Source organism: Equus quagga, chromosome 7 (assembly GCF_021613505.1).
Source record: "Equus quagga isolate Etosha38 chromosome 7, UCLA_HA_Equagga_1.0, whole genome shotgun sequence".
In the NCBI taxonomy this organism is placed as follows: domain Eukaryota; kingdom Metazoa; phylum Chordata; class Mammalia; order Perissodactyla; family Equidae; genus Equus; species Equus quagga.
In genome coordinates this window covers 76,996,507-77,068,595 of record NC_060273.1, presented here as the reverse complement: position 1 = coordinate 77,068,595, position 72,089 = coordinate 76,996,507, and the positions used below count along the sequence as shown (strand labels likewise).

Below are 72,089 nucleotides of genomic sequence, written 5' to 3'. Positions count from 1 at the left end.
TAGATTCTGTTATTGTACCCAGCGCCCTAACAAGTGACAAGGTTGCTATACTCCAGGAATTCCACGTGTTCAAGGCAGCTGGAAACACTAAAATCTCTGAAGGTTGTGTGGGATTTGGGTGGTTGGATGGAGGGGAAAAGCACTTTATTTCACAGATAGAGGAGCCAAGGCTGTAAGTGTGGAGTGTTTTGCTCAAGTTGTGTCATCTAAAAAGACTGAGAGGAGAAAAAAAAGATGTGGGACTGGGGTTTAAAACCAAGACTGTCTGATTCCAAAGTCCATAATGTTAAATGTAGTTAAATGGTGATTTTCTGCAATTGAACGAGCCATCATTTTATGATAGCTTTTCACAGTAATAACATCTCCCATTGATTGAGCACTTACTGTGTGTGGATTTCTTTATATGCGTTGTGTCATTTTGAAAATGGCGTTATGTTTTTTTGTAAAAATCATTCCTAATCATTGTAAAAAAATTTTAAATCTCAAAAACAAACACACAAACTCAAGCAGTATGGAAAAAAACTAAGAAAAAAAGGTCTCCAGAAATCCCATCCCCAGAGAAAACCAAGATTAACATTTTGGTAAAAATCTTTCCAGACATCTCTCTTTGCAGATCAGATATGTGTTTAAATATACAGGTGGGAGCATACCATATGTTTTCCTGTAGACATATATTGTCCCAAATAACCATCCCAACAACCCTATGGGGTAGGCATCATTATCTCCATGTTACAGACTTAGAATGGTTAGGTGACATGCGTGGGACACATAGTTAACAAGTGGTTCAATGAGGCTAGTTTCAATTTTACCTGAACTGTTCACCCCAGTTCCCTGGAAGAATTAGAATTGGACAAAGCAAAGATCTTTTTCCCTGGAGAATTAAAAAAATATACATATATACATATGTTGAGATGGTCCTACTCTCAAGGCACCTTGATGACAGGAGGCATGGCTGGTTCAGTGGACTCAGCTGCTCTAGTAAATATATCCATTATATTTACTGAATAAAATAAGGCATTTTCAGTGCTGTAAGTCTTCTGAGACATTGGTAATCTGAAGTCTTGTGAAGCAACACTGCATAGATTTCACCCCGGGTGATACCACCCCCATCACATGACCGAGTCTTCGAGGACTGTCGGTGTTTATTGTTTATGATCAACGCAAGGGTCCTTCCCTCTGGTGCACTGCAAATGGGTTTTTTTCATTCCACACCCCCACCTGCAGCTGTGGTGATGCTTTGATTTGCAGTTGTATTTGCCAGATGTTGTGGACCAAGCTGAATAATCTTTAGAGCTGTAGGATTTTGAGTGAATGAGTGAAATAGGGGTCCCTCCTCTCTTACTGATGTATAGCACATGAACTGCCAAGGGGCCCACTGAAGTCTTTAAAAGATGTTTTGCCATTAATAGGGTACTGATTAACTAAATTATGGCACGTCCATAGGTTGGAAGACCATGCACTGATAAAATGAATGAAGTGGATCAGGAACAAATGCCAAGATGTATTATTTAGTAAGAAAAAAACAACATGTGGGACGTAACGTAGAGCATGAACCAGCTCCCTTTTTTTGATAAATTTAAAAAAGAATGTATACATACATACATATGCTTTTTCTGGAAGGATGGATAAAAAAACTATCAATAAATAATAGTTGTTACCATTAGGAAGAGCAGGAACAGAAGTGATTTTATACTTTGTAAATTTATACTTTATAAACTTATACTTTCATGTTTAAAATTTCAAACCTTGTATGTGGATTACTATTCTAATGTTATTGTTATTTATATAAACAGGAGGATCTGGGCAATGAGAACGTGGGCCATTTAATGGTTTCTTCTCTGTACTTCTCCATGCTTAAAACCACATTAAAACTTATTTTTAAAACATGTTTTCAGGGCCTGGGCTGGCAGCCTAGTGGTTAAGATCACACGTCCTCCCCTTCAGTGGCCCAGGGTTTGCAAGCTTGGATCCCGAGTGCAGACCTAGCGCTGCTCATCAAGCCACGCTGTGGCAGCATCCCACATAAAATAGAGGAAGATTGGCACAGATGTTAGCTCAGGGACAATCTTCCTCACCAAAAAAACTAACAAAATATGTTTCCAGAGAGATTTCCTTCCTTCTTAAAAGAACAAGGGCTCTCTCACCTTATAGACTTTTGGTTTAGGGAAAATTCACAAAACAGTACTATATGGACAGGGAACAGAATCTGAGCAACAGTGTAACTGAATCCAGTTTGGGGGACAGACTTATTTTTTCTTTTTCAATTATAGTAATAAATCAAGCAGGACTGCCAAGTAGTGCCAGTTAAGTTCAATTGGTGGTGGCTGCCTGGAGTGCTGTTGAGAAGAACCCAGAGGCCATTTCCTGGCTTAGCTGTGGTTGGTGAGCCATGGCTGCCCGGGGTGTGTGGGTGGGGAGTCTGGAGAGCAAGCTTCCCGTGGCTGGGTGGCACCAAGGGACAAGTTCTCCCCAGGTTTGTTCCGTCCTCCCCACAACCCCCAGCGTGCTGGCACATCACAATGTGCTCCCCACAATGTTCCAACATCCCAGGGGGGAACAAGGTTTAATGGAAACGTGAGAGAACACGAAACCTGCTGGTGCATGAAATTAGCAGTGAACACTGGGAAATACAAGTCACAGCTCTGTGTGCCCTGGGACAGGGTGAAAGTCACAATCATTTCATCAGAATAGGGGCTAACACCAGAGAAAAACGGAGTGAAAACTAATCCAAAGGACCATTACACCACCCATTCAGATGGTGGCCCTGTCACCCCTCAGCCTTAGTGAGCTTCTGGGGCTAAAGAGACAGAACTAGGGCGCTGTGCAGGCTGAGACGGACAGCAGTTTCATCTTCAGGGTCTCAGGGTCTTTGTGAGGTGCCGGGGTAGCCCCCTTTGAGGAAGTGACATCTGAACTGATTATCAAGTGATAGGCAGGAGCCAGCCAGTGATACCCCAGCTGCTGCATCAGGTCGGGGCTGAGTCTCTCGGAGCACGGTGGGGTTTTTCAGGCGCTTACAGTTAGACCATGTCACTTCTGGCCTGGCATGTCTGCCAAGGTTTAACTAACGAGGGGCAAAGAGGCCTTTTCCCAAAAGGGGCTCCTTGGACTTCCCTGAGGTTGGTCTTCAACGATCCTGGTGGAGTACGTGGCTGTCTGGGCCATGAAGGTGCTTCTTGCACAAAGTCTGCTGCCAGCATCGGACACCCGGACTCGGTGCTTAAAATAGCAGCATTGAACAGTCTGCTTGTTCTGGGTCTCCCAGAGCTGTAATTAGATGACACTGAGGGGTCAGGGAGCCCTGGGCGGGGGGTTAGAAGCTTATAGTCAATTTGATTTAGTATTTAAACTCTTTCTTGTTTGTTTTTGTTTCTCAGTACGAATGCCAAAGTATGGAGAAATTGCTCTCCTTTCAAAATGGGCAGATCAAGGGTATGACCAAACAAGGTGGTTTGATTTTTCTACTGGTGATGCTACCCTCTCCCTTCCCCAGAATGCTAAAGACAATCTTTCAGTGACCCTGCCTTGATAAATCATGATCTGTCCCTTAGCACTGGGTGAGGCTGGGATCTCTGGGGAGTGTAAACAACAGGCTGGAGTGGGTGGGTCCGGCAAAGGCTAGAAATGTGATTCTGGACACACCTTCGTTCATTTTTTTTTTTTTAACAAATACAGTATATTTGTGATATGCCTGCCGGAAACAAAGATGCAGTCCTTGTCCTCAAGAACTGGGGGAAGTTGGGTCTGTTAAAAAACTCAGTCTGTCTTTGTCTTACTCCTTCTATTTCTTTCATTGAACCTTGTCTGTGGCAATCCTGTTAATGGCAGGATTAATAGGCAAAACCTATTAAATGTTTAAACTAGTTTAAAAATTGATCCTTTAGTGCATAAATAATTGAATGAAATTACCTGGATCCTATTCTCACAAAGAAGAGAACTAAAACAGTCTAATGTGAGTGATTTTGCGTGTTGTGCTTCAGCACTGCCTCCGTCTTCATCACTGGATCCTTTTGAGCACCACCTAGTCATGTCCTTCACCAGATTGCGGTTTTCTTAATTGATTTCTTAATCTACTTCACGGTGGTTCAAATTACCATAGACTGACAGGATTGAGGCCTCCACAAATGAAATTACATTTGGCTTTAAAGAAACAAGGCTATGAGGAAATAAACTTTTTAATCATCCTGAAAAGATGGCTCAGAGGACTGGTATTGCAAAGAACTGTACGAGTTTATGCAAAAGATAATGCTCCTTTTAAAAGAAGTGTATATATAGTTCACACAAAAACTTGTACACGAACGTTCATAGCAGCATTATTCGTAATAGCCAAAAAGCGGAAATGACCAAAATGTCCATCAACTGATGAGTGGACAAACAAAGTGTGGTATAGCCATACCATGGAATATTCAACAATAAAGAGAAGTGAAGTATGGATACATATGCTATAATATAGATGAACCTTGAAAACATTATGCTAACAGAAAGAAGCCAGACACAAATGGTTACATATTGTGTGATTCTATTTATATGAAATGTCCAGAATAGGCAAATCTATAGAGACAGAAAGTTGATTAATGGTTGCCAGGAGCTGGGGAGCAGGGGGCAGGGGGCAGGGAATAGGGAGTGACAGTTTAATGAGAGCACAGCTTCCTTTTGGGGTGATGAAAATGTTTTGGAACCAGATAGAGGTGATGGTTGCACAACATAACGAAGGTACTAAATGCCACTGAATTGCACACTTTTAAATAGTTAATTTCATGTTATGTGAATCTTATCTCAATTTAAAAAAAGAAATTAAGTGCAGACACATGCTAAAATATGGATAAACTTTGAAGACACTGTGCTAAGTGAAAGAAGCCAGACACAAAAGGCCACATGTTGTGTGATTCCGTGTATATGAAATGTCCAGAACAGGCATCTATACTGACAAAAAGCAGATTAGTGGTTACCTGGGGCTGAGGAGGTTGGGAGGAAATGGGGAGTGACTGCTCATGGATACAGGGTTTCTTTTGGGGGTGATGAAAATGTTCTAAAATTGATTGTGGCACACTGTAAATTACTGAAAACCACTGAATATTTTAAATGGATGAATTGTATGGTATGAGAGTTATATGTCAATAAAGCTGTTACATAAAGATATGTATACACTGAAGCTTTTGAAAAACGGAATCATTTCAGGGACCGGTAGAGCAGCTTGCTATCTGCCTCCTGATGACTCCTATCTCCTTGGTTTATCTAATTTGTATGTTGAGGATTTGCAAATTGAGTTTTCTAAAAAACAGGACTCACAACAAACATGAATAGATGAGTGAAAAAACAATCAGGGATCCAGAAATAAGCACACGTCCAAAGAAGATTTTGTAGATGAGAAAGGAGACTTTATTTTATTATTTTTTTAAATTATTTTACTGAGGTCATGTTGGTTTATAACATTGTGTAATTTCAGGTGTATGTTATTATATATCAGTTTCCATATAGACTGCCAACTTGCTCACCTCCAATAGTCTAGTTTTTATCTGTCACCATACTTTTGTGCCCCTTTACGCCTTTCTCCATCTTTCCACCCTCTTCCCCTCAGGTAACGACTAATCTGCAAAGGAGATTTTTTTTTTTTTTGAGGAAGATTAGCTCTGAGCTAACATCTGCCACCAATCCTCCTCTTTTTTGCTGAGGAAGACTGGCCCTGAGCTAACATCCATGTCCATCTTCCTCTGTTTTATATGTGGGATGCCTGCCACAGCATGGCTTGACAAGCAGTGCATATGTTTGCATCTGGGATCCGAACCAGCGAACCCCAGGCTGCTGAAGTGGAACATGAGAACTTAACTGCTGCACCACTGGACCAGCCCCTAAAGGAAACTTTTTAAATTATTCAACAAATGGTATGAGATCTAGCTAGCCATTAAAAAAAAAAGCTAGACTCCTACCATATTCCTTACCCCCAAATAAACCAAATTTGATGAAATATGTTCATGTAAAAAAGAAAACCATAAAAGTACTAGAAGAAAATATAGGTGAATGTTTTCATGATCTTAGGGGTGAGGAAGATCTTCCTAAATTAAAGCCAGAAGTCACTACAAAAAAAAAGAGACATAGATTTGACTACATTAAAAAAAAATGCAAGAAACTTCACTGAAGCAAATATTCTTCCTCTCTCCTCTCCTCTGTTTACCTACTCTACCCAAATTTGATCAATCCTTCGGGATAAAGCCAAAATTACCCTCCCCTGTGGCATCTTTCCCAATCATTCCAGCTCCTATGATCATTTCTTCCTTTCCGAACTTCTGTTGAACTCGATCAAAAATAAATGGATGGAAATTGGAGGTGGATGGATTGTATTTTACTGTCAACTCCAGACAACTGGCATGACTACTCAGAGCTCTGTGTGGAGAAGAATTTTTAGCTGCATGTGACCTCAGTGGGAGTGTTGTGACGGCTTCCTGCAGCCTGTCCTGGGCACGGGATAGGGAGCATGAGTCACATGCATTCCCGCTGCCTTTGTGCATCCCATGATAAGGACCTAAAGCCCAGGCACCACGTCTTACACTTCTTGCTTTTCTTAATGGATATGTGTTCATGCTGTTACTGCTTTTATATACCATCAGAATCTCTCATGGAGCTATGCTCAAGAGTGCCCAACAAATACTGCAATAATACGGTAAAAAATATTATAAGAAAGAATATGATGGCATTTTGAAAATAGTGCTTTCCAGAAGCATAATGGTTCCCAGGAACAGAAAATATCCCCAAATAGACCTCTGGTTTATGGTAGGGGGCCAGGAGAGTGGTAGGGAGTGGAGGCAATGGAAATAGGCACATTTTCACTTTTTGTATTTAAACAAAACCTGTTTGCCTTCAAACTATACCCCTTGTGTGTAGGCTTTGTATGTAGGCAGAGAACGGAGGAGTTTTTTTTTTAAGCAGAGAAAGCTACCCACGGAGTAAGAATTAAATATCTATTTACTGAATGAATGAATGCCATGGATAAATTAAAAGAACTAAAAACACTTCTCACATGACAAGGTATTCCACTGAGCTCAAGCATTGCTTGCCCCTGGCAAGAACCTAGCAAACGTCTGTATTAAGCCCAACTCCAGGTTAACACGGTGGCAGAGACTCAGTTGGGATGTCCTCCCACGGCTGAACAAGGCTCTCTCCCTGTCTCCTCCATTCTCTTGGCTGATTGAAACTCATTCTGACTCATTCTAGCACTGCACCCCTTTTACCCAGCCTCAGAACTGCTTTCTGCAGTGATGCTAATCTCATCTCAGCACACAAGGACATACCCGCGGAAAGCCCAGGCCAAGAAAACTCTGAGTCTCAGCGGCTGGAAAGTCTGTGTCACCAGAAGTATCACTAGAGAGTCATCCCTTCCGCTCACTGCGATTTTGAAGATGCAGGGAACACGCGTAGAGGCACGTGACCGTTCCTGGTATTTGCAGTTTGCAAAGTACTTTTACATACACTGTCCCCTTTAGTTGATCTTCAGGACGTAAAAGACTAGCCCAGAGACCCACACCCTTTTCCTTGAAGTCCATCTGCTTTAGAAGAGCGGTTTTTGCCAAAGTTCATCTGAAAGGCCTTTCCTGCTGGCAAGAGACACTTCTCTCCCTTCCCCAAGAAGGAAGTCTGGTCTCCGGGTGGGAGGAAAGCTTATCCTTAGGCAGCTGCTAGGTTGGGAAGACAGGGCTATGCCCTGGGCAGTGATGTCTGTGTTTTGGAAAGGAACAGGGAGTGACATTTCTAGGCTACAAGCCTCTTCTGGGAGAGCTGGGGGCAGATCTATTTTTAGATGTGTTCTCCGCCACGCGTGAAGAACTCAAAAGGTAACCAAGCACCTGGCGGGTTTCCTGTGGGGAAAGTTGTTAAGGGCTGAAGAGCTTGTGTGTGTTCTGAGTCACAAAGTTTGACTTCATCAATCTGATGCAGAGACAGCATGATGGCCTCAACTTTTTTTCTGAGTTATTATTTGACTGCAGGATGATGGCACACTTGGGGATGGCACAAATCCTCAAATCATAAAAGGCTAGGCCACAGACTCATGGAGAACAGGAGGCCAGGGTAATGTGTGTTAAGCCAAAGTGGTAGACTGTATGGTTCAAGAATGGAGGGAACCTTGTGTTAGGTATCAGCTCTGCCACTTCCTGGCTGTGTGATCACGGGCACGTGACTTTACCTCTGAGCTGTTTCCTCATCTGTAAAGTGAAGGATCAAACCAAATGATTTCTAAAGCCCTTTTAGCCCTAATCCTCTATGACACACACACACAGAGTCAAGATAATTAACCTCCATGCAACTTGTTCCCTCATCCACAGAATAGAGATAGAATAGACTTCATCTCATGTGTTTATTGTGAGATAATAATATATACAGTCCCCAGCATAAAGTAAGTACTTAACACATGTGAGTTATTAAAGTAGTGTTCTCGGGGCCGTTGTATCAGAGGCACCTTTGTTAGGGAAGTGAACAATAAAAAACGTGCCTTAAAACTTTTTAAAGTGGAAAACATCAGTGGGAATTTAAGCTGGTGTTCTGGATGACCTGTAGACTAAGCATACTGACCGTGTTTGCTTAGGGAGTGACAGTGGCTTAACAGGTAAAGACAAGACAGGGCAAGAGGATGTTTGTTTGGTGTGTCAAGAGCCAAGAACACAGCTTCCCTTCAGGCACCAAGGGGGTGGCCAGTTATACCATTTAAAATTGAAATCTGTGGTTTTGGGACCTGTTTGGTCACCATCAACTCTGGAAAGGCTGTGTTCCCAGGGTGAATCCCACCTCATCCCACTACCTTATTATTGCCCTGCTGACTCCAGGGAAGGAATTGGCATAGAAGGAGACTTGTCTTTCCCCATCTTTGGGCTTTAGTTACTGAAAACATTGTGATGAGGGAGAACCCCACACAGGAATAACTTTAGAAAGGAGTTCCTGAATAATTTGGCCAGGATTTCAACACTGCTTAAAAACTAAGGTATTATTTCTTCGTCTTTGCGTAATAGTATTTATTTATTTATTTTTTTGAGGAAGATTAGCCCTGAGCTAACATCTGCCTCCAGTCGTCCTCTTTTTACTGAGGAAGACTGGCCTTGAGCTAACATCCGTGCCCATCTTCCTCTATTTTATGTGGGACGCCTTCCACAGCATGGGTTGACAAGCCGTGTGTAGGTCCGCACCAGGGATCCCAACCGGCAAACCCTAGGTCACCAAAGCAGAAGGTGCTAACATAACCACTGCGCCGCCAGGCTGGCCCCTCATAATCATATTTAGAACTAGAGATCCTCTCTTGTACTTTGTCTGAGGTCTGCTCTAAGTCACCCAGGCAGAGTTCCCCAAAGACCTGTAGGAACCAGCATGCATGCCCACAAGCTGCTGCTGAGTTTAAGGCAACATCATTCTTCCAGTGGGGCCCCCTGTGGGGGGCTTCCCTTTTGTGTCATAATTAGCGCATATTGTTTCTCCCCTGACACACCACAGGCAATGCAGAGCTCCTAGCTTTAGTATTTCCCTTGTGTACACATGTTTCTTATGATACTCCCTAAACACAGTAAGAAAACTCCCAGCCTGGGAAGCGTGAGAAACCCTTTTCTTACCTCACGAATCAGCCTGAGGGTTGGAGAATTAAACACTTTCCCTACTCCCTTTGTTCCTGTTTTTAAGGCCCTGAGTTAATGCAATTGGTTGGTACATTGTGTCTGAAAATGAAGATCAGACACTTAATTTCCTTGTGGACACTTTGCTGTTACTCATTCCTTCACTACCCACAACACCCCTAAATATATTGTGAGCTCTTTGTCAGAGGAGAGATTGCTCAAAGATTTTATGGGGTCACTTCCTATGGTTGCAAAGGTTGTGTATTGCCCAAATGCAGGGTGGGGGGGGGTGTCATTTGCATAGACAACAGTGGGATGGCTATCCCTGGAATGGAGCAGTGCACAATTTGTACAATCAAATGTGGCAGTGAAAACGTGCACCAGCCGTTGCATCACTCCTGGTAGGGGGGATTCCCAAAACTTACAGCGTACATTCTCTTTGGGCCAGAGGGATCAGTTTAGCATCTATACAATTAAATGTTAGTGAGGACTCTTGGAAGAAATTCTCTGTTGGTCTTGGTATCTTCTTTTGTTTTGTTTAGCTCAGGTTCACTATCAGTTGTATCACCAATCAGGTCTCCACTTTAATTGGATGCCAAATTTATGGTGCACTTGTAACGTGTATAATTTAGCCTCATTCCTGATGGTATTTCAATCCTAAAGGGCTTACTGTGTGTCAGGCTCTGTTCAGTTGGAGACAACAGTAAATACGAAGGCAAAGTCTATTTCACATTACTACTCTTGTTTTGCTTTTTGTTTCTCATCTACTTTTTCTTTATTTTGGTGAGGAAGATTGGCTCTGAGCTAACATCTGTTGCCAATCTTCCTCTTTTTGCTTGAGGAAAATCGTCACTGAGCTAACATCTGTGCCAATCTTCCTCTACTTTTTGTATGTGGAATGCTGCCACATGGTTTGATGAGCGGTGGGTGGGTCTGTGCCTGGGATCCAAAGCTGTGAACCCTGGGCTGCTGAAGCAGAATGCACAAACTCAACCACTACACGACCCGGCCAGCCCCTCTCATCTACTTCTAATCTATGATTTCTTGCTATACTGTAACCACTTAAATCCTTTTTGGATCAAGACAGTGTATAAAATAAGTAAATACTATAAACATATCTGTACCTAATAATAAAGCACTAAAACATATAAAGCAAAACTGACATAATTCAAGGGATAAATAGACAATTCAACAGTAGTGGTTGGAGGGTTCAACAAACCACTTTTAATAATGGCTATAACAACTAGACAGAAGATCAACAAGGAAATAGAAGGCTTGAGTTACACTATAAGCCAACCAGGTCTAATAGATACCTGTAGAACACTCCACCCAACAACAGCAGAATATGTATTCTTCTCCAGTGGACATGGAACATTCTCGAGGACAGACCATACGCTAGGGGATAAAGCAAACCTCAGTAAATTTAAAAGAATTGAAACAATACAACCACAATGGAATGAAATTAGCAATCAATAACAGAAGGAAATTTGGGAAATGAACAGACATGTGGAAATTAAACCACACACTGTTAAATAACCAATGAGTCCAAGAAATCACAAGGGGAATTAGAAAATACTTTGAGATGAATGAAAATAAAGACATAATACACCAAAACTTATGATATGTTAACTAAAATAAGTAAATAACCACCCTTAGCATTTCTGAATTTCATTTTGGAAAATAAATGAGAAACTATTCTTTCATAGTTTCAGGTTTTGGGCAGAAAGCCACAGTGCTTGCCCATATTGGTGCTAAATTAATATTTGTTGAATAAATGAATCACTTGTGTCCCAGTGTCAAGAAGGTAAACCAAGGAGTCAGGAGTCTCATGTTGGATTCCTGCTTGACAAATCCTTTTCCTCTGACTTACTTTTTTGCACAAGCTATTTATATTTTAAGATGTTTTATAGATTCCCACCCTCCTCTCTCCCTTCCCTCTGCATTAGGCCCTTTGCATTACTCTGGGGTTTAAACTTCCTACTCAAGCTCTTAACATATAAACTTTTTTTGTCCTGCTATGAAGCTAGGGGTTGGCGAACTGCTGCCTGGAGGCCAAATCCAGCCCACAGTTGTTTTTGTATGACCTGAGAGTTAAGAATTGTGTTTACTTTTTTTTTTTTTTTTTGCTGAGGAAGACTCTCCCCTGACCTAACATCTGTCACCAACTGCATGTTTCAGTTGGAGCCCTATAAAGATTAGCTGGAGACATTTAAGACCTGAAATGAGACTTTAGACCAACGAAGCTTTGTTTTGAATTGAACAAACCCTTCTTGGTTACTCACTGAGCTCGGCACTGCTTAGGATAGGCCTCCGGTGGATGTGAAAGAGAAAAGACCACATCTATCCTGTAGGAGATTTTTATCTAAATTGCGGGGGGAACGGGAAACAGACGTGAGCTGTGCTCTTACTTGTCCATGATATTTCTCTTCTCTCTCAGGATGGATGATTCAGAGTCAGCAATTCACATAAAAAGTATTGCACATGGAAAGTATTACTGTTATTCTGTGGGGAAATAAGTTTCTAAGTGCAGCAATCTTAAATTAATAACTTTCTCTGTGGAAACTCTCTTGACAACATCTTGAGATGAAGCCAGAGTGCAATTTTTATGGCCTTGGATTATCTTCTCTGTCTGCTTGGCTTGCAGCAGCCATGGATCCATGAGTCAGAAATTCAGAGTTTTCCCCTTCCCTGTACAATTTGCTTGCCAACTGGAGACCTTATACAGCGGTGACTCAATTTCTCAATTCCCCAATTTACCCATCCATTGAATCAACATAAATTATCTCAATTTACTTATTAAAGGCTTTGGGGAACTCAGAGAAAGAGAAGACCAAGTCTTTTCTGTTAACACAAAACATTTTGGTTCAAGATATCAGAAAAGGAAGAGGAAAGAGAGATTGGAAGCTGGAGATCACCTTTTTTTGTTTCGAGAGCAAATATTCCTGTGAGAAAGCCCTGTGTTTATATTATGATAAATATTTATGTCACATGCAGGGGATGTACAGCTATTGAGGGAGAAAGTAATTTAGGAAAGAAGTAAATGGGAAGAGTAGCAACTTCTTTTCCACAAAAGCCGCCGTGCTGCAGACACGCATAAAGATGGCAGCTGTTGCGCCTATAGCCATATGCGGAAGCACAGAAATCTTTTTTATTCCTTCTTACGTGTAAGTTTAGAAATTCTGGGCAAAGAAGTCTGGCTTTCTGCTTTCCATTGATGAGATCTAAAAAATTTTCAAATTAGACTTTTTTCCCCTTATGTAAGACCATAAGGTAGGACATTATGTTTGGAATGATTCACTGTACCTTATTACATTTAAAGGTTGTTTTTCTGGATTAAAAACGACTGAGGGACACAGTAAGGAACCTACCACTTTGAGACTCCCATATTAGCATGTTGCTGGGTTTGTTCACTCTCCCAGAGGGTAAATATGTGAAGCTAGCGCTTGGAAATAGGGACAGACATGTAGGAGTTTGGATACTGGTCGAGAACTCAAAGTGAGGAAGATGAATACCTAGAATTTTCGTTGATTACAGTTGGCTCCTATATATAGAAACCTCAGGGTAGGTTCAAAGCACAGCTATGCTTTAAAATATGTAGTGAACTAAACTTGAAAATTAGAAGCTAAAACAATAATCATATTAATGCCAACCCTAGCCTACCAGCTTGGAAAGGCAATCAAGAAGAAATGGGAATTGCAACAAGCTTCCAAGATTAAGTTTTTTCCTATGTTGGACATGTGGGTAGAAACAAGTCCAGATGGCTGGGTGTGATAGAAGGAAACAGCAGATCTCAAATGCCTGCTCGATAGCTATGCTGTGCTGGATGCTATGGGAGATATCAAAATATTTAAAAGACAAATACTCTCATCTCCACAAAGTTTATAATTTAGTTGCATGATAATGGTTAAGAAAGCTGGCCTAATGGGCTTACGTGCATGCATATTATTTGATTTCTAGTCTTCTGTGTTTAGAGCTGTAATATTTTAATGATTTTGCTTCATAGTTAACGGAACATGAACACATCTTTGGTAGTTTGTGTGTGAGAGATGCTAGTTAAAGTGGCAGTTTTCTTTTGTTTAAAGATATTTTCTGAATGTAGTTAATTTAGAGCATCTGTTGAATAAAACTTCTAAAATGATCGTTCTTTTAAAAATGTTCTCTTGTACCCCCTTTCTAGGTGAATCAATAGACATTCCTGACTGAATAAGTAGGGTAAACTAAATAACATACTATCCTAGGAAAACTGGACAGTTTAACCAACTTTATTTTAGAAATGAGACCTTTAAAAAAACAGCAGTGCTTAAAAGAAAATACAATTTTAAATATTTTCTTGAGCCCATAGAATGAATTTTCTAAAAAATAAGGTCATAGCAGTCTAATTAACTTGAAAATTCATATGCATCAGAAAATTTATAAAAATTTAAATGAAAAAATTTCATCTATATTTTTCCAGTTTTAGTGGGAAATTTACACTATTGTGGTTGATGCTTATGTGAATTTGAACTCTTGTTGACTGATTCTTTTTCCCTTGATCCTGACTTTAAGGGGAATGGATGAAGTTATCAAGCTAAGTGAAGTTGTATATTATGAAGTCACATGGCTTCTGGACAGTATTATATTTCGGTTGCATTGCTTCATTCCATTCCATTTCATAAAATGTCTAGGGAAATGTGTTTGATAAAATTTTCGAACAAATGTTGGAAATTACTGATGGAGTGCCTGAGAATTTAAGCCACACATAAAGTATGCAAGTAAAGATTAAGTCCTTACTGTCACCTATATAAAGGTGCAAGGGTCCTACCAAATGTCTTAGAATTTTGGGTTAATTCTACAAAGAAGACTTTACCTATCTTGAGATTTTCATGTTTATTACTCTTATAATCAAAATTCCAACATTAAAAAAAAAAAGAAAGCTGGCCTAATGGGCCTACATACCAGCATTAACCCTTGCCAGCTCTATCTTCTTGGGTAAAATATTTAACATCTTGAGGCATTGTGAAACATTGATAATTATCTCCTATTTGGCAGTTAAGCCTGCCTGCTTTCAATTCTTCCAGACGCAAGCTCTTCCCTCAGCGCCTTTGCACAGGTTCCTGCTACCTGGAAAGCTCTTAGCAATGGCTAAATCTTTGAAGTTTGGCCTTTCATGTCACCTTCTCAGGGAGCTTTGGTTCAGGAACTATCGTGTCTGTACCCACAGATGAGGCTGTTAAAATAGTCAAGGACTGCATAAAACTGAGGCTGCTATTATTAACCACCTTACATAGGCTTTGAGATGTAAGGAGTTCTCGAGGATTTAGGGTCAGCAAATTTTTTTCTGTAAAGGGCTAAGACAGCCAGTGATTTAGAGTTTGCGGGCCATACTAAAGAAACGGGAGCAGCTGTGTTCCAATAAAGCAATTTATGAACCCTGAAATGTGAATTTCATATACTGTGCACGGTCACTGGACCGCATTTGGCCTCTGCCCTGTCGTTGACTGACCCCTGATCTCTCAGGAAGATGAGAAAGGAGTGGATGAGAACCGAGACCGCAGCCAGGCACCAGGGATGAGACCTCTGCTGTCAGGACCGGCAGTCTCCTTCTCAACGACCTCGCCAGTGGGGCCGGGGCCGCAGTGTCAGAGTGTGTGACGAGGTTTAGATGAGAACACGGAGGGCAAGCTCAGGGCTTGGGACCAGAAGCGCGTGGCCAGCGTCGCCCTCTGTGCGGTGGCCTGTGGGGAGCTCGTCACTCGCGGAACGGAGTCCGGCGCCCCGGCCTTGGGGGCGCGGGAGGAGGGGCGGCGCGGGTCCCACCCCGGCGGCGGCGGCGCGGGGCGAGGGCGGCGGCCGGGCGGGCGGTGCGAGTCGGGGGCGGGGCGGCGGCGCAGCGGCGTCGTCGGCGTGCCCGCCTCCTCCCCAGGGGCCGTGTAGGAGCCTCCGCGGCGGCGGCGCTCACAGCCCGAGGAGAGCGGCTCGCCTGGCAGCGGCGGCGGCCAACGAGACCCACCGAGGCGCGTCCCCTGCGGCTCCCAGCGCTCTCAGGCCGCGGCGCCGCGTCCCTCGCGCTCGCTCGCCCGCCCTCCTTCCCTGCGGCCGGCTGCGCCATGGCGTTGGCGTTGGCGGCGCTGGCGGCGGTGGAGCCGGCCTGCGGCAGCCGGTACCAGCAGGTGAGCCGCGCCGAGTCCTGCCCCGGCTCCCGGCCCTCCCCGCCGGCCGCCTCAGGCCTTTCCGGCCCAGCCTGCGGCCCACTCGACGCCGCGGCTCGGCAGGCCGCGCTGGGCCTGGGCGGGCCGGGCGGGCCCCGGGCTGCGACTCGAGGCCGCCGCGGGCCGGGCCCAGCCCTCCGCGACCCGGGGCGGGACCGGGCGGCCGCGAAGCCTCCCCCGACCGCGTTCCTGCGTTTCCCGCGGCGGGCGGGTCCCCGAGTCAGAACCGCGACCCTCAGTCGGCGTCGACCTGGGGGCATTCGTTTATCCTTTTTCCGTCTTTGGTTTGATGTTACTGGAAAGGAAAAAAAAAAAAAAAAAAAAAAAAAAAAGGCAAGCATGAAATGGAAAAGGAAACTGGGCGGAGAGAAAAGATTACAATCGCTGCTGCTGCCGCCGACAGCTCCCCGCAGCGAGATGCAATTACTCAGGGTTTCAGAGCCTGGTCTGTTTGTCGGAACCCATCCGCCCCGCCTCCCATTTCAGACAAAAGTCACAAATGAGGCGAGAGACTGGAGACCGCGGTTTGCAGTAAATTCGGAAAAGGCGATCTTTAACAGTGGTGCTGCCCCAAAATGTCGAGTTCCGTTGAAGGCTGCAGGGCGTGTGCCTGGGTGTGTTTTAAAGCTTGAGAATGACGTTTAAAGGGATTTAATAACATGGCTGGGCAGGAAATGTATAGGGAACGGTGGGGTCATTATCTCGGCTATGATTTATAAATTGAGGCCCTAGGGAAAAGAGCTGCTTGTTTCGCTCGCCACTGTCTGTAGCCGGTTTCCCTCGGAAATTCGGAGGGACATTGTGCAAGATTGTTACGGGTATTTAATGTCCCACATCGTAATTGTGGGAATTGAGCTGGGTAGTTAGTGATCAACATTGGAATCAGTCAACGTTGGAACCGCAAGTAACTGCTTAGGTTTTGCCGTGTTTCAAAATGCTTTCAGTATAATTTGCGTGCAAATGTCAATCGTCCTTATACGAAATTAAATGTCGTATCATACGTGATCTACAGTTTTATATTTTAGAAGTAAGGAAAGCCAATACGATTAAAACATCTAGATTAACCCTGGTGCGCCCAGGTACTGGTTTGTTTTCCTGTCATCAGCTGTGTGTTGTAATTTCCTCCCTCCTCCGGCCGGACTCCTGAAATGACTCTGTTAAGAATTTAGCTTTTGGGTTTCATAAACACGCCCAAATTGTCGCTATGCAGTCTAGTCGTTAGATCTCTCACAGCCTGGGGTCTGGCACATGCTTTTTTGTATGACCTTGGGCAAGGCTCTGGGTTCCTCCCTGCTTTAATGAAATACGAATGACAGGTGCCAGTGAACTGTCACCAAGGTGTTTGCAAATCACAGGTACCCCGTAGTGTGATCTAATTCATTCTTTTCATCCTGCCTTGGATAAGGCAAACAAGCAAAAAGCTGTGGCTTTTCTTTGTACTGCCATCTTCTTGAGCTATTAGGTAATGCTGACATACTGCTAGAATACAAAAAATTTGGTCGAGTATCAAAATTATGTATTCCTTGGTGTAGTATTTAACAGCTTTAAATATTCAGAATGGAGATGTATGAGGGACAGGCCATCTTTTTTTTTTTAAATCATTATTTTGAAGAAATAATCTTCCCAGGAAAATTGCAAAATATGAAAGCTAAAAAAACCCCTAAAAAGCACTACAACACCTATCACCCATAGATAACCAGAGTTAATATTTTAATGTATATCCTTGTAGACTTATAGCTATGTAAATATACACAAGTATAGATCAGTATAATGTGTACAGATAAGGAAACCTAATATTATTGAGCATTTACTATGCACCGATCGGGATACTAAGTGCTTTACATCCATTATTTTGCTTAATCCTCGCAGAACCCCTATGAGGCAGGGTTTGGTATTACTGTATAGATGACAAAATCAACTCTCCAAGAGGCTCAGTAACTTGCTCAAGGTCATAGCTTCTAAGTAGTGATTACAAGGATAAATACACACTCACCTGCTTAAAACGCAGGCTCATGGTCCAAATATAGGCATATGCATTGGCAGATGTATACACGTGCATATGTATTTGTTTATGCACCCATACATACATGTATAGGCACATCTTTGTACACATGTACAATTCTATGGGCGCTTGATTGTACTTGCACGCACTTTGTGCATATGAGCACATGTGTGTGTTTACAGACCCACATGTGCCCGTGTATGTCGCGTTCTCAGACACATGTTCATTCACGGATTTGCATAAGGTATATTCATGCACTGTATGTACAAAGGTACACAATACAGCTATAAAATAAGATGGTTTCATATTTTAATGTCTGCATAGCATGTAATTGTATGACTGAACCATAATTTAATCAGTTGCCCATTGTTGGTCACTAAGGATATTTATAATTTTTTTAATTCACTGAAGTTTCTTTTACATACATCATCAGTTATTTCCTCAGTAAAAATTTCTAGATATGGAAATGCTTGGTCAGAGAATATACATATTTAAAAGGCTTTTGAAATATAGGATGTTGGTGAATTGTCCAGGCAACTTCATAGGAGCATGATACTCCTTGGTTGTCACCAAAGGCGATTCTGACTTCTGTTTGATCTGGTTAATCAAACTGAGCTGGTCCTCTAGCAAAGTAAATGTAACGGAAAACTGTATGATTCATTCATAAATGCAAACATATTTTTGCCTTTATGGTCTTTTTATTGGTAGTGCAATATGTGCACAACTTGAATTTAGCATCACATCGGACTACATAGAAAGGCTGGGCTCAGGTTCCCTGTGGCTTTATTTTTTTTCTCCTTTTTTGCATTTTGAAACAGATCGTGTGTCCAAACAGTCGGAAGCACTGTTTCAGAAAGGTCCAGGTAGGCCCAGTGTTGAGAAGCTTGTTAACGTGTTGCTCTCTCTGAGGACATTGATTCCTGTTCATCAGTTCTTGCCTCACTGGAATGGATTTTTACCTGTATCATGAATTTTGCCAAGTATTTCCTGAAATGTTTTGAGGTATTTGAATTTGAGTCCAATATAAGTGGGCAACAATGACACTGCCACATAGGCTTAAAAGAAGACTGCAGTGTGTTTAGCTTTAGACTTGACGCGTTGCCTGCTGCAGAAGTTGCCCACTTGTGAGCATCGCTAATAAGTTTGTATTGTAGTCTGACGACAGTGTAGAACAGCTTTGGGAATGACGCCTTTTTGGCTGAGCTCTCAGAATTGTGCAGGAAGACTTTGATAGATCAGGGAAAGAATTTCGTCTCTGGCAGGTTAAACCATATTCATGTTCAGGTATTAGATGAAGTCACAATCCTTGAGGAGGGGGCATGTGGTTTTATGTTTTTAGTTTTAAAAGTCATTATAATTATATCGTGGAATGCCCCTCAGAATGTTATGTCAAGAGGCTGGCCCCATGGCCGAGTGGTTAAGTTCGCTCACTCCACTTCCGCCGCCCAGGATTTTGCAGGTTCGGATCCTGGGCACAGACGTGGCACCGCTCATCTGGCCGTGCTGAGGCGGCGTCCCACACAGCACAGCCGTGAAGGACCCACAACTAGAGTATGCAGCTGTGTACTGGGGGCTCTGGGGAGAGGAAGGAGGAAGAAGAAAAAAAGATGTTAGCTCAGGTGCCAATCTTTAAAGAAGAAAAAATAACGTTAAGGCAAGATTTTAAGATTATTTTGCTGTATTTGTGGCCTGTATGGCCAATGATCAAGGAAAACTTTCATAAAAATTTTGAGTAGATGGGTAGAATTACTTAAAAAAAAATGTTTAAAAATTATCGTAAAAACAGTACCATTTTACCATTATATATTTACCAAATATATTATCATTTTATCCATTTTTAAGTGTACAGTAAGTTCAGGGGCATTAAGTACATTCACATTGTTGGGCAGCCATCACCGCCATCCGTTTCCAGAACTTTTTCATCTTCCCTAACTGAAACTCCGTACCCATAAAACAGTAACTGCCTATTTCCTCCTTCCTCAGCCCCTGACAGCCACCATTCTACTTTCTGTCTATGAATTTAACTGCTCTAGGTACCTCATATAAGTGGAATCATACAGTATTTGTCTTTTTGTGACTGGCTTATTTCACTTAGCATGATGTCCTCAAGGTTCATCCATATTGTATCATGTGTCAGAATTTCCTTCTGTTTTAATACAACAGTATTCCATTGTATGTGTACACCATATTTTGTTTATCCATTCATCTATAGATGAACACAAGGGGTGCTTCCACCTTTTGGCCATTGTGAATAGTGCTGCTGTGAACATGGGTGTACAAGTAGCTTTTGAGTCCTCACTTTCGGTTCTTTTGGGTATATACCCAGAAATGGAATTTCTGGTTCATATGGTAATGCTATTTTTAATTTTTTGAGGAACTGCCATACTGTTTTCCATAGCAACGCACCATTTTACATTCTTACCAGCAATGCATAAGGGTTCCAGTTTTTTCACATCCTCATCAACACTTGTTATTTTCTGGGTTTTTTGGTTTTTTTTTTAATAAGATCATCCTGATGGATGTGAAGTGGTATCGCATTGTGGTTTTGGTTTGCATTTCCCTAATGATTAGTGATATTGAGCATCTTTTTATGTGCTTATTGGACATTTTTGTGTCTTCTTTGGAGAAATGTATATTCAAGTCTTTGGCCCATTTTTGAATTGGATTGTTTGCTTTTTGTTGCTGAGTTGTAGGAGTAGAGTAATTTTTTTTTTTAATTTTTTTCCTTTTTTCCCCAAAGCCCCCCAGTACATAGTTGTATATTCCTCGTTGTGGGTCCTTCTAGTTGTGGCATGTGGGACGCCGCCTCAGCGTGGTTTAATGAGCAGTGCCATTTCCACGCCCAGCATTCGAACCAACGAAACACTGGGCCGCCTGCAGCGGAGCACGTGAACTTAACCACTCGGCCACGGGGCCAGCCCCAGAGTAGAGTAATTTCTTAATAATATTTATTTACATTGTCAACTTTTTGCTATGAAAATTTTAAACATACACAGAAATATAGTGTAATAAACTTTATGTACCCATCACTAAGCTTCAGCAATTGTCAACAAATGGCTACTCTTGTTTCATGTATACTCCCCACCATTATTTTGAAGCATATCTTAGAAATATCATTTCATCTGTAAATGTTTCTGTGTGTAACTCGAAAAGATAATGGTATGATGCTTTAAGCAGTTATTATTACATGAGAATTATACCATGAGAGTGCTTTTGTAATCAGTTATGAATATGGAAACAGGATTTGTGAGTGTCAGGAACTGTGTATCTGCAACTGTCCTTGGTATTTAGCTCACTCTTGGTGAACTGTGTATACTTTGTGTTGTTTTTGTAGCAGTGATGGATTCCTGTTGATCCATGCTTATTTGCTTGCCTAGTGCTACAGGTGACCACGTGTTTGGGGAGATTTGATTGGTTTAATCATTCTCTTTGCCCTGGAATCAGGTGTGAATAGAGACCAAGGGCCGGTTGACGTGCTCTAGAAAACCCTGGCGTCTGAACTGATGCCACACTGGTTTGCCTGCACATAGCTTGAAATTACTATATCCTAGACACCAATTATATTACATTACTTTACATTAGATTATATTATAAAATAAATCCTACCGTGAGTGATTTTCTATTTTTATTAATTAAAAAAAAGGAAGTCTTGAAGAGATTCAGGTGACATCTTCTGATTTATTTGTTCTTAGGCCTTTAAAATAATTACTTTGGTTTCTTAATAATTTATTCTTGTATTGTGTTTGAACAAATCCAGCTGTTAGTGGAACCATATTCTTGTAATAGTAGATGCTGCCCATTTAGATAAAGCAGTTTTAACACTTTAATTAGAGATTAATGCTGAAAATCAGCTTGATGGTCTTATCTTGTTTCTCATGTCATTTTTACCAGTATGCTAGGCAATTGGTAAATACCATGTATCAAATTTGCTGAGCTCTACATGCTCCAGTTGTAATTGCTTCTGGTGGCTGTGTAGATAGAGGTGCCCTGTGTGTTGTTGCTGTCACCAAGAGCAATAATGAAACCAGTGTTATCAGATGTCACTTAGCACATCCTACTGTTAAATTAGGCTGACTCATTTTTTCTGAATAACACAATTTACATTAAAAGTTCTAAATATTAGCTCTAAATACTGATCAAGTTTAAGAACATTTCTAGTGAAATATTTTCTTACTGATTAAAGCAGTTCCTCTCACGTGTATATTTCTTAGCCCCCCCAGCAATGTAGTATAATCTTTGACAGTTTTTCTTTTAAATTTGTGTATTGCAGTAATATCAGTAGTTAATCAGAGGCTTGAATATGATTTGGCGGTCTTTCTGGAGATTGGATCATTTATGAATAGAATTACAAACGTTTGGGGGAGTAGTTTCTGTTTAATAACAGTTTCATTTTATTTATCATTCAATGCTTAAATGTGTCATTTAAAATTAAAATTTCTTGTTACACAGTAGTACACAGATATGTTCTTTGACTAGAGTCACACAGTAACTTTGTAAAGGAAAACTTGATTTTCCTTCCCTTCTTTTTTTTTTTTTTTTTTTAAGGAAGATTAGCCCTGAGCTAACTACTGCCAATCCTCCTCTTTTTGCTGAGGAAGCCTGGCCCTGAGCTAACATCCTTGCCTGTCTTCCTCTACTTTATATGTGGGACGCCTACCACAGCATGGTGTGCCACGTGGTGCCATGTCCACACCCGGGATCCGAATCGGCGAACCCTGGGCCACCGATAAGTGGAACGTGCGAACTTAGCCGCTGCGCCACCTGGCTGGCCCCCATTTTCCTTCCTTTCTAATCTCTCCCCAGAGGTGTAATTAATTCTCAATTTTGGTGTGCGTTCTTCAGGCTTTCTTTCTTATTTTTCCTTTGCTTTTTTTTAAAAAAAAATTTAGATTTTTAACATTTTTAAATAAACTTTTTGTTTTGTAACATTTTTAGATGTTTAGAAACATTGAGAAGAGAGTACATTTTCCATTTACCCCAAACCCAGTTACCCCTGTTAACATCTTAGGTTAGTATGATACATTTATGACATTAATGAACCAGTATTGATACATTTTTCTTTACTAAAGTCTGTACTTTATTCAGATTTTCAGTTTTTAATCCAATGTCTTTTTTCTGTTCCAGGATTCCGAACAGGTTTCCTCATTACATTCTGTCATCTTGTCTCCTTAGCCTCCTCTTGGCTGTGACAGTTTCTCAAATTTTCCTTGTTTTTGAAGACCTTGACAGTTTTGAGGAGTATTGGTCAGGTATTTGTAGAATGTCCCTCAGCTGAGATTTGTCTGATCCTTTTCTCATGATTAGATTGGGGTTGTGGGTTTGGGGGGAGGAAGAAACAGAAGTAAAGTGCCATTTTCATCACATCGTATCAAGAATACGTACTTTCAACTTGGCTTATCACTGCGGAGTTGACCCCGATCACCTGGCTGAAGTAGTGTTTGTGAGGTTTCTCTACTGGGAAGTTACTCCCTCCTGCCTGGCCCCCTCTTTTCATACTGTCGTCTTTGGAAGGAAGTCACTGTGTGCAGTCCACACTTAGGGATAGGGGCGTTATGCTTCACCATCTCATTGCGGGCAGAGTATTTATGTAAGTTACCTGGAATTTTTCTGCATGGGACACTTGTCTCTTCTCCATTAATTTATTTATTCAGTGATATCAGTATGAATTCATTTATTCTTCGGCTTATAATCCTATCCTGCTTTATTTTGTTGCTCAGATTGTTCCAGTTTTGGCCCTTGGGAACCGTTTCAGTTGGCACCTGTGTCCCTTTGACATAGTTCCATCATTGTGGTTTTTTTAAAGCACTTCCTTACTTTTTGGCTCCAGGCTCATGTATATTTCCTCTGCTGTCCTAGAATCAGCCGTTTCTCCAAGGAGCCCTGCTTGCTTTTATTGGAGAGTGATATTGGAACCAAGATTGTGCTCATTGCCGCTAGGGTGTCATCGCTTCTAGGCCTTCTGAGCTGACAGAGTAAAGAAATGTTTATGTGTACGTGTATATGTAAACATGTCCATATGTAACCATCTGTATCTGTATTAAACTAACCCACTCTAATCTGTTACTGCATGGATCACTCTAGCCTCCTCCCCCTGCTTATCTGTAAACTTGCACTCCAGCAGTGAAAAACCTGGCTCCACCACCCGCCGTCCACTTAGTTAATTCTTCAATTCTAATATACACGTGTGGACTATACACGTATATCTAATATACAGCTGTCAGAGTTGTTAACCCGCATCCCTGTGGGAACGGTTTTATCTACTAGAGGGCAGGGCGTTGTACCATTTCTTTTGCCTTTAGTCTTATAGTCTCTACTCATTTCCATAGTTACTCAGGTACTCAGATCAGCACCTTTGCTCCCCAGCCTCTTCAGTGGGGTTGTGTCATACTTTTATAATGTAGTTAGAATTGTTTTGTTACATTCCGCATACCATCCTGGGAACCGCCAGCCACCTAAATTTAAAAAAAATTTTGTGTATGTTCAATTTCACTCTTTGTGCTGTAAAGTTCTCTAGGTTTTGACAAATGCATGGCGTTTTTTTTTTTTCTTTTAAACATACTTTTTAAGAAAAATGGTAGGAGTGATTTCTCCTTTTTATTTTCCAAATTTTCTGTTAATGATCATGTTTTCCTTGTTTTAAAATTCCTTTAAAAGAACTTTCATTTGGAATAATTTCAAATTTACGGAAAGTTGCAGGAATAGTATAAAATAACAGCCATGTATTTATTGCCCAGATTCGCCTTAAACATTAAGGTTTGATTAACAATGAATACAATCCTATAAAAATTGAGAGTGCTGCAGGTAAAACCCAAGTCTCCTTAGCTACCACAGTCCTTATCTCTATAGAATTCAGTGCTTACTTTGCTCTTTACTTTGTTATTAAATTATTTTTAATTAATTTTGTCCTCATTAAGTTTAGATGCAATTTTATAGACCAGGTCATCAGAAATATAGTGAAGCTTTCATTTTAGCAGATTTATGTTATAGCATCCAAACCTTTTGTATAACTTTGTGTTAATAAGCAGTTTTCGAAGCATGGAACATAGACTTCAGTGCCTGAAAGGTTCACCTCGGGTGCTAGGTAGAGACTGATTCGGGAGAACGTAAAGGGACTTTATTAAAACATCTGATCAGTAATTACCCAGCTTCTGTCATGAAGTAAGTAGTTGTGTGACTGTGGGTGAGGACTTTAACCTCCTTCTAGCCTGTTTCCGTCTTTTGTAAAATCAAGTAATTGGACTAGATCGTTTTGACTCCTTCCAGCTTTATAACTGATTGTTTTTGTATGTAGAAGCTGGTGGCTTTGATCCAAAGAGGATCATTCTACTGATGATTTAGCACATTTCTTTCATGATGTATAATTATTTTTAGAAGTGATGTCAGTAAATACAGATGGTGAGTTTATGCTGAAAGATAAAAAAAGTGTGCTTTAAAAATATAGAAAATATCTCCTTAATAGTATATTTTAAAAGAATGAGTCACTGATGATTACAGAATACTGTTTTGTAATTTTGCAGTAGAAAACATTCTGTTTGTGTCTTTCCCTGCTGAGCAGCTTTAAACATTGTATATCTCGGCAAAAAATTAATGAAAATCAGGAAAGGTAATAATTTTTAAATTGTTAAAATGAACTTTATTTTTTAGAGCAATTTTAGGTTCACAATAAAATCAATCTCTTAAAAGCAAGAAAATAGTAAGTTAAGAGTTTTTTAGTTTTTTTAAAGAAGGTGGCTCTTTGATTTCTGGTATTCTTATTCACTGCTTTTAGTAATTGCATTTTCAGAACTTTAGAAAAATCTGTTCAGTTACTGTAGAGACAGCATAAGAAGTATGATCTGAGGGTTATCTGCAGGCTTGAGGATCCTGTATATGATTGATGGCTGATGTGGGATTGTTTTCCACACTTTTGTCCTTGTGTGACTGAATTTCATTTTCAGATATCATGTTTTAAAATGTGCTTAGAATCAGTTCTCCTCAGTCCTGCATTTGAAGGTAGGCAGCATGAATTCTCTTAAACACATTGGTTCAGCTTCATGTTAAGTGACTGAGTTAGTTGAGGTGGGCACATTTAGGTAATCTTGTGAGCTTTACAGCCGTCTCTGACCATTTGGCTTTGGCCAAAATGACCAGCTGAGTAGAAGGGGGAGAAAAAACAAATGATGTTGAGCATGAAAGGTCATCATTGCCTTATAATATTAACATCTATTATTGTTTGGAAGGTTAAAATATCTTTTATTTTCTGTATATCAGATAGGTTTAATGTAATCCAAATGCTGCTTTAAGACTTCATGTTTCAGTGAAAATATTTAGGTGAGAATCTGTAATTGTGTTCAAGAGGATCTCAACAATTAGTGGGGTATACCTTCTAACACTGATTTTGTATTTCTCTTAGCAGGTTGTTTTAATTATTATTTAGCTGTCCTAGTTAATGTTGTAGTTATTTCTGAGAAATGAACTTTTTTTTCCCTTTTAAAAATATAGACTGACTTTCAAATACTACAGTGTTACTGCAAAAGAATATTTAATGATGAGGAAAATTTCCACCATGTAATGAGTGAAAAAGGTTATAAGAGTATTCACATTCACCCAAAAGTCTGGAAGTATGGAATTATGATGATTTTTATTTAATTCTCTATATTTTTGCCAAGTTTTCTCTTTGCAAACTTACAAATTTTGTAATTGAGAAGAAAAATATTTTTAAAAATCCCTCTGTGCTGTTGTCATTATTACAAAATGTTACTTTTTATACTTATCTTAGAATGTGTATAGAGTACACTGTTGGGTTTTTTTCCTTCAAAATTTGTATTTTGGTTTTAAAAAAAGTTACTGTCCACCAAGACTTTCACCTTATGAGCCATTTGTAATTTAATTAATAAGAGGTGTTTATGAAGTGCCGGCTTGGGTGTTTAAATACTTTGAAATGCAAAAGGATGTGCCACAGGCCTTTCTATTAAGAGTTTACTGAGCACCTGTGGACTGCTGCTTGTTTGTTTTCTTTTCCCCCTTCCCTCCCTTCCTTTTTTTCTTGCTTCGCTTACTTTTAGTACCCAGCACAATTTTATGCATATAGTAAGTATTCGCTAAATACCTGTTGAGTGACTTCAATCCATGAGAATGTATTAATGGTGTTGATACAATGTTAATTATGTTAATTCAGAGAATGAAATGGTAGATAATTAAGAGAATGAGATAGTTGATAAAAGGCGTTATTTTGAGATGGGAGACATCAGCTGGTTCCAGAGACTTCCAGGAAGCTTCTGAGAAGGTTAAACTTGAGCCTGGCCTTGAAGGCTGGGTGACATATAGATGGGGGGACGAGGACTTGGGGGCAGGAGTGGACTCTCGTGATTTGTTATTTCCATGGGGAACTTCTTTCACTTCCTGGAGGGCATCACCCTCTCTGGCCTGGAGGCCTCCCCTCACTCTGTTTCCTGTGCCTGGAATGCTCCTTCCCTCCCAGTCCCCATCTTAGTGTAGGTCATCTGTCCTGAGGGAGTTTGAGTACGTCTCCCCTCCCCAATTAGGTCAGGTTCCCCTGAGCACAGTGAGATTCCCTTTTCATGATGTACTTTGATCTTTTTTTTTTATTTACTTCTTAATTAGTTTTTCTGTCAAAGTTATACATGCATGTAGGTTAGAGTCAAATAGATCTTATTGACTTATTACCAAAAACAGCAGTCTCCTGCCTGCTTGCCTGCTCTTTAGCGCTTTCAGCTGTTTTGGTTTTCTTTTTGGTGTTTTGCTATTATTCTTGTAGTTAAATAACATTCACAGTGTGCTACTTCTTGAATTTTCAGTTTTCAGCATTTTTAGAACTGACTTACCACCATGGGATGTAAGGATTTAGCTCTCCTTCACCACCCTCCCACGACTGCGTGTACTCCCACTTCCTGTCTCTCCATTTTTCTACATAGTTGTATCCATAATGTGCTTAGTTCAGCATTTACGGTAGTTGAAAATAGTAAACACTGTTCATAGCTATGTAGTATCCTGTGGTTACTTTTCCTTGTCCCAGTGGTACTTTATTTTCCCTAAAGTTAATGATGTTTTTTTGTTTGCTTAATTTTCTATGTACATATCATAAATTGTTAATAGCACAGATTCATCCTCAGATTCTTACCTAATAATCCTAATAGTTTTTTGATATGTTCAAGCACATCATGTATTTTACTGATTTCAGTTTGGGGAGTGAGGTTGGGAGGGAGGGGTGTGGAGGGGATCTTTCCTGGCCTTTTGACCTGTTCTGCAAGCTTGCTCTCAAGGTCTGCTGTTGAGTTGTCATCCTGGGGATTTCCCTTCCCAGTCTTTCTAATTGAAGCCCCTTTCCTTGATTCACATCCTTCTCTCTTGGTTTACTGCCTCGTTTTCATAGAACACACCCTCCAGTGTCTTTCTGAGGAAGAATGTATGGGAGGTTAACCTTTTTTAAAATTTAATCTTCACACTTACTTAGACTTCTGGGTTGGAAACATTTTCCTTTAGAATTTTGAAGGCATTTGTTCCGTTGCTTTCTGGGTTCCACTGTTGCTATTAGGAAACCTGAAGCCATTTGTGATGTCTGACTCCTTAGATGTGGCCTACTTTCTCTGTCTCTCTTGTCTCTCTCTCTGGAAGCTTTTAGGGGCTTCTTTTGGTCCCCAGTGTTCTTAAATTTCACTGTGTTGTCCTTTAGTGTAGATCTGTTTTCATCCATTGTGCCAGGCACTTTCAGTCTAGAAGCTCATGTCTGTCAGTTCTGGGAAGTTTAAAAAAGTATTTGTTTGATTTGTCTCTGCTTTGATTTTTTTTTTTCTCTCTTTGGATCTTGGACCTCTTATGCTGATTCTTTAAAATGTTTTTAACCTCATATTTTTCATCTATGTCTTTTTCTCTACTTTCTATGAGATTTTCTCAATTTTATATCTAACTCTTTGATAAAATTTTAATTATCATTTTTAATTTTTAAGCACTCTTTAATTGCTCCCCCTTTTTATAGCATGCTGTCCTTGTTTTATGGTTCTATTTTTTTCCTCTTATTTTTCTTAGATTATTGAAAGTTTTTTTTCTTTTTTTTTTTTTAAGTTTTCATCTTCCTGCTTAGTTGTTTCCTCTGCATTGCATTTGTTCTCTTTGCTTTGGTCTTTTGCTTTGCTCTTTTTGGTCTTTGCTTATGATCTTTTATGTTAGAAATTTCCGGTGGATGCATGGTGGTCTTTACCTGCTTGGTTAAAGTGTGCATCATCAGGAAAGCAGTTCAGAAGCTCAGTGTGCTTGATGGAGCTTCTCGCCGATGCCTCACCACAGTGTGACCTGACTAGGCTGTTTCTTTGAGTGACAGTGCCTTTAGGTCTTTTCTCTTGGGCTGGTCAGTTTTCCCATGGAATAGGCCTGGCTGCTAGTATTCTGGGAGCTAATTGGGGTAAGAAGACTGGGAGAGCTCAACATTTAGTATATAAATCTCTCACTTAACCACTCTTTTCTGATGTGCTACCTTTTCTCGTAAACTCTGTCTCCAACCCAGATCTCTGCTTTACTCTCTTCAAAGAATAAACCTCTACTCTTCTAATGGAGATCCTGGGAGCTGTGTGTGTTTAACTGCATCCGCAACCATTCTTTCTGCTTTTAAATCTCATTTTACCCCTACATCCACTGGTACTTCGTATCGCCAGTCCTTGAGCCTTCTTGGGGTATAGTGCAAGACAGATTGCTTTTCTGCTTTCTGGTTTAGAATTCAATTTTCTTAAGTCTTCCGTGTTAGTTACCACTTGTCATCCTGCTTCTAGCTTTCAGGATTTTATTGCTGCTTCCTCTCCTGTTGCTTGTCTTTGTAGTTTTTGCCTTAAATTGATAAAACTTTACTAACATTTTTGGAAGGCATACGAGGCAAATGTGTGTGTTTACTCTTTAACTGGAACATCATAATTATAATTACTTCTTTTGATTGTCTTTTCTTTGCTAAACTTCAGACTTAGGTCAAAAACACCAGTCACCAATCACATTCACTGTTGTGTCCTTAGACCCCACACCGGTCATGGCCTGACATGTTTGTTGAGTGGTGTGAAATTATTCTAACAGTTAAACACTTACGTAACAAAACATTCTGTGATGATGGGGTGGAAGAAAAGATATGAAATGCTTAATGCATCTGTCTGCTCTCATTGTTCTTGTGGGAGAATGCGACCTCATGATCAGCCGAAGTTAGGGCAGACTCTGGAATAGAATCCCTTTTCCTATCCATAATCTCTGCCCTAGTGTGCTCTACTCCAGGCAGCAGCAGCAGCATCATATAATAATAAGCAGGCATAACTGTTGGAACTTCCCAGCCTAAGAGAGTGCTCTGGTACTCCTGGGGCCAGCACAGCAAGCAGGCTGCGGTCAGCACACGTCCCTGGGTTCTAGGCATGGTTCTGTCACTTTCAATCTCTGTACTTTTAACTTTTCTGTCTTTTTAATATAGAATATTCGATGTTTTAGATGTGCCAATTGGTTGTTGTTAGAAGAAAAAACTTTCTAGGAATTACAGTGTGCTAAAATACCAATTTTCCTTCATAATGTGCCACAAACATTTATTGAACACTGATTTGTACCCAGTACACTATGCTCAGTGTTATAGGTTGAATACTAAACATTGTTTCTTGTTTCTAAAGAGAGAAAGGTTGAGATGTCTGTTTCTCCTTTGTGTTTCTTATACTTTTGTTACCATTTCTTTTTAACTTTGGTAACTATAGAATCATAATGTTCTTTTTATTATGAAATATTGTGTACATGCAAAAGGAATACATGTAATACATACAAAAGGAATATGTACCTTATGAAGCATGAAAATAAACCAAACACCTGTGAGTTTACAACCCAGGTCCTACCAGTCTTTTTTGAAGTTCTTTGTTGCCCCGCCTCCTTGCTGTTAGACCAGCAAGGGGAGAGAGCTGCTCTTGCCTTCATTGCTCTGTAGAGCCCGGTTCTCCTTGGTTCTCTCCATGGTTTATGTGCTCCTTGTGCTAAGTAGGGATTGGGATGCCACCTGCTGCTGATCGCTCAAGGAGCCATCAGCACTGTCCCTTCCACAGATATGGCAATCATCTGCAAGTGGCTGCAAGCCTAGCCTGAACATTTATTTGGTGATATGTAAAAAGTAATAGGAATACTTGAGATAAATGTGAACTGGTAAGTTAAGATGGCATTAAGATGAGCTGCCATTTCTTCAGGTAGGTTTCTGGTAAAGCTGCACCCCCTTTCCTGCTTTAATCAACTGCGCTACGCAGGTATCCACAGTGGGCCACTCACTAGTCGGTGCTGGGGTGAATACAGCGATACACCATGCAAAGGTCTCTACAGAGGGCTTGCAGTCGACACATGAATCCTCTGCCATCTCCTTTTGTCCCCTTCCTGAAGTGTTAGTGAAGTATGATTTACACACAGAAACATGCACAAATCATAAATGCACAACTGAACACACACATCTAAACTAGTGCCCAGATCAAGAAACAGCACTACCAGCACTCTAAAAGCTCCCTTCAGGTGCCCTTCCAGTTGCCCCCTCCCCAGGGTAACTACTCACTGACATATTAGGTTTGCCTGGTTTTGATTTTTATATAAATATAATCATACAGTAAATGCTCTTTACCTGGCTTCTTTTGCTCAACATTATGTTTGTGAGATCACCCATGCTGCTGTGTGTTGTGATAGTTGGTTCATTCACATGGCTGTATAGTATTCCATTGTATGAAGATATGACAGTTTACTTACCCATTCTTCTGTGGTTGATGGGCACTTGAACAGTTTTCAATTTTATGAATAGTGTTACTTTGAACATCCTGGTATGTCTTTTGGTGAACATGTGTTTCTGTTGGATATATAACGAGAGCAGCATTGCTGGGTCGTAGTGTACGTATAAATTCATCTTTAGTAGATATTGCCAAACTGTTTTCTGAGTTGGTTGTACAAATTTATATCCCAGTTTGAGAGTTCTGATTGTTAGATACCTTCAACCACTTTTGATATTTTCTGTTTTTTAATTTTAACCATCACCTGTGGTTTTAATTTGCATTTCTGCAATGACTAATGAAATGGAGTACCTTTTTATAAGTTTATTGGCCATTTGGATATCTTCTTTTGTGAAGTGTCTATTCAAGTCTTTTGCCCATTTTTCACTTGAATGGTTTCCTTTTTCTTAGTAATTTTTAGAAGTTCTTTATATATTCTGGATATGAGTCCTTTACCTGAAAGATAATATCTTCTCCCACTCTGGGTTGTTTTTTCATCCTCTTAACGGTGTCTTTTGAATGAGTAAAAGTTCTTAATTTGAATAGCAAATGTGAGTGAACATCTTCATGTCCTTGGACACAAAAAAAGCTAACCTTAAAGAAAGAAATCAGTAGTCCACTTTTGAACAACAGTAAAATGGATATATACTACTTCTGCAGGAAATTGCTGGTAAAGATATGCCAACTCCTATTATGACCCAAACACTGAACTAACCACAGAGTAGAGAGTATTGACATATAAAAAGCAAGTAGAGCCCAGAAGAAAACAGTTACTGTACCTAAGAAACTCCTTCCTTTGGTATTTCAGTATAATGGTATACAGGAATAGGGTTTCTGTCAATAGATTTAATGAAAAAGTTATTTTGTCCTCGTTGACAAATGTTGATTTTAATAATTGTACATAAAGCATCATTTAACAAATCTCATCAAATTGACTTTTAACATCCCAAATTATCAGCCTGAATAGTATCATTATAGCTTAACATAATAACCACTCTTTCTAGTAAATTAATGAAATGGAAGTGTGCTTTCAGGAACATTAAGGGAAAAATAGTCAAAAATTGATGTGATCCTGGCTTGTAATAGTGCCTGGTAAAATTTCATTGAGTGAAATGTTCAGATTTCTGACTGTCCATGAGGAAGGTTATTGTGGGCTACGGCAGAAGAAAAGCCAATGGAGAGAATGGAAAACTTGAATCACAACATGTTTGTATTTGATTCTACTCCTGTAGGTTATATATCTACATTAATAGTATTTACATTTTAAGTACTCTTTGTGCAGTACAGCTGTTTTTCAGAAAAGTTGTACAAATCAAACTAAATATATTGATGGATAGGCATGTAGTTTAACAATAACTGCATTAGACTGATTTAAAAGAGTTGAGTTCTTTTGTATATTGTTTTACAAGTTAGGATTTTAGGAGACATAGATGTATGTATGCTATATGTATCCTAAATATATATATATATGTACATATATATGCACATGTGTATATACACATTGTTCTTTTCATCTGTTATTGCATTGACTTTTTAAAGCATTATTCTGATTACTGTGCTTTTCTTTTGCTTTGGTGAATTTTGATTTTTGTGTTTTTGTTTTGGTATTAAGAGGATTTGCATTTATCTTTTCCTTTTGACATGAGAGAGATTGTTTGGGATAGTCTAAATCTGGTGGTTTGTGGGTTTTTTTCTGCTTTATCTCCCCAAACCCGCTCTGTACACAGTTGTATATCTTAGTTGCAGGTCCTTCTAGCTGTGGGATGTGGGACGCCGCCTCAACATGGCCTGATGAGCGGCGCCATGTCGGTGCCCAGGATCCGAACCCTGGGCTGCCACAGCAGAGCGTGTGAACCCAACCACTCGGCCACAGAGCCGGCCCCTGGTAGTTTGTGTTTAAAGTTATCTTTAGGTGAACTCTTGAAGTAGAAAAAAATAAATTAATGATGTTCCTGTTTAGCTCTTAAAATAGGTTGTTAACCAAACTGTCTTTTGATTTCTTGATTCTAATAGGTTTCTCTTCAGGAAAGGAAAATATTAAGGATTTTTTTCCTTATGATTAGTTTGCAATTCACTGTGTTATTTTTCTTCATTATTTTCATCCATTCACAAATATGTTTTCTGTGTCAAGTTCTGGGGACATTGATGAGATCAGGACCCATTTCCTCCCGTTAAGGGACGTAGACATTTGGTTTAGCAAGAGAATAATGATTTGGAGTAGTTAATTTTGTTTTGTTTTAAATAAAATTTACTTTTAAATAAAATTATATACGTTTGTGTTTTCAAAATTAGAAAATACTCTTTTTTTAATATGTAATTCGCATAGCTTAAAATTCACCCTTTTCAAGTGTACAATTCAGTACAAGGTTTTGCAACCATTGCCACTATCTAATTCCAGAACATTTTTATCACCCCAAAAGAAACCTGGACCCATTCGCAGCCAGTCGCTCCACTGTGTTCCCTTCCCTAGCGCCTGGCAACCTCTGCTGTCTCTCTGGGATTTGCCTTTTCCGGACGTTTTATATAAATGGAATGATGCATTATGTGGTCTTTGTGACTGGCTTCTTTTGCTTAGCATCATGTTTTCAAGGTTCGTCTGTGTTACGGCATGTATTAGTACTTCATCCTTTTTGTGGATGGGATGGATATACCGTATTTTGTTTATCTGTTCATCAGTTGATGAGCATTTTGGCTGCTGCAAATAATGCTGTTGTAAACAGTTTTGCTGTACAAGTTTTTCTGTGAAAATATGTTTTCAGTTCTCTTGGGTATATATACCTAGGAGTGGAATTGCTGGGTCTTTTTATAACTCTGTGTTTAACTTTTGTTTTGTGCAACTGCCAAGCTGTTTTTTACAGTGGCTGCACCACGTTACATTCCCACCAGCAGTGTATGAGCGTTCCAATTTCTCCACATACTGAACAACATTTATTTTCCTTTTTTATTTTTTGATGGCCATACCATTGAGTGGTATCTCATGGTTTTGATTTGAATTTCTCTGATGACTAATCATGTTGAGTATCTTCTGTGTACTGGTCATTTGTATATCTTCTTTGGAGAAATGTCTGTTAAAATTCTTTGCTCATTTTTAAATCAGGTTGTCTTTTTATTAAGTTTCTCTTTGTTGGAATTATTTACCTTGTTTTAAAAGCCATCCCCTAGTTAATAACAATTTGATAGAGAACTATTCTTGAAGGTAAAGAATTTGGTGATGTTAGAATACTACTGTTTACAGTCAATATACAATATACAATTAAAAATCTACAATCTATATACAATAGAAAGTTTACAGTCCTCACTAACTTTGGCTGTTTCTGAAAAACAGTAAAATAGCATACTCAGTTGTTTACCTAAAGAAATGTGCTTGTTTACTTTCTGGTAATTATACTGTCTCATTTGGTAGGATTTAAAGAGTATGCAGAAGTAGTGGGTTGGGTAATGAGAGGTTTAAAAATTGCATTTTAAGATAAAAGTTTTAGAAAATAACTCTGAAATTAGAAGGGGTAAATAACTTTTAAAGCTAGAGTTTAGACATTGATCCAGGATTTTCTGAGAGTTATAGTTAATAACTTAAAAAAAAGATTTAAAACTTACAAGAATTTTCTTGCTGTTTAAATAGGAGTCAACCAAGAAAAAAATAATGAGTGGTGCAAATACTTGTAACTTTATGGATTTATTGGATTGTTCAGCATTATTTTCCACATGCTTGTTGTGTTTGTGTGAATTGTGAGGTTTATTTTGAAACCTCACGTATAAGGATTTGTGGGTTTTTTTTGTTTTTCTCTTTGTTGTTTAGTAGGGTTTTTTTGTTGTTCTCCCATTCTTAGTAAATAGAAGAAATGCAAGAATGACTTTCAAGTGCCTTTAGGTACCACCATCGATGGGTACAGTTGTAAATGTTGTCCCTTACGTAGCCCTAATCCTAGCCCTGGCTCTGCTATTGCTGACAAACAGCTCCTTTCTAAATGGAAGATCGTCTTTAGAACTACTTAGGGAAGGGCAGTGATGAAGCCACCTGGCTGGGGTTGGAACTCAAATAAGGATTTAAACCTGTAGCGTATAAGTGTCTTTAAACTTGTGAAATTCAGGTTTGCTTCTGTTAGCACTAGAGCCATGTGTGATTTCTTTATGGGAGATTCTGTAAACTGTTGTTTAGCTAAAATGTTGTATCTTATTATTTCTGATAGCAACAGTGCAGATAGGGTACAGAGGAATGTGGTATGAAGGAAAACATCGTTTGTTTTAGACGTGCTACATTTCAGAGGCTCAACCTAGAGGACAAAACATTATTAACACCTATTTGTGGGTGAATATTAAAAAAATAAATTGAGGGTGATCAAGGCCAAGAGGTAGCACAGCAGGTTGTGATATATCTAGAGAACATGGAGAGTTCAAGGGTTCTCCTGGGGAGCCGTGACAGGGTTGTTAGAGTGTAGAGCAGAGCACAGATAATCGGGAAAGGGGAAGTGAGCGCACAGCCTGGCGTGTGGTAAAGAGAAAGGCCACATAAATTTTCAGATGATTATTCCTATCTCAGTGATGGAGACATAGGTAGTTATAAGTAGTTTTGTACTAAACTCAATACTTTATAATGGCAGCCATAGTTAATTGTATAATCCTATTTGGAAAAAATACCACTTAAATCTCATTTGGAGATAAGAAAAATTGATCATAATTGTTAAAAAAAATTATATGACAGAGAAGATTCCAGTCTCCAACAGGTATTTATCATCTGTCACAAATACACAATCAAAGGATCCCCCCCTCCCAGTGGCACTGTGCAGGGAGGGAGTGGAGGGTCCCACCACTTCTCACACCAGCCTCTGACAGTGTCCCTTACAACCGGGGCTCTGTGACAGGTGGATTGGACTTGGGCTCCCAGTGACCAGTTGATAGAAGAGTCTGGGCGTCTTTCTAACACCAGCCCTGAAGTGACAGTTTATTCTCTGAGAGAACCTCAGGAGAGAGCCCACAGATCCCTGAGGCCAGGGATGTGGAGGGAGGGCTGCCAGGAAGGGTTCCCAAGGACAGAAAAGGGGACCTTAAAAATACATTTTGAAACCGAGTAACCAGTTTCATAGCCTTATAGATGAGTTCTGGTGCATACATCCCCCCTTGTTAGTGGCTGCGACTTGTTTGACTGGCAGAGCCAAATTAATGGCTGTAGATGCCCCCAGGGTGTAAAAGATGTATACTTAGGGATTCTGTTGTTTAGCAAGTCGTTATTCACACAGATGGTGGTCGCTAAATACTTTTTGAAGGCGATTGCCTCTTTTCCTCCCACGTTGTGGTAGTTTATTTTAAGCACCTTTCTTGATGGAGCCTAAACTTGTCACCAGTGTTACAGAAAGCAAGCCAGAATTGGGAAGTCTGTACAGTGAGGTCCTGGGATCATCCCAGTTTATGGAGCCTCCACAGTCAGGTGGGTGTTTTTTTGTTTTGTTTTTGTTTTCAGTTGGAAATAATATTAGTACATGATTCTAAAGTGGTGAATTTTAATGGAGCAAAAGAAGTTCACCTGGAAGTGTTTCTTTTTTCTTCACTGAAGAGAAAATGTGGGTTTCTGAGACGACTGGAATTTCTTTGCTCTGTTATCTGTTACCCTGACGTGGGATGATCAAATTTCACATTTCCAGGTTGCTAGGAGACAGGCAGTCTATCTTATAGATACGGGTGTATAAGACCTCTTTATTCTTTGGACTTCTGTATTTCTTAGAATTGCCATGCTTCCTTCTAAAACCTAAATTATGTAGAGGTAACGTGATTATTTGACTAAGCTCAGGAAATATAAAATGGGTCAAAAAATGGCAAGCTAGGTTTAAATAAAGAACAGAACTGGCTACGGTGTATTAAGGCAGCATTCTTGAAAAGTCCTTGTTGGCCTCTGTTTTTGCTGCTTTTTTGCTTCTTTTCAAGACGTTCCCAGGAAACAAGAGGTTAGGTGGGAGCAGGCTGAGAATACCCTGTCTAGAGCTTCAGATAATGTTAAAAGTATTCCAAGTGCACCACGACCCCAGGAACTCTATTTAAATAATTCACTGATTTGGGGTCCCAGGAACATTTGGCTTCCCTGTAGCTGTTTTGACCATATGCCTGCCTTTAAAAGGAAAATTCATCTTAGTTATAATACAGTTATTTTGGGAGTGCCTTAAGTTTAACATTAGATTACTAGGGTTCAAAGAAATGTGCCCAGATGGTAGTGTTGATGAAAATTTGGCATAAGAATTTGTTTGAAATGGAATGCTTTGCAGCATTAATCAGAAACGTTTTGTTGACTTCCAATATTGTAGCATAGGAATTGGAGACTGAGACAGTTGGTTAAAATTAAATGAATTAGGGAGCTCTATTTCATGTTACCACAGGTCAGGCTCTCTGCTTTTCTGTATCAATTCAAGATAGAGTTCTTTGTAGTAGTTGGTTTAGAGGGGTGTGTATTTTACAGGTGGCTCAGTTGGCTCTGTGTATCATGATGGTACACAGCCGGGACCCACACCCCCAAGTCAGTTATACCGATAAGTGTTCTTTTATTGCTTTGCAGATTGACTCCCATTCTCAGCCAGTTCATCTTCTAAATGAGCTGTAGTCTGTAGTCACACTGGAAAAATTAAGTCAGATGTCTTTGTTCTGTGAAGATGAGTTGGGTAGACTATCCAGACCGGCAGTGGCAGGAAGATGCACTTTCAGTGTGAGTTATTTAAAGTAACTGGAGCTGTAGATCTGACCAGCAAGAAAGTTGCCGAGATAGCGAAGGAGAGGTTGTACTGACAGAGGTTACATGTAGAATTAGGTAGAATTTTATGTTTTTGTAAATGTCTCTATTATTTAAGATTTAATTTCTGTGTGCAAACTGAAGATGATGGTAAACCTTGCTTTGCTGTGATTTGTCTTTGTCTTAACAGATTATTATTAGATTATTTTTCTCACCTAAAAATTATACATGGTAAATCTTCCTTACGAAAAATTAGAACATACGTATCAACAACGAAAAGGGAAAATTCCCCTATCATCATATCATCTAGAGATAAACAGTGTAAACTGTAGATGTCTGTCATTCTAGATCTTCTTTCCATCACATATCTGTCTTTCAAAACCAAATTATATGATGTGTACTGTTTGGTAAATTTTGTTCTTTTCATGTAACAGTACAGCATAAACATTAATCGAAGTCGTCAAATTTTCTTCAGTTTCATTTTTATGGCTGCTTAGTAGTCCTTTGTGAGATGAACTGCAGTTTATTTAATAAATCTGTATGATTGGAACTTAGATTGTGATTTTTGCTGCAATGGCATTTATATCTACCTTTTTTGCTCTTTGTCTGATTATTTCCTTAGGATAAATTCCTGGGAGTAGAATACTCTAAAGGATTTCCACATTTTAAGGCTTTTGAAACACTTTGCCCAGTAGCTTTCCAGAAAGGCTATTCCAATTTTCAGGTTCTTCTCTCTCTAATTGGCTTTATACTTGCATTAAAGTGTGAAATGTTTGTTTAGTTGCAGAATGAGGAAGAGCCAGGAGAGCCGGAGCAGGCCGCCGGCGACGCTCCTCCACCGTACAGCAGCATCTCTGCGGAGAGCGCAGGTAGGTCACAGGACCAGGTGGCTGCTCAACTCTTGAAATGCACTGAGCTGTAAACTTTCGTCTAGTAAGTGTTTATTGGTATTCGCCTTTGCCTCAGCTTTCCTTAAGAAGTCTTTCACGTTATTTTTATTTTGTAACTTGAACTGAAAAAACGCCTTACTATTCTAAAAACAGATAAAACCCCATTTCAGTGTGGCTTTTTTATGGAACTCAATTTTACTCCAACACACTCTTCATATAAAGGAAGTAGAAATTCAGAAACCAGGTGATCACCTGATTTTTGTTCTTTTTGTAGTTTTTTCATTAGCTGTCTTCCTCTTTATAATTCTAGTGCCTATGACTTGGTACTATAGTATGGTAGATTTCTTTTATGCTAGTAAATTCTTAATAAAGAAACTAGAAGTCTCCCAGCTCTTTCAGCCTGTTCCTCATAGTTTAAACGTTCCTCGTAGTTTAAACCCTCCTTAATTAACCTTTTGTCTTCTCATGTATGCCAGATTCTCTTTTTACTTTTTGCATAAATTTGTAGAAGGGATGGAGGAGAAGAAAGAAAATCTTAGTAGTTAAGGACTAGAGCCTCCTGATAATCAGTTCTGCTTTAATTGCTGAAAGTTGATGAGTTTTGATGGAACCTCTTCCATGTTGTCTAAAACAGAACTGTGGCAGAGTGGCAAGTACATGGCCCATGGTGCCACCACTAAACCCAACCCACACCAGGGTAGATAGACAGTTGAAGACAGCATTCATCCCAAATGCAGCCTTAGAATCCTTTTCAATATAGCACTCCAGGCAGCTGTTGTTTGGTGTGAGGTTAAATCCATTGATAATCTCTGTGCTCCTAACACTGCCGTTCTAATTAGGAGGAACATAGGTCCTCACCTCTGTTCTCACCTCCACTCTGGCTTCAAATTCTGAACCCTGTCTCCTTGTATTAGTTAAGATTCTTTTATTTGTAAGCATCTGAAACTAACAGTGCTAAATTAAGGTTTTGGAAGAAGTCTAGTGTGCCTCGTGGAATCAGGTTCAGACTAGAAGACCAAGACTTGGAGAAGAATCACAGTGCTAGGCTCTCTTCACTCACTCCTGCCCAGACTGTCCGTTCTGCTCTTCCATTTACTACATCCGGTGGAAACCCCCACTGATTAGTAATAAATTGGATTCCCGTTTTATTAAGGGTAAAACCCTTTAATTTAGCTTTCCAGATTCATTAGAAGTTAATTTTTTCTGAATATTTGAGTTTCTACTTTCTGTAATTATAGAAACTTAATCATTTTAGATAGAAATCTTTCTCCAACAGCTTCTCGCTACCTTATTCATTTATACCTCATGTTCTTTGTTTAAATTTTTCTTTACGATTTAGGGATTACAATCAGAAACCTTCTCTGGTAGATATTCCGTTCTGTAGTACAGTGATGCTTTTATTCATTGAGATTTGTAGAACTTTTTGATTCAAGAATTAAATTCCCCCCTGGTCGTCAGATGGCATTGCTGTCGGCCTGAGGTCCCTTTACCTCTTTCTCTTTTGTTTTTGTTAATCTTGCTGTGGACCTCAACAGCAAATAACAGAACTTCTTAAGATTGGGTATAAAGTAAACATACACAGTTTCTAGGATAAGGCCTGAAGAACTCTCTCTTAAATAAAGACTTTGGGTTTTGTGGTATTTCATCTGACTACACAGAGGCCTTAAAAAAAAAATGAAAAAAACCCTTAACTTTCTGGGTTTCTGCTGAGCTTTCTGAGTTCCACATAAATGAGGTGTCAGGAAAGTATGTTTTTAGAGATTGTAAGTTACTCACGAACATTAATTTTTGATTATTTATGAACTGGGGTTTTCCATTTTTACTTTACCTTTCTTTTTTAAGTAAACCTCTAAAATGGCACTTCTCCCCTTTGTTAAATTAACATTGTTTATTTCTTTACATAAATGTTGACTGTGTGTACCTGTTAGTTCATTTATGAGAAAAATGGTTAGAAACGGTGGGGAGAAAAAAGCACAAATCATTGTTTTGTGTATTCACTTTACCTATGGTTATTTTAATTTGTGGTGCGTACATTTAAAAATATTGAATTTTTTTGTTTTAAATATACTAAATAAACTTGAAAAGACTGTCACATTAAACTTCTCATGGAAACTTAAATTATATGAGATATCTATATTGATGGATCCCATTTTTGAAAAATCTTTTGAAGTAGAGAAATAAAAATGTTCTTGATTTTCCTGGTCTTAAAGTAGTAGCTGTCAGTTTTATTCATGTATTCAGAATTACTTTGACAACAGGCTAATTCAAACGGTGCATTTCAATTTGTAATATGCCTTCTTGGTAAGGTTTGATTTAAAGGGAATTATATATCGAATTTTTATAATGTATATGTATGTATGTATATGTGTATCCATATGTTAAATAGTTATTTTGACATGGAAAAAAATCCCAGAAGTTTCTTAAATTGCATTAAGTCGCAGCTTTCGTTTCGATGACACATTTTCCTGTATTTTCTTCTAAAAGCTTTGACATTTTATTTTTCCCATTTAGATCTGTATTCCACCTGGAGCTGTTTGTTCTGTGTAGTGTCAGGTAGTGGTCAAGATAATTTGTTTTTCCATAAGGATATCCTTTTGGTCCAGCACCATTTATTGAAAAGACCATTTTTTCTGCACTGCAGTGTCATAAATCAGGTGCCCGTGTATGTGTGGAGACGTTCTGGACTCAGTGTTCTGTTGTTTGGTCTAGAGCTTCATGATCTTGACTTCTGGTGGTGTAGGTCGCTTAGCCTTTTTGTTGTTCAAGGTTCCTTTAGTTCTTCTTGGCCTTTTGCATTGCCATATTCATTTTAGAATCAGCTTGCCAATTTCTATAAAATGGAACAAAACAAACAAAAACACTGCTGGAATGTTAGTTGAGATTGCACTGAATCTGTGGGTGAGTTTGAAGAGAATTAACCTCTTTATAATATTGCATCTTCCAGTCTATAAACATGATATATCCCTCCGTATATTCAGGTCTTCTTTAATTTCTCTCAATAATATTTTATAATTTTCATTTTATAGGTCTTGTACATCTTTTATTAGATTTATATGTAGAGTAATTAGATTTATAATGTAAAATTAGATTTATATGTATATATTTATTATATATTCAGTATAATTTGGTGCTCTTGTAAATAGTCCATATATAAGTTCATTTTTTATTTGTTGCTGGCATGTGGAAATACAGTTGATAGCTTGCATTAACTGTGTATCCAGAGACTTTGCTAAATTCATATAGTAATTCTAATAGCTTTATAGATACTTTTGGATTTTCTACATATACAGTCATGTCATCCATGATTAAGGACAATTATTTCTTCTTTCCCAATCCTTATATTTCTTTTTCTTTTTGACATATTGTACCAACTAATAGGACCTCTAAGATAATGTTTGATTAGAAGTGGTGATAGTGGGCATTTTCAGCTAATTCTCTAATCTTGGAGAAAGCTTTTAATAATTTAAAATTAATTATGTTTATTCTAGGTTTTTCCTAGGACTTGTGATCAGATTAAGAAAGTTTTCTTTCATTCTTAATTTGCTAAGTGTTTTTATTTTTTAGTAGTTGTTGAATTTTATCAACTGCTTTTTGTGCCCATATCAAGACAGTAGAAGTACTCTCCTTTTTTCTGTTAATGAAGTGAATAGTATTGATTGATAATTTTGAGACTATATTATGGTAAAAATTTTGGAAGTTAATTACAATTAACCAAAGAGGGAAAGAAGAAAGAAAAATGTTAATTTTGATGAACTACAGGAATTTTTTCACAATTCTTGTTTTTCCAAAAATTGCTTAGAAATTTAATTTATTTGTAAATAGATCTTTTCTAATAATAACTATTGAATCTTTTGTAATAAAGGTCAGTGAAATGAAGTGCAATGTTAAAAAGAGGAAATGAAAGATTTAATACAGATAAATAATGGTTCTGTAACTGAATTAGTTACCTTAGGCACAGCGTAGAAAATAATATATAGTAAAAATAACGTGAAAGAATCAAAGTGCTAAAACAAACCTGTGAGAAATGAATTTTATTTTTTTATGTTTTTAATGAGAGGAAACCATGGTACAGATTGACAAACACATACGTGAAGTCCTTTTAGCTTAAATGTTTTCCTTATGTCAATATGAACATTTCCTTATGTTAATATGAACACACCACATAACAGTTGGAAAAAGTGTTCAAAGCACTTGGAAGGGGGCGCAAAGTGAGCCTGGAATTTAAATAATTGAAAAGTGGATCACTTTGAAAATCACTGCCCATCTCATAGTCATCAGTAAACCTTTTGATTCAGTTATTCTGTATGTACAATTAAAGGGATGGCCGGTTTTTGTTTGCCAGAGTTAGTGGAAATCCTCGTCTTCCTCCGTTCAGCTAATCATCAGATATTTGTGACTGCCTTTTTATTCTGCAGCATATTTTGACTACAAAGATGAGTCTGGGTTTCCAAAGCCCCCATCTTACAATGTGGCCACAACACTGCCCACTTATGATGAAGCCGAGAGAACCAAGGCTGAAGCTACTATCCCTTTGGTTCCTGGAAGAGTAAGTCCGGTTTATCGTGTTACTTAATGGCTGCTTTATGGGAATTAAGTTCTTTTCATTATCCACTTTTGATTTATTATTTATGATTATATTGGTTAGTGAAAGTACAGCTAATTTTAAAAAACAAGTACATTTTCTTTTGGGATAGTAAACTCACCTCTTCCTGAAAATGATAAGGTAAAAGTTCCAAATGAACAGAAAATCACTAGTCAAGCCAGCTCATTTTCCCTCTGTCTCTACTATCCCACCACTTTCTCAGGTCTCCTGGCATGGCTGAAACATCTTGGAGCAGGAGCTGATTTAGGAGACACACTGACTTTGCCTTCATTCTGCACACTTACTATTTTGGTCTTAGGTAGATAGCTGCTAGAGAAATCTATGGAGAGAATCAATAAGTGCACCTTCTAAGACTTAAACTCATAAAAGGGCCCCAGCAATCATCTTGATGAACCCTGTGCCACCAGCAGTCCAGATCATGCCATCTGGGGGGCAGAGTGAATTCAGATCCCATCTGGCCTGATGTTGATTCATGGGAGTGGGAATGGGGGTGATGAAAGCCAGATGGAGACTTTTGGGCACTCTTGGTTCTTGATGTGAGACCTGTAAGTGATATAGATGTGGTTTCATAAATATTCATCCAGGTTGAAGCTGATGCAGGTAGGGCCTTGGGCCAGACGTTGAGAGAATAGGGAACCGGATCCAGTCCCCAGTCCCCAGGAATGTGGGGCGATCAGGGTTCCAGGCACTAGGTCTGGCAGGAAACCAGAGTGAAAGATAAGAACAAGAATAGAAGCTCAGTCTGCATAGTGCAGTGGCACAGGCCCCAGAAGTTCAGGCTTTAGGGTAGTGGACTGTTTACAGACCACACCTCCAATGCGGAGTGGAGCTCCTAAAGCCACTGCTTGGCAGAAATAATAGTTTATAAGCTCAGACTAGGCTCATGCTACATGGTGATATGCGTTCAGTCCCTGTAAGTGGCCAGGGAGAAGCTAAGAATCCTCATGGAGCTTATTGTCTAAGGGCAAACAGTCTTAATATAATTACCATGTATTGGGAGCAAATGACATGCTTGGTACTGTGCTTGGTGCTTTTCTATATTTTAAATAATGTTTCCAGTCCTCACAATAACCTCGCAAGGTAGAGATTATGTTATCCCCATTTTATAGATGCAAAAATTGAGGCCCAGAAAGATTAAGTAATTTGCCCCAAGTCATATAGCCAATAAGTAGCATAGGTGAGAGTCAAACCCAGATATTCTAGGCTCCAAAGTGCAGACTGTCTGTACTCTGTAAACCTATTGGAATATATGGTAACTGTCCCATGGAAATAGACCAGGAGGTTAGTTCTGATTAATCACAGAACTCTTTAGAATACTTTTATTTGACAAGTGTGCATATCTAGGAACCTCTTACATGGTTCTGTTATTAGCAAATGTGTAGAGCACTTTGTTATACAATGTGCTGTGTATTTTGCAGTGGATAGGTAGAAAGCTTTGTATAAGGCAATCTTCCTGCCGTACAAGAGCTTAAAATCGCACTGGAGAAAAGGCCCACAAATACCCATATCTCAGGAGCAGCAGAAGAGCAGTGAGTATTAAGAACTGTGACTTCTTACTGTGTGATTGTGGAGAAGATGGGATTTGAAATGGGCCCCAGGTTTTGATGGATAAGAACATTCTAGAGGGAAAAGCCCACAAAGTAGGCATGAATTCAGCCAGGTGCAGAGCAGGTTCTTTGCATGCATTAGTTGGTTTTGCTTGAGCAAAGAGTCTGTGACCAGAACTGTAGGTTGTAGAATCTTCTGAATGCTGGGCTGAGGCATTTAGACTGAGGTGTAGGTCACAGAATCCTTCAGAGGTTTAGAGCCGGGTGTGTGGTAAGACAGGTGTGTGTTTTAGAAACATTAACTTGGCAACAATTTGTAGGAGGAATCCCGGTAGTAGAGACACCAGTGACAGGAAGAACTATTAGAAGGCATTTGCAATATTGTTTGAAATTACTTCCATGTATTTTTGTAGTATATCTTTGAGTACTTATGCAAAATACAGAATTACTTTCTAATTTGGCAACGCCTTTTTTATCTTGCTGGTATGAAGTTAGAATACTAGGTATTTTGTTTTTTAAAAAATAGATCACAAACACATTGTTATAAAAATTTCAAACAATAGATGAAATGTGTTAATTCAGAAATGCAGGCTGCCACTGACACTTCCCCTTTCTCTAGTTCCCATTCCCCAGGGGAACTACTGGGAACAGCTCCTTAGGGATTTTCCAGCCTCTTTTCTGTGTAGGGCAAGTTTTATTTTCCCTAAAGTTTTTGTTTTTGTTTTTGTTTTTCTGAGGAAGATTTGCCTGAGCTAACATCTGTGCCAGTCTTCCTCCATTTTTTATGTGAATTGCTGCCACAGCATGACCACCAACAAGTGGTGTCGGACTGTGCCCAGGAATTGAACCTGGGCCACCAAAGTAGAGCATGCCGAGCTTAACCACTATGCCATGGGGCCAGCCCCTTGGGTTTTTTTTTTCATTTGAGGAACCCTCATTGGACTGTGTACAAGTTCTACTACTTTTACTTTGAAGCGTATATTCATTTATTTTTCAATTTCTTGACACATACCTACATCTGTTGAAAAGGTAGGCTACATAAGTTGGTGTCAGTGTTGGTCAAGATCATATTCCTTCTAGACTTGCAATGTTATGTTTTCAAGTTAGGATGGAAGGGATGCTATCCGCCAATAAGGTTAGAGGTGGGGTTGTTTCAGACGTATACCAGTGTAAACAATGGTTATGGAGCTGGGCAGTGGGCAGCCCTGTAGACTCTTCATGTGTGGCCATGCTGTCCTTTTTTCCCCATGTCAGTTTCATAAAGCACTTGAGCTATCTCCTTAATAAGCCCTGGATTACTAACATTCTGAGCCCTAAATAGGCCCTAGATTACTGGTATGGATTACTAGAACTTCAGCCGCATGTGTAAATAAATGTTCTTCTTTTTCTTTATTTCTTTTTTTTTTTTTAAAGATTTTATTTTTTTCCCTTTTTCTCCCCAAAGCTCCTTGGTACACAGTTGCATATTTTTAGTTGTGAGTCCTTCTAGTTGTAGCATGTGGGACACCGCCTCAGTGTGGCCTGATGAGCGGTGCCATGTCCGTGTCCAGGATCTGAACCTGCGAAACCCTGGGCCGCCAAAGCAGAGTGCTCGAACTTAACCACTTGACCACGGGGCTGGCCCTTCCTTTTTCTTTTCTTTAGCAATAAAAGATACAAAAGATCCTTTTTTTAGGTACAAAAAAGAAAGAGTGAGTAGTGTTTTGTGAACTTCCTAATTTTTGAAGTGTTTCGTTAAAGAACTTGGTTATAATATGAAAAATTCCTTTTGTTTAGAAAACTATGGAGATAGGAGAAAGATTTGTTTTTTTCTCTAATTATGTCTTTTACTTATAAGACAAAATGAAATTTTTAGCACATCCTGAGCCTTAATGCTACATTTTGAATTGAGCCAAAGCAGTACATCTTCTCCTGGTTCTCACTTTTGTCCCTTTCTCTTTTTTTCTCTTTTTTTTTTAAAGATTGGCACGTGAGCTAATAACTGTTGCCAATCTTTTTCTTTTTTTTTTCCTGCTTTTTCTTCCCTAAATCTCCCCGGTACATGGTTGTATATTTTTAGTTGTGGGTCCTTCTAGTTGTGGCATGTGGGGTGCCACCTCAACGTGGCCTGATGAGTGGTGCCATGTCCACGCCCAGGATCCGAACCGGCGAAACCCTGGGCCGCCGAAGCAGAGCCCGCAAACTTAACCGCTAGGCCATGGGACCAGCCCCTCTTTCTCTTTTTTTTTTGATATCTTTCCTTTGCCTAGAAATAGTACATTGTGATTTACCTTACTGTTTTTCCTTTCATTTAGGATGAGGATTTTGTGGGTCGGGATGATTTTGATGATGCTGACCAGCTGAGGATAGGAAACGATGGGATTTTCATGTTAACTTTTTTCAGTAAGTATTTACACATAGCAGAGCCATTTTCCACAACCCAGAATGCTTTGGATTATGGGTGAATCTGACTGAATTAAAATAACTATTTGAGCTAATATTTTAATACATTCTATTTGTTTGATCCCTTTTACTGAGATATTCAGAGCTTAGTACACTTTTATCTTAACGTCCTTTCTCTTCATGTTCTATTTCTGTGAATATCTGCGGAAAATATAATTAAAGCAGTTATGGGGATGCTGCGTTTACGTGAGCTAAGCCTCATCTTTCAGGCCTGCAGGGCCCCTTAGCGTTGCTTCTACTCGTACCTGACCTGAGGACAGGAATTAAATGCCTTTGTCTGATGAATTCCGTCTTGCAAACTTTTATATTCTAATGGATTAAAGTCAGCCTGATTTTTTTCCTACTTGATGTTATTTTTCATTTATCTTTCCATGTGCCTCACTTAGAAGTAAGCAACCATTTCTTTTACTTGCTGTGTTAAAAAGATATGAAGGAAGTGCAACACTTTTAGAGATGATGTTATATAAGCTGTCAAACTTTATAGAAGCAGGAGGATGAATGACTTGAATCAGATTATTTGGGGGCACTAATTTAATGTTCAAGGCATTTATTTGCTGAAGTGTAACACACACAGTAAAGGGCACAAGTCATAAGTATACAGTTTGGTGGATGCTAAGGCATTTTTGAAAGTGAATAGGAGTAGATGTAACAGTGTGACACCTGACAGAGAGGATGTTTTCTTGTTTGCTTTTGGGAGGAAGACGGAAGGATAGATGTTTTGGGGAGGTGGGGTGAGGATTCCCAATGGCAGGCTGGGCTGTCTTTCATCCCTGGAAAAGCCGTTTAAGCAGAAGCAAAGGTAGAGGGCACTCTTGCTCCTTGGGAACAGGACATGACTGACGCTTTCTCCCTCTCTGCTTTTACAGTGGCATTCCTCTTTAACTGGATCGGGTTTTTCCTGTCTTTTTGCCTGACCACCTCAGCTGCAGGAAGGTATGGGGCCATTTCAGGATTTGGTCTCTCTCTAATTAAGTGGATCCTGATTGTCAGGGTAAGTTGCACACCAGAAAAGATAGACTCCATAGAGAGGTAACAAGTAGAGTAACTTCAAATATTTGATTTTATCTCATTTGCTTTTTTTGCACTATCTCAACCTTTAAAATTATTTTTGGTTTGTCTTTTTACTGGTTTTATGAAGCTGAACCTCAATCAGTTGCACTTGGCTCACACACACAAGCTTTGTAGTGAATATTTGTGGCCCACTGGCGTCTGTCCTGCAGATTGCTCACCAGCTGCTTTCTCTGTTCTTAATGTATATAATAGGATGATATATGTGTATGTTCTGAAATTAGTTATTTTTATAATAAAAGGAAGGCTGTCACCTCTTTGGTGGCTTATCAAAAGCAGGCATTTATCTCATTAATTCTGCTAAAGCTTTAGTCTGTCTTCTTCCCTCCTTCCTTCTGGCTTCTCCCTCCTTCCTCCTTCTCTTCTCTCCTCCTGTCCAGGATTGGTTATCAGTAGCATCACTGGTTATGCCAAAATGTTTGGGGAGTCAAAACTGATTAACAGGTGCTACTCTGTTAGGGGGCCTTATCTCTAAATTAGAGATCTTTAGTGATTTGGGAATTACCAATTAGTTAGAATTGCGTGAAGTAATTTAAAATTGTAAAAAATCTAGTCTCTTAACAAAGTGTTCTCTGATTTCAGATCTTTATTGCTGTTGTCAACTTTATAGATAAAACCAATGTATTCATCATAAATTGGCATTATTAATTAATTAATGCCTGTTGACTAACCCCTGGGGTTTTTCAAACATATTTATTCTAAAGCAGTTGTTAACATTTTTAAGATTCCAAGTTCCTTTGAGACTGATAAAAGTTACGGGCTTTTTCCCCAGATGGCTGGTATACACTCATTTAAAACATGGACTTTAGGTTAAGAACCCAAGCTCTAAAGAGGCTTTTCATTCCTTCTCTAAGTCTTAATTGTTATTTTGTTAAGAAATAAAATACTATATATGTTTATTTTTTATTTTTTTGCTGAGGATGATTAGCCCTGAGCTAACATCTGTTGCTACTCTTCCTCTTTTTTTGCTTGAGGAAGATTAGCCCTGAGCTAACATCTGTGCCTATCTTCCTCCACTTTGCATGTGGGTTGCTGCCACAGCACGGCTCACAAGTAGTGTAGGTCCACACCTGGGCCACTGAAGTGAATGTACTGAACTCAACCACCACGCCACAGGGCCAGCCCCTAAAATACTATATTTTAATGTTTAAATTATGTTAATCTCTTGGACACCAAAGCCCCCAATAGAAAACAGATAAAATTAGTTACCAATCTTTTTTTTACTAAACTTTTAACTAAATTTTTAAACTGAATTGAATAAATCAACTTGTATCAGTACCCTAGGATGGCTTTGTCTGCAAGTAGCAGAAAACCTAGCTCAAAATGGCTCAGAAAACAGTGGGGGAAATTTATTTCCCAAGAAAACAAGGCCTGCCATGGTGGGAGGTTAGTTAAATCAGTGTTTCATTGACATCATCAGGGAAAACTGACACTCCTGCTCAGCATGCAGGTCTGGCTGCTCCTCCCTCAGGGTTAAGATGGCTGTGGCAGTTTCAGACATCACATCATAAACACAGCAGTGCTCAACAGAAGAAAGGGAACTATCTCTTCCCTTCCTTTTCTCTTTAAGAGCAGGGAAACCTTCTCAGCAGCCCGCAGTTCCCATTGGTCAGAATAACGTGTCAGTCCCTGGCAAAGGAATGGGATTGTCATGATGCATGTGCTAAAGCTTCGAGGTCAAGGCATGGCTGGAGGAGCAGGAGAATGTGAGGGCTCCTTAGAAAGGAGGTTAAATAGTTTGTTTTGGTGCTGGGTAAGCAAAGTAAAAGTCTCATCAAAACCTATTTCTAGAAGGGCAGATATTATGTGTGCAAAAAAAAGATTTAAAAAAAAACAGATGTGAGCACTTTCAAAACAAGGAGTCTGGAAGGTCGATATTTCAACATTGCTTTTGCATGAAAGGAAATATATTTACATATATGGTAACCATTTCAAATCAGTAATATATAAAATACTTTTGCTTATTTAAAAAAATTACTGTAAGAGCTAAATGACAGTATTAGCGCAACAAAGTCTTGTGTTTTGTGTGCCCTTAAGTTAAAATGTGAAATTGTGCCTGCTAAGCTGCTATCAAATGTTTTGCTTTATTTTTCAGTTTTCTACCTATTTCCCTGGATATTTTGATGGTCAGTACTGGCTCTGGTGGGTGTTCCTGGTTTTAGGTAAGTGCTTTTAAGATAGACAAAGGAGAGAAAAGATTATATTAAATTTTAGAAATAAAATTACTTTTAATAGGCACATGAAAAGATATTCATCATCACTGATCATCAGGGAAATGCAAATCAAAACTACACTAAGATATCATCTTACACCCTTTAGAATGGCAAAAATAACCCAAACAAAAAGTGACAGATGTTGGAGACGTTGTGGAGAAAAAGGAATTCTCATACACTGCTGGTGGGAATGCAAACTGGTGCAGCCACTATGGAAAACAGTATGGGGATTTCTCAAAAAATTAAAAATAGAAATACCATATGACCAGCCATCCCACTACTGGGTATCTATCCAAAGAGCTTGAAGTCAGCAATTCCAGAAGTCCCATGCACTCCAATGTTCATTGCAGCATTATTTATAATAGCCAAGATGTGGAAGCAACCTAAGTGCCCGTCAACTGATGATTGGATAAAGAAGATAAGGTATATATGTACAATGGAATACTACTCAGCCATAAAAAAGAATAAAATCATCCCATTCACATCAACATGGATGGACCTTGAGGGAATTATGTTACGTGAAATAAGCCAGATGGAGAAGGACAATCTCTGTATGACTCCGCTCATATGAGGAATTTAAACATGTAGACAAAGAGAACAGATTAGTGGCTACCAGGGGAAAGGGGGCTGGAGGGGTGGGTACAAAGGGTGAAGTGGTGCACCTACAACACGACTGACAAACAATAACGTACCACTGAAATTTCACAAGATTGTAAACTATCATAAACTCAATAAAAATTAACTTAAAAAATTACTTTTAGTAAACCCTCATATCACTTACTATACAGTAATATATTATCAATAAGTATAATTTAAAAAATATTTCTCTCTTAAAGATTGTCACCATCAGAATAACATGCCTGTTAATAAAATGTCCTTTAGTGGTGGTAGGCATTATAGTCTGTGGGTTTTTTCCCCTTGTGAGTTATTGCCACAAAGGGTATGTAGACCTCAACCTCAAATTGCTTATAGGCATATTGCATCCAGTTGAATTGCTCATGAGTGTGCGTGGTCCATCTTCAGTTGGATCTGTCAGTAGTAAACAGAAAATGTATAGCCTTGCTAGACATAGCTTCTGGAAGAACTGCTTTTAGGTTTCCAGAATTCTTTAGTTCACGGTTGATGAGAATAAGAATATTATTTTGTGATGAGGAGACCTTTTTTTTTAAACATACCAGGCATTTCAGGTTGTTGGTCTTAAGATTATATTTTTTACTCTAAACATTTATTTCAAAATATTTTCTCCCAAGACATTTTAAAGCAAAGAACACTGAGGTGAATACTGTTGACTTCTTCATTCTTTGTGAAAAAAATATATATGATAGAATAACAGACCACCATCACTGCTGTCATTTCTACAGAACAACAGCAGGGCCATCCTGTGGCCGCTAAAGATGGCATAGTTGCCTCGCTGTGCTTCTGTGACATCACTTTGTCCTATCTCCTGTTTTGGGCCTTCTTGTTCCCTCCTTAATTAAAATCCGTGGTGGCAGTGCTGCTGATAGGTCTGGCTAGCACAGCGTAGAGCCCATGCCCAACAGCCGCCTAACACATTCAGGACCTACCTGCTTCCCCTGGGTTGACAGAGCCACACATTGCTGAGTTTTACTTAGAAAATACAAGTCACCCATCGCGTCACCCCCTATCTCCCCAATAACATCTACTCTACTAAGAGTCATTGGAATTCCAAGGAAAGAGAAATAGTGATTTTTCTCCCCTCCCTTGATTACCAAGAAGCTTAATAATAAAAATGACCTAAGGAGAGTTATTTTGGAGGAATGGTTCCTTGGCTTGCTTATTCTGCAAACTGCATCTTTAAGAGAAAGGTTGACTCCCCCTTGTTCCTCAAGTCTGAAGTCCACACAAATCCTGAATGGACCAAAGAAGGGCCATTAAACATATTTTGAGGTTGATTTTTGACTGTATCGAAAGTTTAAAGAAATTTTTTTTAAAGATAGCACTTATTTATTTTTTTTAAAGATTTTATTTTTTCCTTTTTCTCCCCAAAGCCCCCCAGTACATAGTTGTATATTCTTCGTTGTGGGTCCTTCTAGGTGTGGCATGTGGGACGCTGCCTCAGCGTGGTTTGATGAGCAGTGCCATGTCCGCGCCCAGGATTCGAACCAACGAAACACTGGGCCGCCTGCAGCGGAGCGCGCGAACTTAACCACTCGGCCACGGGGCCAGCCCCTAAAGAAATTTAATGGACCGATTTCCTTCCTATATTAAGGTTTCATGGGAGATGAATTTATACTACTTTATAATTGATCATTCTTGCTATCTTACTGCTTACTAGTAGACAAAAAATGGTGACTTTGGATGTACTTAGTGCATTTGGATCCAATGTTTGGGTCATTTTTCGTGCTTCTCTTACAGAGAGAACCAATTTTTTTGGAGTTTTTCCTGTGTGGGCCAGGTCTACACAGAGCTCTTGAGCTGGCAGCTCATAAGCTGCATCTAGCCTGTTGTGGTTTGTTTGTTCCACAGTGATTTTCAGAAGTTTTTTTATTAGTTGCTATCATTTTAAAATCAAGAGTTTTCACTTAAACATCTGAATTTTTTTTACTTTTCTTAAAAATTGGAATATCTAGCAAAATTGGCACCCACTGTTTGACTGGAGCTGAGTTGTAGCTGTCTCCTCCAGACAGGTTGTATGCTCTCCAGTTCACTAGGAGCCCCCCACCCAGCATTTGAGGGGGTGACCCTTGCTCTGTAGTCACTTGTTGCTTTTGGTGCCAAACAGAATGGTGTTCACTGAGCTCAGTCCTTATGACTCTTGGTTATTGCCAAATTCAATTCTGAGTAAAAAGAGTTTTTCACCACTGAGTGTATTTTAAAATGTATCCAAAATAAAGTGGTTGCCTAGGGCTGAGGGGAGGAAGGGAGCGAGCAGGCGAATGGGGAGTGACTGCTTATGAGTACAGATTTTTTTAGGGGTGATAAAAACATTCTAAAATTAGATTATGGCTTTGGTTGTACAACTTCATAACTATACTAAAAGCCAGTGAATTATACACATTAAACGGGTAAACTTTATGGTATGTAAATTATATCTCCATAAAGGTGTTAAAAAAAAATGTGTCTAAGACTCAGGGACCATCTGTCTCTGAAGGAGAAGGGCCAGGAGCGTCTGAGTTGCCATTGGAGGGGGCCCATCGTTTTCCCGCTGACTCCTCCACGAGGTGCAGACTTCTGTGAACATATAAATTCTGGTGTGGCCATACAAAATCATTCTTACTCCTTTACTGCCTGGTAAATAAATGGCGAAGTACCCTATTTGTATATATTTTTTAAGAATAGAGAAATAGAAGGCCCAGCCCCGGTGGCCTAGTGGTTGAGTTCGACACACACTGCACCAGTGGCCTGGGTTCAGTTCCCAGGCACAGACCTATACCAGTCGTCTGTCAGTGACCTTGCTGTTGCAGTGGCTCACATGCAAAAAGAGGAACATTGGCTATACGTTAGCTCAGGGTGAATTTTCCTCAGCAAAAAAAAAAAAAAGAAAAGAAAAGAAAAAAATACAGAAAAAGAGTAGAGTTGAGAAGATAAGAATTGCTGTACTAGGTAAGGGGATCCTGACATCTAGTGGACAGCATTATATGTTATCGACAGAGAAAGAAAATCCTATGGCAAGAAAGGATGGAATTTTTTTTACTTGAGAAGAACAGTTTATAACCTCTTCTTTCGGGAGTTAATTATCTAGGAATACTTTTTTGGAACTCAGAAGGTGGGTTTTGATAATGCTTCTCAGTAGGACTTCCAAATGTAAATGTTTAGCCCCATCTTATTTTTTGTTTCCTTTTTAGACCAATTAGATTCTGAATGCGCAAAGGAGACTTTTATTTGGCTCTTGAGATTACGTCTTCTCATTGAGAAATGGAAAGTGTGGTGTGGAAATCCTTTGGAAATTTTGGGGAACTTGCTCACGATTTGATAGCTTTTAGCAGAAAAACAATGAAATAGCGCTATCGAGGGGTATGTCTGGGGAGGGGACTTAATATGGAAATTATGAGTTCATTCTTGACTTTTCTTTTTTGAATTAGGCTTTCTCCTGTTTCTCAGAGGATTTATCAATTATGCAAAAGTTCGGAAGATGCCAGAAACTTTCTCAAATCTCCCCAGGACCAGAGTTCTCTTTATTTATTAAAGGTATTAAAGAAAAAAAACTTTCTTCTAGTCCCAGTGTCATCATGTGATACATTATAGATTTCTCTTGAGGTTTAGAGTAGGGTATACCCCCTGTGGTAGGGGGTATAGAGGAGGTAAGGAGGCCACAGTCCTTGCCTTGTAGTAGTTTCTAGTTTAGTAAGGGGTGTTTCTACAAAAAGCTGTTGAAAAAGGCAAGTTAGAAAAACTGCCATAGGAGAAAACGTTATCTCAGATTCTGACAATGGAGAAGAGTCAGCGTCTTAGTAGTCATCAAGTAGCTAGGATATTTGGCTGGGACTCGTGATCTTCAGTCTTTGAATCTTGAATCCTGAAGCCTCTGCTTACTGTCATACCAGTTCCAGAGGATGGTATCGAGAAAGCCTTTCAGGCCTGATTGCTCAGCTCTAACTGTGTGCCGCCTCTAAACCCCGGGGCTGGGAGAGACCATGGGATGTGTTAGGAACTCCTTTTACCCAGCTCCCAACACGCCCACCAAGGCCTCTAGCTCTTAAAATTAGTCGAGGAGGCTTTCCTGCTGCCTTTCTTCAGTTCACAGCCTGATGTTCCCCCTCTCGCGGTGAGGAGGGTCAAGCCCAAGGAAAGGAAGAGGAGAAGAGGCCTTTTCCCGAGCCCAGCACAGGAGGACTAAGCCCTGCTCAGGCTCCTCTTTGATTCACGCATGGTTTTCCCCAGAGGCTGACTGCGTCTTACATTAGTGGCCGCTAAAAGGAAGAGATGGGGAATCTTAGGAAAGAGGACACCAGAGAGAAGCCCCCCTGCAAGATCTAATAGGCCTTCTTGGACCTTACTCTTTGTTCCTTAAGACTGTTGAGGAAGGGTGGATTGTGGAGGGGGGCCTTGAGCGACATCTAGGGGCCAGCCCAGTTGAAGGCCCCAGGAAAGGCTTTGTAAGGGGTGTAGCAGTTGATAGAATCCTTAAATGAAAGGTAGAATTTCTACTAGTGGAAGTTGCATAGAGTGGGGAAGAATTTCAGGATCAACGGAAGCAAAGTGAAGAGCAGAAATAGAAGCAGGGAGGGGTGGAGCTCCCTCAAGGGACAGCAGTGTGATTGTAGCACAAGGGGGTGTTGAGGGTGGAGGCTGGAAAGCCAGCTTGGGACAGTGTTCTCAGATGTCTTGAGTACTAAGCCCATTTGCAGTGGAACCAAGGAATTCATAGAGCAGCCCTTTAAACCCAGTGACATGTTGGCTCAGTGCAGGTCTCAGGCTATATGAACGTCAATTTGTTCTGTATTCTTTGTTGGGTTATCATAGTTTATATAGGGAATCGTATGCTACGAGTGGAGTTCCCAATTTTGAAGATTCGTGGTGGTCTCAGGATGTTTGCTTCTAGAAAAGAAAGTATCCACCATATTTAATTTGCCAGGTGGTGGGACAGCATTGAAAGTTTTCAGGCAACAGAATAATATGATGAGAACTTCTTGGATGTAACAATTTTTTTCAAGCATGGTATAATGATAACATTTGTCAACTTTTCCATGTATTACATACTGTATTAAGCACTTTACATGTATAATTAAATGTGCTTATGTAAGTAACAAGCTTATAATGATAGATAAGCTCATGTACTTGCATGGTGGAGTATATTCTGAAGGCATGTCTTATGAAAGTTAAAGCATATAAAAAACTTACGCTTGTGTTGGCTAAAGTCAGTTTCTTCAAGGGAGTATATACTTTTATTTGAAAGAAAATTTTAGTCATTAAGCATACCACCTGTGTTTATAATATTTTTTTTAAGAAAGGGAATGTTTTATTGCATGTTTAAAAGTGGGTGGCATGTCCTGAATCTGAATTAGGTTACAAAGTCTGAACATGGATGGACATTGACACTACTGTCCTAGGCCCTGTGGTGTCTCTTTGTGAACATCCTGACTTGAAGAGGCTTATCAGGTGTTCTGTGCAGTTTTATGTAATTACCATTGTCATCTCTTTTCTTTCCCCTCCTTGACTGGTTATAATTTATAGTTACTTCCTAGCCTTAGGTTTAACCCTTACCTACCAAAGACTCAAGATAATTCTTTAGCGGGGGCCATTCTCCTTCTTACTGAGGGCCCTGAGGTCAAGACAGAGTTCCCCTAATCCATCAGCGCCCAGAGTGTCCTCAGGGGACAGATTTCTTTCTTTCTTTCTTTTTAAATAATAGATTCTGTAGGTTTGGTCTAATGATAGCTTTGAATTTCTAAGTGGACTGAGATCATACCTCTGTCTGTTCCCTTCCTTCTTCCCTTAGAAGGAAATTTCGATCTTTATTTGGAATCGCACACCTTCATCTTGCTTCTAGAACATAACAAATAACCAGGTTGAGAGAAAGCCTGAACTTCTCAGTTTTCCTGTATCGTTAGGGACGTTATTGAGGGTTTTTTCTTTATAAAATTTGTTGTTTTTTTTTATTTTCTGAAATTTCTGGACTGTTTTATGAGAGTATTCTAAAACAAAGCATCATAAGGGTTCTGATCTGAAATAGGCAGTCGTCGGTAATAACGCTGTTGGAGCTGTGAAGGGAGGTTATAGGCCTGCTGTTCTCTGTATTTTGGAGTCAGAAGCTTATCATGCTTCAGGAATTGTCAGGAACTTAGAGGTCTGTGAGCATTCCCGTTGGAGGGCAGAGTAGGATTGCTTTGCTTTCCTGTCTGACTTTGACATTCTCCTTGATTTGAAATTGTTCCTGACGTGTCCAGAGAACTCAGAGCTCCAAATTAAGGGTTTGGGGACTTGGAGCAGCATTTAGAATCCTAATGACTTCCTTACTGATTTTCACTATCCCCAGAGGGAACCTGGAAAGCCATAATATCCCGTGGGACAGAATTTCTTTTGTCCGTTGACAGGGTAAGAACTGTCCATCCAGATCCAAATGTAGGATGTCTTTTTCTTTAGTTCGGAGGAAATACAGTTTAATTTAGTCTGAAGATGTGCCAGAAAACCATCATGTAAAGTGTGAAGGTTTTATTTTCTTTCATTGCGACCTCTTACTTTATTTAATGGAAATATCACTAGGGAAAAGCCAGCTGTAGGCTTACTTTTTGCCAGAAAGACACAGGTAGGGTATTTTTTAAATAACTTGCTATGACAGAAAAATAACTTAATTCCCATGCTGTACTAAGATCTGGCATTTTACTGGAGAAAGGTATAAAAATAGTCACTTTTCTATTCAGGCTACTCAAAATGTAGTGTACACAAACAAACCAACCTTGAAATGACCCCAGAAAGCCTCTTTGTAATCAGCCAAAGTAGACGTTACAAAAGCTGAACTAAGCTCATGCACTGCGGTAACAGCAGCAGCTCCGAGATTCTCTTTTGGAGCTCATTTAAGCTTAGGAAAGGAAATCTAGTTTCCTACCCCGTAGCGAGAAAAGCCAGAAGGAACTGCTGGAGGCGGGCACAGGGGCATCAGGGGTGCCTGACTGTGAGGAAGCAGAAAAATAAAATGTTCCTTCTGTGTTGTTTAAAAAGAAAAGATACCTTTTAGAAATATCTTTATCTGAAAAGGGCAAAAATGGAAAGTGTTCATAGTTTTTCTTATTTGCCAGTTAACTGGAAAATAAATTTTTATGGACTACGACTTCCTATGATGCCACCAGGTAATTGAGGGGCTTGCTACAGTAGCTGAAAGGTGGTCACACAGTTAACTGGTATGTTACTGCTACTCCAAGAGCACTTGAACATAGGAAGCATAATAGATCTTAAATTCTGTTATTTTAACCACGTCTCAAATAGGAGGAGAGAGCGTCTGTAAGCCCTGGCATTAATGTGATAGAGCCCTTCCTAATGAGTGATTGCTGTCACCTGGTGAGCTATGCCTATTAGGCATCAGATATTTTAAGTTTTTTCGTGTGATGATAAATTCTTTCATTTCTCCTTTTTTATAAGTTTCCCCCTCCTCCTTAATACTTCTGTTATTTTATTAAAGGAAATTCACCTCAAGTTAAAGTTTGATATGTTGGACTGTGTTATAAAGTAGCAAGACAGAAATGTTTCCATGGAATTTTTCCTAAAATATTCACATAATGTCCAAAAATAATGATTGTCTTCCTCTTGAAATTAAACAATCTCTAGGCTGTTGGATTCCTTTTGTTTCTGAAGCAGTCTTATCTACAGTTTAGTAATGATGTCCACAGTCCCTAAAACCTGTCTGTCCTCCAGTTCGTGTTCCATCATTGTTTTTGTAACAACTTGTGAGTCAAGTTGATCTGATCAGGCCTCCAGGTCTTAGACAGAGAGCGGTGAGTGCCACTCTAGCAATCTTTTTCATTTGGAGTTTATAAGGTAATTGAGATCACTCATTAGTAACCTATCTAGGTCCTGTTAATGGATTTTTAATGTTTGTTGAGTGGCTCTGACTTGCAGGGACCTATTAAAGCTGATTTACCTCTGTGGAAGCAGCATGAACTAAGGGAAGTGACCAGGTAGTTATCTGGACTGTATCATATGTTCTCGCATCTCTAGTGTTTTGACGTGATAGTAATTATTACATCAGTTTTCATCCATTAACCTCCATTCGATATCAGTCTACCCATTTTCTTTTTGCTTCTACTTGACTTTGGGAGTTGCTTTATTCTTGTGTCTTTGTTCCTGCACATTTTGAGGTCTCTCAATGTAAAGAAAAGTTGCTCTTGTGTCCATATCATTGGTTTACTTCAAATCAAAACACCAACTGAATCTGGAGTTTGGGCAAATAGTAACAGTTTAAAAAGATTGTTGATTTCCTCCAGTGTTGTAGCTTCTCTGCATTTTGTCAGCCTTTTAAAGATTTATACAGTAGTCTAATCAGAAAAGATATAAAAGGGCTGCTTGTGGCTTTTACAGTAGTTTGGAAAGATGGAAAAGTGAGCTAAGGGCCTATATGTGAGCCCATCCAGCTTTCGCTTGGTGCACGGTGCTGCACAGTACTTTCTCAGTAAATATTTAAGTGATTAATAGATCTCTTTAGTGTTTCTTTTAGCATTAATATAGGGAGTTGCTTGTACCTTTTCCCATTGTTTCCATGAGAACCAAAACAATTTATTATACTAACACAGAAATGCCTCAAAGTGTTAGATGAAAACTGCATTTAACAAAATGTTTAGACATTATTTTAAGAGCATTTATTTCAGTCATATAGATTTCTTTTTAAAAATTAGCTTTGGGGCTTCATATATCTTTTGGTTTTTTTCAGAGATACATGCCCAAAAATACACTGACGTTTTTTCTAATTGATTAAAAAAGTATTTGTGATAGCTATGAGTTTACGGTCATTTTTTAGTTTGCCGTGCTCTAAGTATAGCATGACGTCATGGCATCCTTATTGGAAGTCTTCCTGCATGAGATTGGGCAGAACTGGCAGGGTAAACAGTAGCTTTAGGGGTATTGGGAAGATTACCGCTGTGCCTGGATTCTCCTGTGTCTTTGTCCCTAGTTTCAGTCATTGCTGTCGAGGCTAAGTGTGGGGTGAAGGAAGTGCTACTTGCAGGGTTCTTTTGTTAGAAGTTTGGAGAGAGAAACCCCTGACCTCATGGGTTTTAGAGAAAGCCTTCAAGTTCTTTCTAGTTCTAGAGTCTTTGATAACTTTAAGAGCTGAAATTTTAATGTTTATTGAATACTATGATGTCAGTGTATAGTAATCTTAAAGCTATGTTAAACTGTACTTCTTGTGTCTCCAAACATCCTGCCTCCTTTTGTGACTACATCCTCCTCTCAGCCAAAATAACAAGCTAACTCAAGTTTCAATATTCAATATCCTTCTCTGGCAGATGTTTTCTGGCAAAGGCCTTCCTGCGTTTATGAATTCTCTCTCAAGAAGCAAGAGAACACCTGCAGGAAGTGAATCAAGATGCAGAACAGAGGAATAATCACCTGCTTTAAAAAAAATAAAGTACTGTTGAAAAAGATCATTTCTCTCTATTTGTTCCTAGGTGTAAAATTTTAATAGTTAATGCAGAATTCTGTAATCATTGAATCATTAGTGGTTAATGTTTGTAAAAGCTCTCGCAATCAAGTCTGTGATGTATTAATAATGCCTTATCTATTGTTTGTAGTCATTTTAATAGCATGAGCCTTGTCCCCGTAGTCAGTAGGGGGCAGTCTTGCTTTATTCATCCTCCATCTCAAAATGAATTTGGAATTAAATATTTTAGTGTAAGATATGTATAATGCTGGCCATTTTAAAGGGATTTTCTCAAAAGTTAAAACTTTTGTTATGATTGCATTTCTGCACATAATCCATATTTGCTGTTAAAATTAATCTAGAAATTTATTCAGTTGTACTGTGAACACCTGGAAGCAAAGTCATAGTGCAAAGTACATTTAAAGTGTGGTCAAGAATGTGTTCTTAATTGGTCAATAATAATCATTGATTTTTTATAGTCTGTATTCTAAATTTTGCAGTACCTTGTTGTTCTGTGTTGTGTACCTAAGGGATTGCAGAGGTGTTGTCACTGTATAAAATAGAAAGGACAAGGACAAATGCACCTTAATTATTAAAATGCAATTCTTGACACTTTCTGTGTGATTAGAGTCCCTACCTCTTTTTTTCTTTTTCTTTTGTCTCCTGATGATTAGGCCCAGGGCTGGGAGTAGAGAGGGGATTAGGTACTAGGAGCAAAGAAAGAATTAGCATGGAACTTTTGAGATGATCCCTAACATACTGTATTACTTGCTTTTACAATGTGTTAGCAGAAACTGATGTGTTATAAATGTAGGATGATGTGCTTTCTGCCAAGTGGTAATTCACCTTGGTTTGCTATGTTAAAACTGTAAATACAACAGAACATTAATAAACGTCTCTTGTGTAGCAACTTTTGCTGTAGATCAGTGTTTAATTTCTTGGTTTGCATCTGTTGATTGCTAAGGCAATTTTTTCTGATCTTCATTCAAACAGATTCATACAGAATTATTCAGGAAATATAAAAAATTGGTCTTAGGCCAATTTTGTCTTCTTTTTTAGCACAGGAAGTTTTCTTCTTTCATATCATACTCAATACATTCCTAAAAATACATGTGAAAATTGGTTCTGCAAAAGATAATGGGCTAAAATAGGGAGGAGTTGTAGAGATCTTAAATCATTCTGGAATTCCCAATTATGCTTTGTGTTTTAGACATAGTCTTAGATAATTTATTTCCAATATTTTCTGCGCATTCTCTGCATTTGCCTTTTTTCTCAGTTGAGCACAGCCAAATAGTTTAAGTCCTGTGAGCACCCAGTTGAGGCGAAAGATGTCTTCATTCCTCCTGATTTCTATTCTTATCTCAGTTGTGTTAAATGTAGAGACTAGTAGTTCTTATAATATCAGCCATTTGATTGTTTCCCTCTTCCACTTACTCAAATAAAACATAAAGAAAAAAATGCAGCAAGATGGTCAGACAACTACACACACCAGCACTAGCACGGTATGATGGCTGCAAATGTTCATTTTTCTGCTGCATTTGAACATCCAGGATCAGCTTAGGACGTCTGTTTAGGGGTGTCAGTGTGTGATGCACAGAAGTGAAGGTTGTTTGAAAGCCAAACAGGAAAATGGAGAGCCTCCTAGCTTGACATTACAATGATTATTCTAACTAGTTTATTGATTATTATAAGTAATAGTATAGTATCGTCTTGTTTTAAAGTTATATTTTGCAGTAGATAAGCAGAGGGTTTTATGAAAGTCTTTTTGAAGATTTTTAAATTTTGAATTAGATTATACCAACACTAGAGTTTGGAAAAGTTTATAGCCTATATATATAATGTTCTAAGTTTCAGAATTACTGGATCTCTAACAAGCTGAATAAATGTAGATATCTGTAACAGAGCTATTTAAATCATCCTACAGGACAAAATAGAATGGCCCCAAATCACATGAACTCAAGCACTGTAGACTTGCTTTGTTTATTCTCTAGGTCCTTGTGCCTTATTTGGTTTTGTATATTCAGAGAACCGAAATATTTGGAATTCCTATTTCTACATATCTGGTGGTCCGTAAGACTTTGTCAAATGTAAACCTATAGTTTGATATGCTTTAAAAGTACTTAGGAGGAGGATTTTCTTTTAAATGTCCTAAAAATTAAAGTCTTTTCAGATACATAAACTTGGTACCATGTGTCGCCTAGAGTCCTTACTATTTACGGTGGAAATGTTCGTGCTATACTGTTAGTTTTCATTTTTGTCTCATTCTTTTCTGTCTCCTCTTCATTGTAATAACCCTTTCAGGAGGCCAGCCCGGTGGCGTAGTGGTTCAGTTCGTGCACTCAGCTTTGGCAGCCCAGAGTTCGGTGGTTTGCATCCCAGGCGCGGACCTACATACCACTCATCAAGCCGTGGCTGCATCCCACACATAAGATAGAGGAAGATTGGCAATGGTTGTTAGCTAAGAATAACCCGTTCAGCCAAAGGGTAGGTCTTTAAAACAAATTATTTGAACGGGGATCCTGAGGAACTACTGTTATTTGCCTAAGGTTAGGGAGTAAACTGGCTTTGACCCTCGGCTAAGGGACAGCTAGGGTCACCCATGACCACAGAGGTCCCCCATGTCTCTTACTTCTTGTTACTATTTGGAATGATACAAACTACATTTAAAGGGTTCTGTGCAGCCATTTCTGTTTTTGAGAAAGTTAGATTGCTTTGTGTGGGAATAAAAGCTGTTATTAAAATTTACCTGTTAAAAAATAAGAATGAATACCTTTGCTAATGAGATCAATTTTGTTTAGAGTTTCAAAGAAAGAACAAGCTTTTTAGTGAAGTAAATGATACTCTATTTTCGTTTGTTTCTTGTTCAGTGTGATGTACTCCACTTCGCTATATCGTTTATGTGGAAGTGACAGTTTAGTTTAAGTGGTCACCTGAGGTGACGAGGTTCTGGGGTGAGAAGTAACAAAAATATACCCCACGAGGGGAGCTCTGGCCTCGGCTCTGACTCCAGCCTCCCACCTCTTCCTGCTCTCCGGCCTTCTTGAGGGTTGGCATAGTGGATAGTGAAAAATCACCCGGCTCTGAGTCCAGTAAACACCAGTAATCAAATTTTAGCTTAAAACATGCCAAGAATACACGTAGAACTGGACGTTAATGTAAAGAATGAGGGAATATTTTATGAAAAAGTAAGTATGGTTCTTACCACCTGAGTCTGGTTCTTGGCAAAACCTCAGTGATGCGTCCAGGTCAGCCATGTGCAAGGTGTAGTTGAACAGTTTTCAGGTTCTGGTGGTGTCTTTCAGCTATGTAGATTTTTGCCTTTCAGGCTTTCCGAAGATGATTGAAGGGATGATGAAGGGCACCACAAAAATGCACAATATGTTTCCGTAGATGGTTTGTGCATTTTTAAAAATCTTCTTTTGCATATTTTTAAGCCTAAATAGTATTTGTAGACTGTAGGGTAGATTGAGTGAGAGCATCTGTTACACCAATACTGAGGTGCTCGTGGTTTAACTTTCCTGTTTGCAAATTCCTGTACACCGTTGCAGATGTGTTGTACTCATTTAGAGCACCCACAAAAAGTGCTCTTTGACGGGTGGCCTCTGAATATTGGGTCTTTGGAGGCTGGTACTAAAGTGGAGGACACGTCAAAGAAATACGCCAGGAATTCCCAAAGGGGAGCGTAAGTTTAGATTGAGAGTAAACGGTTTTCAGGAGGAAAAGATAGGGACAGAAACTGATTTTGTATCATCTCCATTCTAAAAAGAGGCTATTTTATATCCCAGTTCGTTGTATCGCCCAAGCTATGTGGCCTACAGAAAGACCTGCTCTCGTGGGAAGTCTGAATAGAGAGAGCTGTGCTCCCGAGGACAGTGTCGCTGCCTGTAAAATCTGAAATAGTCCCTCTACTGCGTGGCATTTTGATCCCCTCAGCCCCCCCAGTTATTCTCAGAATTTGTCACTTGTAGAATAGATATATTACACAAGTTTTGGGTTGATGCCTGTTTTTACTTACGAATCTTTTCTTTCTTTACCGAAAAGCACTATTTTCTGACTTTGAGAGTTGTAATTCCTAAGTTGGTCAGTTGGAGAATTAGTGAGATGTAAACTTAAAAGCTCTTAAACCTGAGAGTGTAGACTACATGAAATGTGGAAGATCTTTTTGCATTTCTGCAGGATTTCACCCAGGTCAGAAACTGAGATGCATCTCCCAGCCCTGCCTCGTGTGTTGTTCCTCCTGCTCCCAGGGTGGTTAGTTTTTATCATTTGTGTGATTGCAGGTTTATAGACCCCAAACCCAGAAGAGTTATTTCCTTTAAGTGTTACAAAGATTAGTGCTGGAGCTATGAGAAGACAACAGTATTCACGCTTATTCATTAGTTGTCTAGAAGGTTCGTGAGTGCTGTATACAGCCTGGGAAACAAGAAAATGGGTCAAAAACCTAAAAGAAATCTCTCAAATAAAGAAGGTGACTTCTTGACACCAAGCATTATCGGCTAAACTGGAACTAAGGAAGTGCTGCCTTCTGACTGTAAAACCCAGCCCCGCTCTTTCCTGAAATCCTTCCAGAGCTGCAGAGAGTTTTCACGTTGCGTCGTTAGGGTTTGCATTCACGTCCCCTGCTGAGAGCGGCTTCCCCTGTTTAAGCCGGTTACTTCCTGAGCCAAGTGGGGAGGATTGGAGCAACCTATTATCATAACTCAGCTAGAGTTACACTTGATGAAACATCCTTCTTTTCTTTTGCACAACGGTCAGAAATGCCTAAAATGTTCCCTTAAGTGAGGTTTTAGAAAGAATTTCACCATCTGCTTCCTGACTCCACATCTTTATTTTGACAGAACATTTCACAGGTTGTATTTGGCAGTCGCTGGGTTTAGATGTCATTCCTGTCAATTTGGTATGTTATTTTTTTCTCTGGTTGTCAACATTGAGGATTTTTGCGTCCATGATTTATTCCAGTGCATGCTTTAACTGGGATGGCAGATAATTTATTGATCGAGCTGCTGGATGGATCACTAATTTCACCAGCCTCTGTATTAGTGGCATCATTTGGTAGTATATAGTTGTTTTAAAAAAGGGGGCACTAGTGGCCTGAAGAAGCAAAGTTAGCAGTTCATTTGTTTCTAGGTCTTAGTGACTCTCAAGCCCTAGATCTGTGTCCGCGTGGGCATGGGGACGGGAAAAGCTGTGTTTGGGTCGTTATATTGTATGTTGTCCCCAAGGCTGTGTGTGTGAAATGGGGTTTAATCTGCGCTAGGTCTCCCACCTGTTTTTGGCCCTAAGCCCTTGTGTGATTTATCCGTTCCCTGGATTTAGGTATAGAAATCAAACTTTTTATGTTTTTCCAGCATCCATCCTGTAGAATTACAGGGGGCAGATTGGGTTCCTGCCGTGGTTCCTCAGAGCTTCCAAATAAGGGTAATGAGTAAGCACTCAGCTCGAATCTTCACTCTCCATCCAAGAAGGGCGAATAGAAGAAACTGCAGAGCGTGTATACCTACACTTAAAATTACAAGTTACTCTTTCATTGGAATATTTTCATGGCATTGATTGTTGGGTAAAATTAAGAATTATTTTGTCTTGGGGGCCGGCCCGGTGGTGTAGCGGTTAAGTGCGCACGTTCCACTTCGGTGGCCTGGGGTTCTCCGGCTCTGATCCTGGGTGAGGACATGGTACTGCTTGGCAAGCCATGCTGTGGTAGGCATCCCGCCTATAAAGTAGAGGAAGATGGGCACAGATGTTAGCTCAGGGCCAGTCTTCCTCAGCAAAAAGAGGAGGATTGGCAGCAGATGTTAGCTCAAGGCTGATCTTCTTCTTCTTCAAAAAAAAGAATTATTTTGTCTTCATGTTGGTCTTCTCAAAGCTCACGGTTACCATATTTTCCTCTTCTTTATGGCAGAACTATGGGAAAGAGTGTGTATGCAGAGCAATGGGAAAAGACCATAGGGAAATTAATTCCTGAATATTCGGCTAAGAGTTATTGTGGACTCTTCCTTAGAGGTCATTAAAAAAGAGAGTAGACCTTCCTCTGTTTGGAATGGTTTAAAAGGCTAGAGGAAAAGGAGGAGTGGATTAGCAGGCCCCTTAAAGTCCTCAAGAGCTTGAGAGGTTTGCATGTGGCCCATGTCAGTTGCAGATGGAACAGTAAGTTCGACAGATGTCACGTGTGCCATTCCCAGGCTGTGCTCCCTTCAATGTGACCTTCTGGGAGCACTGTCCTAAGTAGTCCCTGAGAGAGGAAGGAGTGTGTCGAAACTTCTGGGAAGCCTAACTTGGGTGGCTTATTACGCACTGCAACAATTTTTTAAAGACCTGATGATCAAAAAAAGTTGCAGTTTGCTCAGAATTCCAAAAAGAGAAAATGAAACCTACTCTCTAGTTTCTGAAGGCACGTTTGAAGTTCTGTGTGCTCCGAGGGGTTTTGTCTAGGTGGCATTCCCTAACGTTACCTTCATGGACCCTTCCCCTAAGGGACCACGGGTGGGAGAAAGAAGATTAGGTGGGGAAGGAGGCCCACAGGAAATGAAGTCTGATTTGTTAAGAAAGGAGGACTGACGGGAGAGTGGAGCAAATTGGGGCCTTTGTTCCTTCTCCTGCTTTAATCCTTTGCACTTCCAGAAGAAGATTGCCAGCTAATTGCTAGGAGCCCCCCATAAAAGAGGATTGGCTTAAATTGAAGAATAAATTTAAAGAGTGACTAAGGATTTTTTTTAATTCCTCCTTTATCCGGGTCACTTTTCTTTACATATGATTATGTCTTCAAGAAGTAGTTGGATACCCTCCGGAGAGGTTTTCCTTAACAAAAAAGAAAGGAAAAAAATCCCTGAAATTCCGGAGACGTTTTCCCCCTCTGCTGCAGCATTTATGTAAGAGTGTGATAGCTAAACTCACTAGACTGTGGTTTAAAAAAAAAACCAAGGAGACTAATGTGTTTTCTGGTGGCATTTTTATACAAGTGACTCATGGGCAGAAGTCTATCGACCATTTGAAAGTGCAATCTGAGCTTTCAGGGGAGGCATTTAATTCTCTGAGTACAGACACTGTACTGAGGACAAATTACTGTTTGTACCTTACTGCCAATCTCAATCGTGTCCTCACTGGGTGCTTATTTTCAAATCATACCTGATCCATCCAAAAACAGTACACTAAAAATTGTCGTTAAAACATATCAAGTTTTAATAGCAAGCCATGGATACTTTTACTGCCTTTAATTTATTGCTGGGTGTATTTTATTAGAAGGAAAGGTAAATAAATGTGTTTTGCAGAAAATATGTAAGTCAGCTCCAGTAGCAGTTTACTGTTTTTTAACTAGATGGTGGAGCATTTACACGCTTAGTTTATTGGTGACCTTCCCATAAAGTTTTTAGGAACATAGGGCCGAACAGAGGTCATCAGTTTATCCAGGCGAGGGCTCCGCAGCACTGCTGTGGCGACTTCAGACAGCTGAGGAGAAGCCAAGACATCTCCCTGCGTCTTCAGATTCCACGTGGCCTTGGTTTCACCTCCCTCTATAGTATTTTATTTCCTTGGAAAGTGTTATACATGAAATTTGGAAAATCACCTGTGTTAGAAGTGATAAAGTTCTACTTTTGAAAAATATAGTTTCTCTATGTGATAAACACTTGTGCTCTGGCTTTTTAAAATTTTTATTTGTTTTAAAGCACTTTGTTAAGATGTGATTGGGGGCTGGCCCCTTGGCCGAGTGGTTAAGTTTGTGTGCTCTGCTTCGGACACCTGGAGTGTGCTGGTTTGGATCCTGGGCGCAGACCTACACACTGGTCATCAAGCCATGGTGTGGCAGCATCCCACGTGGAAGAACTAGAATGACTTACACCTAGGATACACAACAAGGTACTGGGGCTTTGGGGAGGAGGGAAAAAAAGGAAGATTCCAACAGATGTTAGCTCAGGGCCAATCTTCCTCACCAAAAAAAGGTTACCTAAAAATAAATTTGTAAAAAGATGTGATTGACAGAAAAAGCTGTACATATTTAATGTATACAACTTGATGAGTTTGGAGATAAGTACACATCTGTGAAACCATCACCACAATCTGTGCTGTAAACGTATCCATCACCTCCAAAAGGTTCCTCCCACCTTCTTTAGATTTTTATTATTCTTACCACTTTTTTGGTGATGAGAACACAACATAAGATTTACCCTCTTAGCAAATTCTTAAGTTACTATGCAGTATTAACTATGGGTGCGCTGCCCTGCAGTAGATCACTAGAACTTATTTTGCATAACTGAAATGCTCTGGCTTCTTGAATATTGTTGCTTTAGGCCTTCATTGATAAATATTAATTTGTGTTAGCTGATAATGATGTGTATGACGTTGTGCTAGATACAGTGTATGCAAGATTTGTACAAGATAGCCCCTGACCACAGGGAGATTCTGGTCTAGGGAGAGGCTTGGCAGGACATAAAACAAAAGTATTTTCCTGTCCAAGAAACCTGAACACATCATAATTTTCTCTGCCTTATTTGTGTAGTGGTGGAAGAAGCTTTTTACACTTTTCAAGTTATGATTATCTCCTCTAATTTAGTCTTCACCAGAAGGGACTAAAGATCTTCATAAAACAAAATACCCTCCAAAGAAGGAGAGATTACTGCCACTGGGGGGCCAGCCCCCAGGGGCCCAGAGGATGGAGGGCGTGTGTCAGGGCGCTGTGCGTCTGGGACCTGGCGAACCAGCTGCATGCGGAGAGGCGAGCATGAGGCCACCAGGCCAGGGCTTGCACCCTCGTTCTGTGTTAGCAGCTGTGGGATTTGGATCATTCACTTGCCCGTCCAAGCTTTGGTTTCCTAATCTGTGTCCCAGAATATTTTCTCACAGGGCTGCTTTGAGTTCTAAACAGGAGAATGGAAGTAAAGAGCCTGGCACACAGAAGACAGCTCTCTGCAGCTCGCCAACCAGCAACAGTGCTGGATCCAAGGGCAGGACATTAAAAGCCCAAACCTGTAATTCAAACCAAGGGCATTCATTTCCTTCTCAGGACCACATAGCTTTCATAAATTCTGCCTTTCCTCATTCCTTCTTTCCTAAAGGCTGTCATTAGACCATCCCCAATAAGTCAGACCACTCTTCCTCCTGAATTCCTGCAGCCCAGATGAGAATAGGACTTCCTCTTGCTTTTCTGGTCATACTGTGGTGTGTTTGCCTAGGACCTTTTATTTATATACACATTCACTTGATCCTCACAGATTACTATAAAAGGGCTTATTATGCATTCTTTACCACCAAGCAGCCAGAGTCTCCCTCCCCCTGGCAAATGATTTTTCAACACTCGGTCACACCAAGACACTCTACAAATCCAGTCAACTCTGATTCTCATTTCCTTTCCCAAGTTCTATAGGCTGTAGTTCCGGCCTCCTGTTTCCTTGGGCCGTTTGTGTTCTATTCCAAGACTGGCCATGCTCTATCTTTGTGTGTATGTAGGTCTTCAAAGTGCCCGTTGAACCTCTCACCCTCCGCCTTGTTCTTTCTGCACTTGCCTGAAGTTCTTGGCTGTTCTCTCTGCTCTTCACGCATCCTCTTGGCCTGCCTCTCTGCACCTCCCCTATCAGCGACTTCTCTTTGCCTTTTCCTATCCTACATTCTGACACGGCTCTTTTCTATGACTGTAGAGCGGGCCATTTTCTCCGTGGCCGCCTTTCCCTTTCCTTTCTCTGCATCTCGCTGTGTCAACCCCAGTTACTCTCTGCCTTCCTTTACCATCCGCTTAGCCTCACCCAACAAGAAAACCGCCTGCCTTATTTTCCTTCCCAAAGCCCTCCAGTGAGCGACCCTGAATGGATGTTCCCAGCCTGTGTCTGGGTCTCCTCCCCCCAAGTCCAGGCCTGCCCAGGTACCACCTACCTGTTTTCTCCTTTTATTTGGGACCTGGGGAGCTTTTCACAGATGTGGCCTTTGTCACAGTGTCCACAGGCTTGCCTCTTCTCCGTGCCGCTCTTAGTTTGTTAGTTTGGTTTGGTCATTAGAAGATATTGGGGTGTCCTCTGCCCATGTTCTTCCTCACTTTACATGAACACAAATAAATGACTTCTGCATGAGTCCACGGCCAGCTTTGGGTCTGTGTGGACAAGCACCTGGCAGTTGGCTAGCGCCAGTTTTCATAATCCTCTTGATGTTTCTGAACTATCTTCCAAGAAACACTAGGCTTCTGTAAGCTTTTAATTGGAATTTCATCTTCTAAAAATATCTTTAACCATTAAAAATACAATAAAATGTCTTCACTCAAATGTGTGTTCAACCTGTGTAGTTATTTGTGCTCTCATTGACAGACCTAAGTGGCCCAAGGATTAAAATTGAACATAGAAATGAACTGACTCAATGAAAGCAGTATTTTTCTCTGATTTCTAGATTGGGGTCTCAATAAGATTTTGTTTACAAAAAAGGTTGTGCAGCTAAAAAAAAAAAGTTTGGAAATCACTGCCCTAACTCATCTCTCGCTGTGCCTGAAGCTGGTAGGCCATCGTACATGCTTTCCCCTTGATCTTACAGGGGTTTCAAAAATACCTGATTTTGGAAAAAATAACTAAGTAATCTAAAAGTCACCTGTAATCCCATTCCACCCCAAAATCAACTGCTTGTTCTTTCTCAGCCCTGTTTTATGAGTTTATCGTTTTTACATGGTGTATGTACTAGCCCCTAGTACAGCCTGGTGAGATGAGGTCTCTCATCCTGCTTATATCAGACATTAAATTTCTTACAGTCTTTTTACTGCACTGGAGATTATCTTGCCTTTTCCTGCATTTCAACTAGTTCTGATGAATCCTAAATGATAGTGTTTTTTTAAGCCAGCTTCTAATACCTGTTCTTTCCCGTTTTGTTGCTAAGGAGAATGACTAGGCTTTTGCAACGATAATAACAAAGGCTTCCCATGATCTTGGTGTCCAAAAGAGACTCAGTCCTTGGTTGATCTGAAATTCACATGAAATTCCTTGACCCCAGGCATTAAACCTACAGGAAGGATGTATATTATTGCTGTGTTGCAGATGCTTATGATGGATAGTAATGGGTACCATTTACTGAGCATTTACCACATAGTCAGTACCCTGCTTCCTTC

General features: G+C 39.7%; 1 protein-coding gene across 1 annotated transcript; it reads left to right on the top strand.

Moving 5' to 3' along the window:
• Positions 1-15,438: 15,438 nt before the first annotated feature.
• On the top strand, positions 15,439-61,932 carry NDFIP1 (Nedd4 family interacting protein 1). The gene is made up of 8 exons (XM_046666889.1): positions 15,439-15,736; positions 39,010-39,097; positions 43,534-43,664; positions 47,563-47,650; positions 48,577-48,701; positions 50,874-50,940; positions 55,035-55,140; positions 60,888-61,932. The coding sequence occupies exons 1-7, from the start codon at positions 15,674-15,676 to the stop codon at positions 55,136-55,138; spliced, it is 666 nt and encodes a 221-aa protein (XP_046522845.1). The 5' UTR covers positions 15,439-15,673; the 3' UTR covers positions 55,139-55,140; positions 60,888-61,932.
• The last annotated feature ends 10,157 nt before the right edge of the window (positions 61,933-72,089 follow it).

Excerpts from the sequence above, each read along its gene's own strand:
- NDFIP1 (XM_046666889.1), top strand. The coding sequence starts at position 15,674 with ATGGCGTTGGCGTTGGCGGCGCTGGCGGCGGTGGAGCCGGCCTGCGGC. Across the intron at positions 39,098-43,533 it reads CATCTCTGCGGAGAGCGCAG|CATATTTTGACTACAAAGAT; the intron begins GTAGGTCACAGG and ends TTTATTCTGCAG. Across the intron at positions 43,665-47,562 it reads TCCCTTTGGTTCCTGGAAGA|GATGAGGATTTTGTGGGTCG; the intron begins GTAAGTCCGGTT and ends CCTTTCATTTAG.